Here is a 71,266-nt window from a genome sequence, read left to right on the forward strand (position 1 = left end):
AGTAAACGGATCCACCGATGACTCAACATTTTCACCAGTTTGGCCTTCGGCATCATCATCCTCCGATTTTTCTTTAGTTCCTGAAAACTCGGAATCGGAACCAGAAGAACCAGTGCATCAGACCTCGATAGGAGTCCACTTTTAGTAGCTAACTCAAGCTCGTGGGCCTTAGCATTTTCGGCATCAAAATCAATGACACCAGCTTTGGCCTCTTCCAAAGTTTTTCTACTCATGCTATACATGGCATATGTTTTGTCAACCACGAGGGAAGTCGCTCGACGCTTGAGTTCTTCTTTAAGTTGGGTTACCTCGGCAGAAAGGTTTTCTCGAGCAGACCTAGCAGATTTGAGACTGATATCAAGGTCGCGGACAGTTGAACTAAAAAGCCTATTATGCTCTAAGTTTTCCTGTACTTCTCTTCCAGCTGGGCGTGTTTCGCTCCCACAGCAGCAAGCTCTTCAATTTTGGAGTTCAAGGCTGCCTTTACGTTAATCACTCTTTCAGCGGAGGCAGACTCACGCTCGGTTGCAGTAAGAACGTCATTATGAACTTCAACCTATTTGGCCCTGGCTTCGTCAAATCTAACCCCAGAGGACCAATTTCTTGGCTAAGGATTACTACTTCTTGCTCACTCTGCCGGAAGCGAGCTTCCAATATAACAGCCTCAATAGCTTTGGCTTCCAGTTCCAAAAGGCAAGTGACATGTTGCTCTTGCTCTGCCAAAAGCTGATCCTGTGCAGAGATAATCTCTTCTTTTTCACGAATCAACCTCTGAAGGCCCTCAGAAGCAAGAAAGTTGGCCTACAAAGTAATAAGGGTTAAATTCAGGAGATGTTCACATGCAAAAATAGAAGAAGTAATAAAGGAAGAAAGGAATATACCTTTGCAGCATTATGCATAGCATTGTTCAACAAACACTCTCCCGAGAGTACTTGAATCTTTTCCCAATCTTTCTCTGAAGCCAAAGGCTTCAGAAAATTAGCAAGCTCCACCGGCCGGGATAGCAAGTTGCATCTGGTAGAGACCGAAAGAGTAACGTTCCTCTTCCTTTGTGGATCTTCAGAAGGGGCAGCATAATGGTCAGATGCGGCCGACGAAGGTGGTGTAGCAATTGCTGGTAGAAGAACGAATGAAGATGGAAGTGATGTAGCAGTTGTTCGTATTGGTGAAGATGGAGATGAAGTTGATGGAGTTGAAGAGTGAGAAGCAGCTCCGTCAAATGCAGTGTTGGTTGTTGGATGCTCGCCAACCAAAGATGGCAAGGGTACGGTACTCAGCTCTGCAGTACCCGACATAACAATTGGGGCCCGAAAATGGGAGTTGACATTATCTACTAAATCAAATTCTCCCCAAAGTGTCGAGGCATCATCCTCTGTTGGTGTAACTCTCTCAATAGGTTAAGCATCCTATTGAGATGATGAGGATCGTCATCTTTTATGTAGAAAATCTGCCTCATAACTAGCTTATTCATCATCATCGATTATCATTGTATCTATGATCGGCCTGGAAGGAGGGTCAGTCACCATCGCTATCGGAGATGACTCGGGGGCATCGTCCTCGCCCTTTTATTCTTTTCCCCGGTTGCAGATGAGCGTCTTCTCTTTGGTTGTTTATTTTCCAGCCGAGGACTCCGAAAAGAAGCATTTGATCTCGAAGCAGGCCCAAAGCCACCTGTTCGTGTAAGCGCATTCTGAAGCAGCCTCGCTGCATCAACAGGATCAACCTAATTTCATAGATAGGTTAGAAGAGATCAATCAAGTTCTTTACATGACAAATTGAAACAAGATGAGTTTGAATTACCATGATTCTTGGCCTTCCACCCGTATTTAGGGGCCAGTTCTTTCCACAAGCGAGTCTCGGGCATCGTAACACCCAAGATTCTTTGTACCCACCGGTCCAAACCTTCAATCACCGGTGAGATCCATCGAGTTACTGAAGCAAATGAAGAATGGAGGATCAATACGGCCATTAAACCTATTTTAGTAAAAGTAAATACTAAACAAAGAGCTTACAAGTGCGGTTCCAAGCGGCCGGAAAAGATGAAGTCGTTGCCGGAATGATATCGTGGTGGCAATTGCAACGAACCATTCCATCCACCCACGGTCCTTATCATCATCCATGCTAGACAATAAAGCATGGTGGCCACGCTTGCAAAGGTTTATCATTTCCCCATGGAAGATTTTGGGAGAATAAAGATTCATCATGTAAGCTAAGATTAGCTCCTCTCTAGTTTCCTGGCATAAATGCCAAAGGCAAGAAACCTTCCTCTATACAGAAGGACTTACTTGTGCCAAACACACCTGGTAACGGAGACAAAACTCCGCAATCACGGAGTCAAGCTCTCCGCTTAAAGAAAACGCACCCAAAGTAAAGGGAAACATGTAAACATATGTAAAATACTCTTTGGGAAGGGTGACTCGCTCCGATAGATCAAGAGCGATAATTTCTAAGTCATGGCAGTGACAATCTTCCAACATCAATGCTCGAAGGACATATGAAAGAAGGATACCTGCTAACGGCCCATGTACAAAAATTAGCAGTAGGGAATTTCTCTTTGAAATCTTTTGTGGTAATAAGACTTCTAGGGATGATGGAGCCCATTGTTGGAGGAGCAAAGTCCTCGGCTTTGTTTTTGATTTTTAAGGAACCGACACGTTTCGAGGAAGAAGCCATTGTAGGAAAGAAAGGGTCTTTCATTTGAAGAGAATTAGAAAAAAGATAAAGAAACAATATGCAAGTTAGATGAAGGAAGTCTGAAAAGTTATGAATTATAAGGGTGGAAGTTGATATGTATAAGTAAAAGTTTTGCGGCTAAATTCATGGCCAGGATTACCTCGATAATCGGCAAAAGATGTGTTGAATCATGGGAAGACGCGTGTTCGGGGCATTAAATGCGGAGAGGCATGTGTCTAATCAACCGTCAGAAGCCTTCAGAGGGAATTATAGTAATTTTCGCCAAAAGAGTGTTTCTACCAACTTTCCGGTAACACAAAGTTATGTCATTGGAAAGCAAGGGGACTATCTGTATTGGGTAAAATATGTTATGACACGTGACCGTCCAATAAAGGGACGCGTGGAACCCAAGACAGGGGGATGATTGAAGACTGAAGACAATTATTTCGTTTGTCACCGGGAAGAATAATGCTCATAAAGATGAGATAATGCTCTTCTCCCAGTAGTATTTAATAGAGAATATTCATAGCATTAAGAGCAGTTACTTGTTACAAGGAATTTGGCATTTATGTTCACTGTTATATCTTCATCAATGCCCCTCATAATTGACAGTAAAGAAGGGCACGATCCTAGGACCTTCTTCATAGCTATAAATAGTGAGCTCAGTTGTCATTGTAAAGGGCACAGATTTTTTAGCAAACTTACAATATATTTTATACAAAGCTCAAACCATTCTTATCGTCTTATTTCTTGATTCTTTTGTTGTTGTGCCGGAAACCTTGTTCCCGAAATTGTTGCTTTTATTGTTTCGTTTATATCTTAAGGCTAAGTATTGCGTAATTCTTCAATTATTTATTTATTTCAGGATCAAATTAATTCACTTATCTAGAAATTACGTATAAATTCAATTGTACCGTTTTACGGGTAAATACGTTTATTATTGATCAGCTTAATTACTCTTTTGTTTACCAACTTTATCGAGCTTCCTAGCTAGGGTATAAATTGGTAGATGAATGTCGCATCATCAAAGCAAAAACCTTCTAAGCTAAGCGGGAGTGGATAAATAGATTAGATGATCATCAGATATTCACATGCTTCTTCCAAGATTCAAGAGCAAGAAATCCACATGATCATTATCCTTTCGTTGATCTTAAAAAGATTCCAATACATGTACCAGTACCAGTAAAGACGGATTCATAACTTTAAATTAGCAAGTTAATATTGTATAGGGTAAAATCGGTTCATATTAAATACTCGAATAATAGAGCGATACGTGGAATCGGAGACGGACGAAAGACGAAGCAAGTGAGAATCAAGACCGAGAACAACAACTTCGGTTGACACCGGGCAAACCCCGAAGGGAACATTGCTACCGAGGACAAACGAATATTTGTCACCCGAAAGACATTCAATGAAGAATATTCCTCAGTATTAAATGCATAATCCGTTATAGAAAATTTTGGCATTCATAGCTTGCCGTTATATATTCATCAATGGCCTCCATAATTGTCATTTAAGAAGTGCTTAATCCTAGGACCTTGTTCTCTAGGTTTAGCTATAAATAGTGACTTCAACGGCCATTGTAAGACACGATTTTTCTAACAAACTTATGCTACACATTATTCTAAGTTCAATAATACTTTATTTTTTGTCTATCAATATTCTTATTGTTGTCTTCGAAAGCTTTGCTCCCCGAACCAAGTTGTTTGTTGTCTTATCTCTATTTCAATGCTAAGTCTTGTATTTTATTTAATTTATTTATCATTTTGGGATCAAATCGATTCGCTTGTCTATAATCCCAACATAACTTGTTTCAAACCAATGACCCCTTAAAATTAAAGTATTTTTAAATATAAAAAAATTGTCATTCTTATTAAACTGGCTAAAAAGGAAAAATGTGTTTGCATAAAATTTAAAAGGAAGTAGTAAATATGTCTCTATTGGGTTTGTAAAAACACACGCCCCTCCGTCATTGCGAACGGAAAAATAGTGGTTTAGTGATTGGAATTGATCCCTAAATCCGACACAATAGATGGTGTTTGAGAAAGATAAGAAACCCCATATTCATAACTAAGATAAAGCCAAAGCTAGCTAAAGCTTGGTTGCTACCATAATAAACCAAGTCAAGTTTCACCATATCAGCAAAAAAGCCATTCTATGAAATTTCCCAATCATATTCCCTAATTTAACAAATTTTATCTCATTATTTATTTTTAGGTCCAAATTTTATCTCATGGTTATTGCTTGAATATGTAGGATACTCAAACCATTAGAGATGATGGCAAACTTGATAATTGTCAGTAATAGAGAGGTTCATTTCAAAGTGCTACCTTTATAAATAAAGTCACAGGAGGTACTCTCCAAAGTCTTAAGCTAACTACTCCTTAGTCTTCACTGCAGCTTTATAAGTAACTAATTTAATTAAAAGTCCTCACTGCTGTCTTTCTCCCTATAGCTACACAATTTATCAACTTTAATTCATTTCTGCACCAGAAAGCAAAAGCAACAAGAACAAGAGAAACAGACAGAAAGAAGGAAAGAAACGTAATAGCATGAATCTTCAGGTGGATGATCAAATGATACTCATTTCTCAGTACTATCCTGGTATCTACACTCAAGAGTTACCAGAACAAGGTTAGTACAATGACTTTGCTTTTATAGTATACACTATGAGTGTAAAAGAAGTCTTTTACTGTATCGATCATATTATAGTCTTATAGTTATATTTCTTTCAAGTCACTATAGTCCCATTTATTATGAGAATTAAGTTACTTATAAGTATTTATATGATTTGATAGTGTAAATTTGTTTTTGTGAATTACGTCCAATGCTTTAATTTGGTGTGTTAATTTAGGGGAGGCGAAACAAAGGAGGAGACGAAAGAAGAACAAAGGAGAAGCAAGTGAGGTTATGAGGAAAAGAAAGCTTAGTGAAGAACAAGTGAACCTGCTTGAACAGAGCTTTGGGAAAGAGCACAAACTGGAGTCCGAGAGGAAAGACAAGCTTGCCTCTGAGCTGGGGCTTGATCCTAGGCAAGTTGCTGTCTGGTTTCAGAACAGAAGGGCTAGATGGAAGACCAAGAAGTTGGAGGAGGAATACTCTAAGTTGAAGTCTGAGCATGACACTAACATTGTTCATAATTGCCGTCTTGAAAATGAGGTCCGATCCCATCCCCCTCTTTTACTGTAATTTCTTTTTATCAAACTAACTACTTCAAAAATAAATCATATAGTAGGTTAAATATAAAACTTCCTTCTTTCGCAACAAGTCCCACAGCTCCCACTTTGGGAAAAATGAAGATCATCTTTGTGAATGAAATTTTTATGCATAATAGGTCATATTTATGAACAGTGTTCTTTATCTTGGTTTTGCGGTTTCAAATTAAATATAGTTTTAAGATATGCAGAATAATTACAGATGGGTCCTTTCCTCCTCCTCCTTTATTTGTGTGGTCCTGAATATTTTCCAATGATTTCATATTACATGGCATTTTACTGAATACAAAGTTTAATATGCTATTAGAGTTTGATTCATATATTATATTAGTGACCGTGGAAGAAAAATATTCAAGTAATTGATAAAAGTTAGTTTGATAATAAAAAATCAAAAAGAAGTTTAAAAGTTGAATATCTTAATATTTATTAGAAATCTTAACAGTTGTTAAAATTGTTAGAAATGAAATAATGTCGAATAAAGGAATTCATGAAAATGCAAGAATCAATATGCACATGAGAAACCCGACATATGTGTCCAAAAAAAGATAGTAGTAGTAGTAGTAACAAAATAAAAAAAGAGACATGCCATGTATTGACAAGCATGGACTATAAGCTCAAAAAAGGCCAATTAGGTGTGTTGCATGTGGATAGAAAAAATTGAAGATTGAGAAATCAGTTAAGAGGTGTAACCTATAAACCAGTGAAATATCGACAAAGAAGAAAGAAACTTGGAGACTGCCACCTCCAAAGGCAGCAAAAAGATATTAAATCCTCCAATTAATACTCCTCCGTACACCATTGTTTAAGGTGGCTAAGTACAGGCCCTCACATGCCAATATGCCTTTTCTTCACACTTGGACGTGCCAGATTATTTTGTAACTAATCCAAAAGTTAAAAGGAAATATAAAGTGAGTTAATTTCAATATAATATACCATTAGAACCTAAACTATAATTACAAGTAACTGTATCTAATAAATTGAAATAGTAACTTCACAAATAAAGCAGACAATATGCTACAACATGTAAAATTACATTAATCTTGTTAAAATCTTTACAGTACCAGTATATATAAATAAGTTGATATAGTATTTTGAGTTTCATATTAGTGCAAATCATAGCTTTTAGCTTAACTTCTATATTATGACAGTATAAACTTCGTCATAATCAACTGAAATTTAACTAAGGAAAAATGTATAAAAAGGGGGCAGCTAGCTGAGTCATACAGAATTTTTGGTGCAGGTTTTGAAGCTGAAGGAACAGTTGTCTGAAGCAGAGAAAGAGATACAAAGGTTGCTGATGGAGAGATGTGATGGGGTTAATTCGAGCAATAGCCCAACTACTTCATCACTCTCAATGGAAGCAGCCAATATGGAACCTCCTTTTCTTGGGGAATTTGGAATGGAAGGATTTGACAATACATTTTATGTGCCAGAAAACACTTACTCTCAGGGATTGGAATGGGTTAATTTATACATGCCATATGATGTGTGATTATTTTTCAACTGTAGAATTAAGCCCCAAAATTCTGTATATTATGTGTAGATATGACCTAACTAATGTGTGTACATCAATCTTTACTTTTCTCCTTGCTTTACTAGTGCACTAGTGTTACTTAGTATTTAACTACCTAGCTAGCTAGCAAGTAGCAAGATGGAATATATATAAGACTTTGGTTTTTGACTAAGTGTTTGCCTATGTTGCTTATCTTTTTCGTTTATATACTAGTTAATGATCTCCTTAATCATATGCCATATTTGCGCAAAAGTTGAAGTTCAAAATAAGTTCTTTAAAATAATGAGAGTGATGGGTGCTTCTGTTGCTTGTTAGTACGTAATTATCTTCTACCGTAGCAGAAAGCTTGAGAATTGACAGGAAAAAGGCACGCTAGCAAACCAAAAAGGCGTCTTGCTTTTCTTCGGATCGACACTATTATAATTTGAGTTTAACTTTTAAATGCTAATTGAGTACGTATATATATTGCACTATTAAGTCACTTAATTTTTACATTCCTATATATTATTTCAATCTTTATTACATTTCATACTCAAGTTTTAATATAATTACATATTATATACCCAATTACCAATTATGTACATTTTTAAGCATTTAATGATAATAATTAGTGTCCTAAAATCACTTAAACGTATCTTCCACTCCCCCCCACGTTTCTCTCTCCACAACCCCCCCTATCTTGCACTCACCCACGTTTCTCTCTCCACAAACTTCAGTATCCCTCCATTCACGCCTATTTCCACTCTTCTTCAAAAATTAGTCTACATTTTTTCACTCTTCTTCAAAAATCCCTCTCCATTTTTATAGATTCAAACTCTAAATATTCTACCACATACCTCCATCAACGCCTGTTACTTGCTTAATTTTCAATAAAGAAGAAAACAGTTTCGAAGATCAGCCCTAAAAAAGCTAAAGTAGGTAATATTCCTACATTTGATTTGGGTGTTTTCTCAGAGAATTCACCAAAAAAAGTTTTAAAATCAGCACATGCAAAATAAGAGACCAAGCTCAGGCTTTCCCCTCGTGAAGTTAGGGCAGAAGCTCGTACAAAACAAAAGCACGATATGAATGCTGGTGAATCCTCGATACCTGTTAAATCTGCAAAACAGAAAGGCAAATAAATTGCTTCCGATGATGATTTCGTCGAAGAAGAAGCTATCATGAAAGTTGCAAAAAAAAATAGTGTCTCCTACTGTTAAACCTTCAAAAAGAAGAAAGTTTAAAAATCTTCTAAAACTATTCCCCAACAGTCTTTGGAAAAGGTAAAAACTTAGTAGTTTTAGTTTATTTATTTTTAAAGCTAAAAAACTTGTTCTCATTCTTATGAATATGCATAATTTTTATTTTTGTCGTTGTAGAAATTTTGTCTACATTGTGTAGATTTATTGTAGATTTATATTTTTCTGATTGTAGATAAATTGTAGTATAAACGTAATTATTTTGTTTTCTGGTTTTGACTCTGTTTTTTGATTGTAGATAACTTGTAATATAACTGGAGTTATTTTGTTTTCTGGTTTTGACTCTGTTTTTCTGATTGTAGATAAATTCTAATATAAATGTAGTTATTTATTTTCTGGCTTTGAAACAAGTTTTAATAACTTTCTTTTTCTTTTGCTGCAAAATGGACCATTTTTTGCACCTCCTGATGTTGATTATGGGATCATTAGGTTTCAGACATTACCCGACCCCACTATTCCTGGCCAAATCAAGGATTTATTGTCTGAAAATAGTTTAAAGATGTTTAAGAAGACATATTTTGGGTATTTTCTTTCCTTGCCCAAAATATGTATGCAAAATCAAACAATTCATCTTCTCATGAAGTATGAATTGAACGCATCTGGTTCTAACTTTTTTTTCAGCAGAGATAAAGGGTGAGAGGCTGAATTTTAGTTTGAGAGAGTTTGCCCTGATTAGTGGCCTTAGATGTTTTACGGAAGTAACAGACTTTGGTTACACACCAAAGTATGACAGTAAAATAATGAGAAGCTATTTTCCAAACAAGGAAAAAGTTGAGAAGTCATATTTAAAACAAATCGTAACCAGCCGTAGTTAGGTGAACGATGAGGATGAAGTCAAGCTGTGTATTCTCTATCTCATAGAATTCTTCCTCTGTCCTTCAAACAAAGATAATGTAGGTTTGATAGACCATTTTAGGTTCTATTTGGTGGACTCAGGGCAGTACGCGAACTACATATGGGGTAGTGAATCTTACACACAATTGCTTCAGTCCGTTAGGCACAAGCTCAACCTTTCTGTTCATTTTTATGTCATTCGAGGCATTGCACTAGCTATGCAAATATGGTTGTATGAGTGTTGCTCTACCGTCAATACTGATATAGCTACAAGGGTTTCTAATTCAATCTCTCGCATACTTAGCTGGTCAGCTAGTAAGGACAAGATATGGTTATCTGCAATTGAAGATAGAATGATCAAACCATCATGGATCAAGGTAAATGGTTTTTACTTCTGCGCAGATAATCTAATACAAATTATCTACACATTTTATATATATTATGTCTAAGTCACTCACATTTCTTTTTTTCACTAAGTTCACCAACATAATTGAAGCACCAGAGGAGCTTTCAAGAATGAATTTGCCAGATAAAATTGAATACATTCTTGAAGAAGTTGAAACAAAGTCCGAGCATCCGATAGATGCTCCATCTCCATCCGTACATAAGTATGCAATTGGAATAAATGACAAGAAAGATATTGTGAAACAAATAAAAAACTAAGATAAGATGTTGACAAGGTAACATATATACATAATCCTAGATGATTTTTTTAATTTATGTTATGCAAATTATTTCGTTAACTCTTTTTATTTTAATATGTAGGTTGGTTCAGATCTTGGAACTTTCAAGAAAGATGTTTTTGAAGAACTAGGTAGCATTCGACTGCTACTCAATGATTCAATCAAGGTTGTTTTACAGGCGATAAACAGTCAAAAAGATAACATTGATGATAAGGTTTCATTTGAAATATATTCTTTTTAGACAATATTTTTTACCATGTCTAAGTTTATATTATCATTCATAAAGTATATAGCCTAACAAATTAAATGCGTGCAGTTTACTGACAGTTCTACAAAAAATGATGAGCACTCCAAAGAAAAGAACAATCAATACTTTCCGGACAGTAGTGCTAAATCAGTGCATGCCAGTAACAGTAAAGCAGGCATCTACATTATATCTACATTATATCTATATATATCTATATATCTACATTATGTCTACAATATATCTACATATATTTATATTATGTCTATAATATATCTACATATTACCTAAATTATCATCAACTAATCTGCATTATATTTCCAATGGTTTTCTTAGATACAGGGCAGGTGAATGACATAGAAATTGAGGAGAATGTTCCTGTAAGTGTTGATTTATCTTCCCAATTTGAAGGAGCATTTGATGAAGAGAATGCAGGTAAGATTTAGTACATGTTATCATCACATTTCACAATACATTTTGCATATCAGCTGCAGGACAACATTTCAATAAATTTACTATAATTAAACTACAATTTATATGCAATGATATTAATGTTTACTACAAATTATCTATAATTTTATTAAGTTATACATATTTATTGTAATAGAGAAGGAAACTATGCATGTAGAATCTCCAAAACAGGAAGCTACAATAAGCATTCCAGGAGAACAAAAAAATGAGGAGAATGAGAAAAAAATACAATCTCACATTCAAGAAGAGAACGTTATACAACAAGGAGATGATTGCTGTGAAGATTTCAGTGGTATTATACATTACATTATAATTGTAGGGAAAAAAATAGGTTTAATATAAGTTTCAATTTTCAATAAAGAGCTGATGCAACATGTCTTCTTATTCATTTATTTTAAATTTTGAAGGTGAACCAGCCGACTACATTAATGTAGGTGATTCGGACAATGACTCCAGATCTGAAAAAAGAGAAGTAACACTTGATGATTTTGAGCTGCAGAGAACTTCTCCCAGATTATTAAGTTTGGCGAGCTTAATGAAGATGAAAAAACCCCTGTGCATCAAGGAAGAACAAGGCAGCCTGGAAAGCATGCCAGATCCCCATTTCTCCCTTTTTACAGTTCTGGGTGGAGAACTTCTGTTGGACCTCCAATTTTTCTCATCAAGCATCCATTTACTGGGGTTATTGGCGAAGATGTTGATCCTGACTTATTGGAAGAATTCAATAAGTGGTTATACTTTGGTATCGATACAGTTTCAAAGAGGTTAGTTTATAAAATTTGTTCATATTTTTGAGTGCATTCATCTTTTGAATTTCCACTTGAATCTACATATTTATTGTAATTGCTAAGTGTTTAAATAGGAGGAAGGCGCCTTATTCTGTAAAAGATAACCAGCTTAAGCCGTGGTATGATCTTGGAGTGGAGAAAGTTGATAAAAAAGAGAGGTTTTATACTTTGACACACCCCGGGCAAGTCCTCAACGACACGATAAACACATACCCTGGCAGAATTTAATGACTAGCTGTAGTATTCTGTCATCTAAAGATTTTGTAATTTTTTTGTTTAAAAATTATAGTTAAATTGTATGAAGCATTGAGAAATAATGAAATCTTTTTTTATGCAGCACATTGATGTTATTTTATACTATTTGAGAAAGAAAGGAAAGTATGGTCGTCAAAACAAAATATAGTTTACAATCATTGATTGTATGTTCAACACTAGAATTGAACAAATTTATCAGAGGTACATCAATGCTCCTGCCGATAAGAAGCTTGTTGTTGTCAAACCCCAGGACGTCGTATCAGAATACATATTGGGGTACAGATTACTCACAAATATTGCATGGGATCAAGTTGATTTTGTGATTATGCCCATAAACATTGTGGAGAAATTTTATTAGTTTTTGGTTGTGTTTGACATTACCGATAGGGTTCTATATGTTTATGATTCTATGGTCTCTTCACGAAATCACAACCTTGTTGAATCTGTTGTCAACAAGTTTGCTGTTATGATCCCCCTCTACTTGTCATGCACCGACTTCTATGGCAAGCGTTCAGACATCAACTATAAGAACACAAAGGCATACATTGAAAAAGGTGTTACTCACCCTCTTGACATTCAGTGGTTGGTCGGTGAGATACCCCAACAAAATGAGGGATCACTGTATGAAAAAGCTATATTTCCTTCTATCTATTTAACAGATTTTATTTTACAATGAATGTTAAATCTTTTCTCCTATTTTTTTTTGTAGTGACTGTGGTGTATACGTGGCTGCATTTGCAGAATATGTCAGCATTGGAGAGCTAGCAGTTTCAAAGGAAGACCTTTCTGATATTGATCAACATCGTAGACGCTATGGAGCGCTACTTTGGGATTATGATAGGAAGAAGCAAGATACTGGTGCAATTAGTGAGAGTGAGGTGACTGGCAGATTAGCAAGAAGAAAAGGTGCACCAGCTGTGAACGAGAGAACACAAGTCCAGAAGAAGAAGAATTAGTTGCCCTTTTCTGTAGAAAAATTATAGTTAAATTATTTAGTTGTAGCTGTTTTGTAGTAAAGTTGTAGACAAATTATTATCTAAGAACAAGTCAGTTGAAGTTTATTTGTAGCTGATTTGTGCTACAATTATTTTATCCTATATTTTGTTATTTTATCCAGGATACTACTACTTAGAATAGGAAATATCTGTTATTTTCTTTTGGTTGAAAGCTCTTAGTACTTGATATCGTTATTGTTAGCATATAATTTCTTTACAACTTAACTACAATTATGTATTATACATACAAAAAATACATAATCCAATCAAGTTATTAAAGGTATGTATTATACATACAAAAAATACATAATCCAATCAAGTTATTAAAGGCTGAAATGAATACACTCAGTAATTAAATAAAATAAATATAAACCAATTGCATTAAAAGCTGAAAATATTTCATTATAGGAGACATTCTTTATTCAATTTATCAACACAATTACACCTCAACTATAATTCTCCAGAACACTTCAACACAATTTATCAAAAAATCTTGTGACTTTATCAAATTTCATTTCCTTTTGGGAGTATTCTTACAAGATCTTTTGTTATGTCCTTCTAGTCCGCAGTTGCCACATGAAACCTTGTACTTCTTTGCATTTACTCCATCATATGATTTGTATCTTTATTTTTTGAGGTCTTCCTGGCTGTCTTTTTGCAGTAGGTGGCATTACAACTTCTTCAGCTATATGTTGTGGCACATTCCATTTACTTTCGTCAGGCAGTGAGTCTACTGGTATTTCATAAGTATGCAAAAGGCTCTCCCTCATGTAATAAGGAGAACAATAGTTTTCATAAGACTTATTCCTGTGCCTCAAAGCCGCCAAAGCATGTGCACAAGGAAGTTCATCAAGCTGGAATTATCCACAACTATATCTCTTGTTTTGAAGACAAACAATAAATCGCTTCACACCATCTATCACTGTATGGATGTGATCTGTTGAAGCCCTCACCTACAATTTCATTACAAACACACAACAAGTTGTCAGAAACATATACAAAATAACTACAATTATACAACATTTTATCTACAATTAACAATATATATTTAGTTTAATGGAATCATTGATCTGATGTTACTGGATATAGCTTACTCTCATCTTCTGCGATAATGTCCTATTGTCCTCTAATTCTTTGTTGTATTTTCTTCCAAGGTATGTGAATGTACCCTTTGCTTTTAATAACTTTTTATTAGTCCAACGTTCAAGAAGAGTCATCATGTACTTTAATAGTTCTACTATGGGCAGGTCTCTTGCATATTTTGTTACCGCATTCAATGACTCTGCAATGTTTGATGTCAACGTCCACGTTCTGTTCACCATAGCATGTACTCGAGACCATCTGTAATAGCCAATATCATATAGGTATGCTTTAACACGCGTGTCGATCTCTTCAATCTTTAACATTCTTTCATTAAATTCATCAAGCGTGTATGATCGTGTCGTGGCAAAGTACAATTCGCTTAACTTTAGATGACCCTTCTTGAACTTTGACCTTATATTTGTCCAAATATTCCACATGCTAGCATAATGTGGCATGCCGGTATAAACAATAGATGTTGCCTTCAAGATACTCTTATTCTGATCTGAAACAACACACATATTTGATTTTTCACCATACGCATGTTTGAATTGCTCAAAAAACTACTTCCATAATGCGTAATTTTCTGAATCAACAACAGCGTATGTCAGTGGTAATATGCTACCTATCACAGGTGGCAAAAAGAAATTCAATTTCCATAATAAAACTGGAGATGAAAAAAAATACATACTAAAAAATAAATTTACAACAATATTTCTATAATTAATCTACAATACCTACTGCATCTATTGTGCTAGTTGTTAACATTATTTCCCTATATGCCGACTTAAAAAAAGTCCCATCAACTACTACAACTGGCCTACAATACTTCCAACCCTTGATGGACGTACTAAGCGCAACAAATGCGTACAAGAAATAAGCATCGTCAGTCTTCTGCAATTTAACTACCGACTATGAATAAGTTTTCTCCAGAATATACAAATAACTTGGCAAGCGATTGTAGGAATCAGCAGGATGACCTCTCAAAAATTTCAAAGCCTTTTCCTTTGCTCTCCAAGCTTGCATGCATGTTAAGTTCATACCGTGTTCCGACAACATATCAGTTTGTATGTCTTTCGGTGTGTAAATTGTCTTAGGATCCGCATATTTTGGTATAACCATGCTACCAATAACCGTGGCAGTAGGTTTGCGTTGTATGTATGTATTGTCCATCAAAGAGCATATGTGCAAGCTGTTGAATTTTCGAACCTTGAACAATGCTGAATCATTTATGCTGGTGGACTTGAAATGCCATGTACAATTGTCCCCAACACATACCAGGCAGTAGCTACAGAATAAAAACAATTTAAAGAATGTTATGAAAAATGTAGCTATAAAATAATAGGCTGTTTAAGCATAAAAATCTTATATTTAATAATTTATATACAAAAAACCTATAAATTATATACAATTTGTATACAATGATATTACAAACTATACAAAAAAATACAAAGAAACTACAAATTAAACAAAAATATGATGTTGACAATTGAATTGTTCCTACCTTCTTGCGCTAGACCTTTTCACCTTAAATTGAAACTTGTTCATGACATAATAGTGCTTCATTGCAGTGGCAATTGTTTGCTTGTCTTTGTAGACTTGGCCTACTTCAATAACATTTGGCGTATGTTCGGTTATGATGATACTTTCATATTCCATTGTCGCTGGAGATGTTGGCATATCAATCAACTTCAGTATTCCAGATGAACCTGCACTCAATTAAAACTAACTACAGTTCATACATACATTGTAGATAGTTTGTAGTAAAATTGTAGAACACGTGAAATTCAATATTCATAACAGTTGAACTACACTTGTTATGTAGTATTTTTGTAGCTATATTGTAAAAAAATTGTAGAACACATGAAATATTAAAAAAAATATCACCACTGAAATAAAAGAGCAAACCTGCAATTATGTTTGAATTTTAGAGATACTGCATTCCAAATCGAAATCACGCACTGTTATACATAGCGGCTACATTCCTAAACTTTTGTTTTCCTTTTTCGTTTCCATGTATACTCGAACTCCCATATCGCTTCGAATTTCCATTGGAGGACAAGGTTCGTTGACAATGTATTTGATTTCGATGATTTTTTTCTGATGTATCTAATCATTAGATGCTCCGCGATTGCAAAATTCAATTGACTATAATTTGAATCATCGCTGACTACAATTCCGTCAACATTAAAATCTCTGTATCTCCCAAAACTATCCCAATTACTATTTAGCTAAAGCATAATAGCTATTTTTGACATTATATCGCGAAATTCAATACAATTGTAGATAATTGTTTGCAATTTTTTTTTCAAAACCTTCGCTTATGGTTGTGAAACCAGAGGAGACAGAGAAAACCAGAGGATCGGCGATGATAAATGGGGAAAATCGGCATAATAGCAGGCTTAATTCAATTGCGATGATTGCATCACAAAATTCTCGGAAGAATCCTACGCGATCCCAAAATCCCACGTCTATAAAAGGAAGGGTACTGCAGAAAGGATTCTAGTTTAAATAAATGTATATAATTTGTAGACAAAACGTGTTTAGGCCGGGTAATTAAATAAACATGGACATTTTTGGTAATAAAGTTTCATATAGTGTATAGGAATGAAAAATCCCAACAATTAATTATCCATAATAAATTGAATTTATAACATGAAACTTGAGCAAGCCTGCTATGATAGATAAAATTACATTGATAGCAAAAAAAAATATATATGTTACACTGCCACTGCCACTGTATATAATTAGTTAAATCTCTTATAATTAAGCACACATGCATAATTCATCCAATAAACGAGAGGTAAATGGTAATTAAAGATGTAGATGGATGGACCTTTGCGACTTTAGGCCGTACTGTTTACTGACAGGTAAATTCATCCAAGAAGGCCGTACTAATACGAGTTTAAGTGCAAAAAAATAGAAGAATTAACTTAAACACTCTCACATAACTACTTAAATAAAAAATTGTTAACGGATATATAATATATATTATTCTGTATGATCTATTTGTATAAAGAGCCGAGTAGACCATTCAATGGCTAATTAAGTCCATATTGTAAATATCTAAACTTTACATAGAGTGGTAATTTGGTAAAGAAGATATTTGACACGTTTGAATGAGTCAAAAACTCTGAATGCGTAAAAGAATTTAATACTGTGAATGGATATTCAATCTTGTGTAGAGAATATTAATGAAGGTTCAAGGTACTGATAGCTAATTTGAGACACGCCTAACAAACCCACCAATTATACAGTACAATTTGGTTGCCATTAATGGTAAAGTTTGCAACTGGAAATTAAAACTTACCATTCGAGTTGATTGCTTGAACAGTCCTTTGGTGGATGACAATGACATTCATATAATGATACAAATTCAATTAACTTTAGAATTGATCATGCTCTCGGCAAGAAAGAGAGTTCCATGCAACATATATATTGCTCTCTTTACTAACCAACTCACTCGCGATGTCTATCAACATATGTGCAGTTGTTTGTAGTTACTTTAAGATGATATGATAGTACTTAAAAAAAAAATTAGTAATTAAAAGTATTTTATTTACCAAGTATAGATATTTACAATTCTTACAATTTGCAACTAAAGGTTTAGTTTAGACATGACATAGTTCGTTCTAGCCGGGAAATATGGTGGCCCTGACATGTATTTCGTGAATGATCAATCGTAGTAAAGCATTGGTTGATCTTCTTCTTCTTTTTTTTTTGGAATATCACATTATTTTTTTCTTGCCAAATGTGATAAACTGCAGCTTCTAAAGTCATTCTGCATACTGTTGCACTTCCACTCTTCCCTTTGCCAAACTGTTCTATCCATGTCAACTCCTCCTGTCAAGCTTTCTTTGTTCTCTGTATACCTTACCACTTTAGTAGATGCTGCCTTATAGTTCCTGATATTTCACAATCAAAGAATAAATATTGTACTTAAAATTTCTTTTATATTATTAATGTATATAAGTTAAGCTCTTTCTAAATAACTAATTTATGGTGACTTAAAACAAGTTTCACGTGATTGTCATATAAGCGACCTGATTACAGAAGTGTACTAACAAATGAGGCTATAGGTGCAAAAGGCTGTTACTATAAGGCCCATTTTTAAATCATGGAATTTTTATTGGACAGTGGATCCGATCATAGATAAGCTGTTAAGGAAAAGTTGACAGCCCATCTGGCACATTGATAATATTAAGAGATAATAGTAGAAAAAAATACACAATATAATTGCTCCCAAAAATAATAGCCAACATATATATATATATATATATATATATATATATATATATATTGTATATTTAACTAACGAATGTAATTATATTCGGCCGCGGGTCAAATATATAACTTGCCCTTGACAGTAAGCCCTCATTCTTCTAGTTCAGCATAGCGTTTGGCTCACACATTCTGCGAGAAACTATGGAAGCCCTCCCATTCTTCCCCTTCTTATTTCAAAGTCTTTTGTTTTATTTTTTATTATTTTAAGATTACCACCTATTACCAACAATGCCAACTCTTGTTTTCTCACCTTTGATAATCTTTTTCCTTGATGAAAGTAGGACTTTCATTCCTGTTTTTCCAACAAAATGATACCATTTTATTCCTGAAGCTTGAAATAGGGCTCAATGATTAAGTTAAACGCACTATATATGAAAATTAAAATTTGACTATGTAATAATTTAAAAAGGACAAAATCTTAGCTAGCTCAAAAAAATGAAGACCATGATAGTAATTTATTGTATGTTTAGTCAAGCTACAAAAATCAGTTTATTTTGAGAATGACTTTTTCTTAAACGTGTTTTTTAAAAGTACTTTTAGTGAGAAGCAGTTTGTGTTTGACTAATTAATTTAAAAAATACTTTTAATCAGCAATTAGTGTTTGACCAAACTTTTAGAAAGTGCTTCTATATGTGTTTTTCTCAAACGTTTTTTTGTTTTAAAAATCTGTTTCTCCAAAATTGCTTATACTTCTACTCAAAAGTATTTTTTTTCTTTTTAAAAATTTAATCAAATACTTTAATTTTTTTAAAAAAATTGAAAAAAAAAGTGCTTTTGATTTTGAAGAGGCTTGATCAAACAAGCTATTAGTCCGAGGGACTTGAACGCCGGTTGATTCTCTTTGGGGAAAACAAATTGGGCGGCGGGTGGGGGTAATTAAATTATGTTATCTACTTTGTTTGTTTAAATTGATGCCTTGTCATTCCTATCCACTTCTTTTCTGCCAGCTGGATCCCTCACGTGTCAACTTCCAAAACCCAATTCCTGAAACGGGCCGGGCCGACCCACCCATCTGGCCCTTTTCCTTTTCCAACGATATTAATTAAGTTTCTGAATAAGGATATCATTATTATATTCTTTAATATTGTCATTGTGAATCAGCGTCTACTTGGTAAAGCTATATTCCTTTAATTTGGATATATAGTTACGTGAAGGGAATGCAAATGTCGATATACACTACATACGTCCTCTTGGTCAATCTCCTCATCTCTATTCATCATTAGTACTTTAGTTTGATTTCTTCTAGTTTGTGATATATTGTCGCTTTTATTTCCAATGAAGTGGTCTACTAAAAAATAAATTAATAATAATTTTTATTTATTTAACAAATCCACTATACATGTTTTTAAAGTATAAATAAATATTCATCATTCATCACTTAATAGTATAGTTGGCGAATGATTTTGTTTTTTTTTTTCGTGTTTAAAATCGAAATAGAAAATAAAAGAAAAAAATTGACAAAAGAAGCCGCTTAAACATAATCTACGAGTATTTTTTTTGAATTTTTTCATAATTTCATCAGCAGCGTCTGCAACAATACTTTTGATGCCGCAGTGAAAAGAGTCTAGTGTTCGGACCCAGAGTGCGTGTTATTATGGGATAAAAAATCTGATAAGTTAATAAACTTTAAATTGGTGTTAGGATTTAGGACAAGTTAAACCTCAAAGTCTCCTAACCGTTAGATCTTCTGATGAAGAGCACTCTTTAGTTAGTACTTGCACTTTAACATTTAATAACAATTAACACCAACCAAAGAAAGAAGAAGAAACGAAAGAAAGAAAGAAAGAAACAGCACCGACTGTCTATCCGAGTTGGACTCTCCTTTGTTCCACCTCACACTCACACCCCCTCTTTCAGACACCCAGGTCAGTCCTTCCCTCTTCCCTCTTCTTATTTCTATGTATTTTTTGTATTTCAGTTTTCCTAACAACATATAAACACAGACAACAACTGAATTATTCTGGTTATTTTATGACTAGTAGTTTACACTGTATATGTTGTTGTTTTCCAAAATTCTCAGAATTGGGGTCTTCCTAATTTTAGCCGTTTCCTTTGAATTTCAAGATTGGTTTGTTTGTATATTGTAGAATAAATTTTACAGGGCCCAAAAGTTTCTTTTCAGATATTGTTGGAAATTTAGTAACTCAATTAACAAAGAAAGAACCAATTCTCCTACAAAATTACTGCAGTCTGCATATGGTTGAAACCTTTTCTTTGCCTGAAACTCAGATTATATGTAATTGAACTATTCCGTGAACTTTTCTGATTTTCTCCTTTGTTCTTTTAATGTAAGCCGCCTAGAAACTTAACGGTAATTTTATATTCAGGGACTTCATTAGCCATATAGTTATTGCACACGAGAGAGAGTAAGTAAACATTTATTCATTATAGTGCTTTTAAGGAAGGACACATAGTCACCTGTGGGATTTATCTTATGTACACAAACAGTTTAAAAGAATTTTTACATTATCAATGTATTTTAAGATGTTGTAGCATAACCTATCTTATTTTTAGGTCATTTATTGAGGGTTACCCCTTGTTATCTTTTAGGTGACCTAATAGTATTAAATTTATTTTACAGTAGCACTGTATAGAAGTTAAACTCGTTTGTTTGTGCTCTCGGTTTTTCAAGGATAGCTATTTGTTGCTGCTAGATAGATGAAATATGAATAGCAACAGAAACTCAATTGATTAAGACCCCTCTCTTTAGTATTGGGAAATTATGAATCTCAAACTGTTTTGCCCTAACAATTCTTTCCATATCTTGTCTATGGAGTAGTCAAGAAAAGACTAAACTAGATTGGTTTCATAGGTGGAGATTAATTGTCTTTAGTTTGCAAGACAAGTTTTTTTTTTTTTTTTTTTGATGACCGAGAAATCCGTTTGGGGCCGATCCTTTGGACCAACCGCAGCCTTCGAAACTCGGTGAATAATGGGCCCGCCCCTCTACCCTTCTCCACTTAAATACCAGGCTTTGCTTTGCATGGTGTGGGGGCTTGAACCTGTGACCTAAGACACAAATCCACCATCCTTTGCCACTTGAGCTAGGCCCTGGGGGCATTTGCAAGACAAGTTAAGAAGGATCTTTTGACATTAAACACATCATATGATGGATCATGTACAAGCCATGATTTTCCTTTCCATGATTCGGGCTTCCCATTGAGCAGTAATGTGAGTCATAGTTTTGTTATCAGGCATTAGGATCAGTTCAATGTACCAAACTGGAAAATTTTGGTGATACATGGAGCTGCAATTACTTTTATGATTTTATCACTGCATTTAACAATCTATACATTAGGCTGGCAATTCACAACCCATCTATCTTTTTTTCTTTTGTCTATTTAATATTATTATCAACATCATCATTATTCTTATTGGAAAACTTATTTCAACTTTGAATTACGTAATATTAGCAGAAAATTCTCTCATTTTTCCTTTATGATATTTAACACATGTATGGAAACTGATATTGTCCTGCCATTTTACTTTGTCATGTTCAGTAATGAACGTTGCTTCTTTACTCTTGTATTTTTCAAACCTGTTTTGAAAATGTTTTTCTTGAGCCGAGGGTCTGTCGGAAACAACCTCTCTACCTCAACAAGGTAGGGGTAAGGTTTGTGACACTCTATCCTTCCCAAACCCCACTTGTGGGATCACCATGGCTATGTTGTTGTATGTTCAGTAATGAACGTTCTTAAATTAGACTAGAATCTATAATGTTCTATGGACAGGGGACATAAAGTGGGTAGCTTTTTTGGAAAAGTTGATACTTTTTTTTTTGAGGAAGAAGTTAAGTATTCTATTTTTTAAGTCAACGGTGTGTTGCTAATACTTTAAAAGGAAAGGTGGACAAGTCATCTTAAATTATCCCTGAGTAGAAAATGTGTTGCTATTGCTTTGCTTTAAATATCACAATTTTTTCTTGCAAGAATAAGGGCATCTTAAAAAATTCTTAGAGTTGAGAACAAGAAAATCATTGATGAAACTCGGTTTGTAAGAAATAAAATACTATGGTTAGACTGGCTCTTTATTATACAACCAAATGGGAGAAAGTTCAAATTCCAATCTGAGATTTGTTTCTGACTGGAGGAGTTGTATGCTTGCAGCTTTGCACAAATGTCCTTGCCGCTTTTGTTTCTTGATGTAGAGGATACTTGGAAATGCTGCATATAAATTTAAGAAAAACCCTTCAATTGATAAAAGAAAGTATTCACATCAAGAAATAATATAGAAAAGGTATTTTCCAGTCGATGTTATGTGCAGGATCAGCTTTTTGTTATTCATGCAGGCATTCTTTGACAAAGGAACAGCAAGGAACAAAAGGAGTCAGTATAATAAGTCGCTAATTCTTCCAAAGCACCAAATACATAAGAAAGATCTCTTGGTTCAGGAAATGCTTTAGCTTTTCGATCTTGATAATCTAAACAAATCTCTTGGTGTAATTTATCTTCAAATTCTGTTGGCTTGACAATCTTATATTTTTTTCTTGTGGGGAGAATCCTACCTTGTAAGACAGTTAGGTATTCCTTTAGTAATCTTGATGTTAGGTACTTTTCTGAATATGGTATGTGTTCTATTCTCAGTGAGATTCCTCATAGGTTGCAATGTAAATAATAGATTGCTTTCAAAGCCAAAATAATTGTTGCAAGATTACAATTGTCTCCTCGATACATATACATCATGTTTCGTCCTTTTGCGGTCTCCTTCATGATACTATTTTACAGTTTTGTAGTTCATCTTCTTTGGTATAAGCAACAGAGATGAAAACTTGGCAGCATCTTTTGTAGGTGGCAAGAAAATGACCTCGCCACAACTTTTTATATTGAAATATAATTTTTGAAACATAAAATTCCATTCATGCCATAAGGATGGTTGTTCGGTCTTGAAACCTTTCTAGTTATTCCATATGACAATAACTGGAGTAATATGTAGAGATAAAAATGAAAGATTCCTAACTTATTTTCCCATTATTTTCTCCTACTTTCAGGTACATCTAGCTTTTAATTGAGTACATATCTTCTGGATCATCAAATAAACGTGGGTAATTGACTATTGAATCGACACCTAATGGGGGCTGGGGAAGAAAGCACCCCTGCAAAGCCTTCAAAAGCTACTTCAGCTCAGGTCATTTTCCTTTTCTCTTTTTCCATAGATTTACACGCAATACGTGCTTATATAAATTTTAGTGTCACTCTCCTTAACTCTCTGTTTTGTGGCTCGCTATTCACAAGTTTTCCATTTGTTTGATTTTCAGGAGACACAAGCTACACCTTCATATCCTGATTGGTCAAGTTCTATGCAGGTTGATAATGAATTTCTTTCGTGATTAATCATTGTCAAGTGCACCACATCAACATTAAGATGATGAATTTTTAATTCTTAAGCTTTATTTTTTCCGGTTTAGGCTTATTATGGTGCTGGAGCTGCACCTCCCTTCTTTTCCCCAACTGTTGCTAGTCCTACTCCCCATCCATACATGTGGGGAGGCCAGGTGATTGACTTTTCATTCACTAATTTATATACTCCCTCCGTTTCAATTTATGTGAACTTATTTCCTTTTTAGTCCGTGCCAAAAAGAATGACCTCTTTCCCTATTTGAAAACAATTTACCTTTATGCAATTATTTATAGCCACACAAAATATATGTGCCTCATTTTACACCACTAGTTCAAAAGTCTTCTCTCTTTTCTTAAACTCCGTGCCCAGTCAAATGGGTTCACATAAATTGAAACGGAGGGAGTGGTTCTTTTTTTACGGCACGTTGTAACTTTTTTACTATATAAAGTATAAAACTCAGAACTTTTTTAATGTACTTACACTTTATTGCATGATATTTCAGCATCCACTTATGCCTCCTTATGGTGCTCCAGTCCCATATCCAGCTTTATATCCTCCTGCTGGAGTTTATGCTCATCCTAATATTCCCATGGTAACCAGTCCTTCTGTTATTCGGTTACTATCAATTTGAAAGCTGATGACAGAGAGTCACTCGTGTATAACTTTTCTGTGAATAATCTTATTAATATCGTTCATGTCCTTTTGGTAGACTCCAAACCCACTGCAGGCAAATCCAGAATCAGATAGTAAGGCAACTGATCCTAAGGACCAGAGTACAAGCAAAAAATTAAAGGGATATACAGGTGGCAAGGCAGGAGAAAGTGGGAAAGCGACTTCAGGTTCTGGAAATGACGGTGCCACAAGGAGGTCTTTTCATGTGGATTTAGTGTTAAATTTTGTCTATTGACTCTCATTTTAATCTCACTTCCCTTTAAATTGTTCTTCTTTTGGATGTGTCCTTGTACATCTGACTTAATATATTCTCTTGAATAGTGCTGAAAGCGGAAGTGAAGGTTCATCAGATGCAAATGATGAAAATGATAACCATGTATGCTCTCCGATTTACTTAAGAATTTCATAGTTTACTTAAAATATATCGGTGTCATGTATGTTCCCTATCAATTGCTAGTTAAGACTGTTTTTTCTTGTTTTATTATCTCAGGAATTTTCTGCAAACAAGAGTAGAAACTTTGATCTAATGCTTGCAAATGGTAACTTGTCTGACTTGTCTGCTTCTTAATTATGCCTTATTCGTTTTATTAAATAGGTTTATGTGATTTTCAATTATTAGGAGCCAGTTCTCAGAACAATCCTGCAACAGGGAATCCGGTTGCTATGCCTGCAACTAATCTGAATATCGGGATGGATTTGTGGAATGCATCGTCTGCCGGTCCTGGAATGATTAAAATGCGATCAAATCAATCTGGTATCACACCAGCTCCTGGGATAGGACGTGAATGGATTCAGGTAGATTTTGTTTTATGTCCTTCACAGTTGATCATGTTGCTTTTTATGCTCTTTACATGGTGCCAATATCTCATCAAATCTATTCCTCTAGCCGCCTGTGTGATTAAAAGCACAAAATGTAATTCCTTTTCTTCGTTGCAGACGGTCATTAGGGGTATTTAAAAATGGGGTTCAATAAGACTCATTGTTTCTGGTGTAACTTGACATTCAGAATTCATGTTTACTCAACAAAATATTGAATTGTGAGGAAATGAGAGCTGTGTTGATGAGTTGATAAAAAGGTAATACAAGTCAAACCTATTTATAGGCATCTTACATTTAACCAATGAGTGACACTACTACATACAATACTTATATCCATATATTTAATAAGGTCAAGTAACTATCTAACAAAAACGAGAGTTCCGGGAAACAATGATATTGAAAGGGCATAGAGAGATCTAAACCTCGAGAGCGATCTGGTCATCTGGAGAGCGTTCGAGCTTAAGTATGGGTTTTTACAGGTTTTCTGGTGTTTCGGTGGATCCTAAAATAACTGATGACTAGTTACTGACCAGAAGTGCAGAAGTTCTTTCAGCAATTATAATCTAGAAACATACACTAGTGTTCTGCCGGAGAACTTTTAAAGAAACAACCGGTTCATTCTTTTGTAATAAACTTGCCTGTTTGTAGGACCATATTTGCCCAAATATCTGCTCTTAAATTAAATTTTAAAAATTTAAACCTGAGTAAGGTTTGAAATTTGATCGCAAGAAACTGAACTTGGTTTCAAATTCCTTATCAATAACTTTTTTTGTTATGGTTCCATATTTTGGCAGCTCTATATCTTTGTGTCTTTATCTTGCTAGATTGAAATTTAGAGTTGTTTGCTGTATCTCAGTAACTTTGTGGGAATCTGAAGGCATGTTTACACATTTCAAAAAGTGATAGTTGCTTTTGTTGTTATTTTTATTTGTATCTCAATATGTGTGCTGTCAATAATGGGATTGTACCCTTGTGTTTATCATTGCTGTATTTCTTTTTTGATAAGCGCTTTATAACACTTCTTCATAGGATGAACGTGAACTTAAAAGGCAAAAGAGAAAGCAATCTAATCGAGAATCAGCTAGGAGGTCAAGATTACGCAAACAGGTATGAGTTATTTGTTACAGATATTGTTTCTCGTCCATCTCTTTAACAGACAGAATTTATGATCTTTGTGTATTAGTAACCATAATTATGCTCTTCTGGGTTCTTTGGGTCCAGCACTGGGCTTTAGGTCTTCTTTTTGGGTAATAAATTGATGTAATATAGGAACGATGCCAACCCTTCATCAGGGAAGGAAGGACTCACTAAGTTGGTGTCACTAACTAGTACTAGTCTAATATAAAAAGTCTTCGGAGCACGTTAAAAATTCGTGCAGAGTCGCTCCACTGACCGGAACACTTATAGGAGCTCCTGCGTCAATCATTTCCATTCCTCCTCTCGCTAGTCCTTCTGTAGCACTCATAGCTACAACCCTGCTGGAAACGGCTGCTAATACCCCGTATACTGCGGAGCCAAAGGAAGAATCTGCCCGATGAGGGGCTCAGTCTGATTAACTAGTTGGTAAGGCACAATAGCTTACCAAAGTCGGAACTATAACGGGATTCTCAAGGTGAGGAGAGGAGACAGTTTCATTGTCGTTAGATTGTGTGGCAATCTGAGCCAACGTCAATGGAAGTTCTGAAAATAATCTCATTTTTCCTAGATGGATATTAAACTGTGTTAGAATTCTTGGAACGGAACAAATAGAGAAAAGCAGGCCATCTTTTTCTGTTGAATAGAACAAATCAAAGTAGAGGCACCCAATATCCAATGTTTTCACAAGTCAAAAGGGCAATTCTTAAACAAAATTGATGGATCTGTAAAATTGTAGCATTATTATTTTTTGACTTGCCTTAACCTAGCGCATGAAGTGCTCCCCAGCTAATGCCAATGTAGCTGGAGAGTTGGTGTATACCATATGTAGCATTCCCTTTGCTTTTCTGCAAAGTGGTTATTCCGCTTTGAACTTGTGACTTAGAGGTCACCGGAGGAGCAGCTGTACCACTTCCGACAGATGCCCAAAATAATAACACCAACGAGATTACACATATAAGATTATTTTCAATTAATTTGAAATTACATAAGAGTCTCAATATATGTCTTTATGTAAAGTATGAGGCAACTGCTTTTTCTTCGCTTATCCAAGTTGGTTGGATGGTGGTCTAAAATTTTCTATTGAATTTGAGATTTTATTTTGTTACTTTTAGTACTCCCTTCTCCAACAAACAAATGGTGTTGGTTGTTCAACTCGTTTATTATAGATCCGAAATCGAATAGCGTTTTTTTACCTTTTAAACTAAAACTTACATATTTTAAAACTGTATAAAAAGTATGATTCTGGTAGTTAAAAATATTTAAATGTTTGAAAGTGCCCTAATCACAGGAAAATTTGTTCGAATCCCCAAATTTTAATGACTTAACAAATTAGGACTAAGAGAGTATTATTAAAATTCCCATCTGTACTTATCGCACACAAAAAACACGCGCGCGCGCGCACACACACACACACTCTAACTAAATACTCTACACCCAACTTCCAAACCAAAAAAATATTGTGACAAACTAAGCTGCTCGGACACGGGTTCGGGTGTCCGACACGGGTGCGGATCTAGAGGTCGGATCCTTCGAGATGTAAATTCTAAGATTCCGGGATACAGATCCTAGTATGGATACGGGTGCGGAGATCCGGCTAAAAATAATTCAAAAATATAAAAATATCTCTAAATTATGAGAAATTGTAAAATGAGAATTTCTTTTTTATTCTCAAGTTGTAGATAAGTAAATGATTGATTTCCTGGATAAGGTATGCTATTTTCTTCAAATTTACCCTAGTTTTGGTTCTCTGATTTCGGGAATCAAATTATATCTCGTATCGAATTTTTCCGTCCGTCGTGGTCAAAGTACCCAAAATTATTTGACCATATCCGGTACGGATTCCATACCCACACCCATGCTAGTGTCGTGTCGACATGGGTGCGGCACCTAAACTGGCGTGTCGGAGCAACTTAGGTGACAAATACCAAGAGCATCCAGAATCATTAGCTTTATTGGTGGGCTTAATTGTATAGTATATGTGATTGAAATGGAGTAACTAGCAGTAACTAGCCATCCTTCTTGCAGTTAATATTATCGCCTATTGCAATCAATTCTCCCAAGTGCAATATTAAGGATGGAAAGTATACTTCAAAATTATTACTGAGAAAACAAGGTAACGACTTGTTTTCGTTTTAGTGGAAATTTAGGGGAAAAAACAGCTGATCGCTGTTCTTCTTTGTGGACTGTATTTTGTCCAACAGATTGTGATATAAACTCAGAAGCAAGGTTATTCATGGAACTGACCCAGGGGAAAGACTCACCTTACTGTGAGCATACAGACACTGAGCTTAAACTGTGTAGATGACCACTTTGACTATTTGATTGGTCCAACGCTGGGACTAGCTAGAATGTAAAGTTAAGTTTTATTAGTCATATTGTCTTATGCCTCTCATCCTCCACAGGCTGAGTGTGAAGAGCTACAACAGAGGGTAGAGACATTGAGCAATGAGAATCATGCACTCAAAGAGGAGATGCGAAAGCTCTCGGAGGAATGTGAGAAGCTTACCTCGGAGAATAATTCGATAAAGGTAAGCACTACGTCAATATCTTTTTCCTCACCCCTCTGTATTCTTGTATGCTTCTCTCATTTGCCCTCACTTTTAAGTAAATTCTCGAGTATCCTCTTCATTCTGTCCTCCCTCCCTCTATCCATACTTTCTCTTTTTTATTCTGGGCTATTACAGGGAAATGCTGTTAGTTGTCCTTTTAATTCGACTAAGCAATACGAGAAAGATGGAAATACTTATTTTTACTGGGATCCAATGTTATAAACAGGAAGAGTTGACGAGGTTGTGTGGGCCAGAGGCGGTGTCCAAGCTAGAGAGTAATGCCAATGCCACGCATCTTCAGTCCAATGTTGAGGAAGCTAACAGTTAAGGACAAGCCATGACAGAGTAGGTGATTTTGGTTAAAATGCTCACAAATCTCTTACGGCGCTCAAGAAATTTATAGCTTGTATGTACATTAGAATTAGAAATTTCTGTTTTTCTACTAATTTATGCCCCTTTAACTGTTTTGAGTATAATTTGTAATATCAATTCATGAATTTGTAACCCGGGTTGAATTTGAATATATGACAACATTGTAGAAGTAACTGAATAACCGAAACATAATTTTTCAGGTACTCCTAGTCTATTCCATCTTGGTTAGTTGTTGTATCTTATCTTCCTGTTGTCTGTCCTCAGTTGTTTTCAAGTTTCCATGCTCGTGGAATGACTATTATTAGTTGCAGGTTACTTGCAGCTACAGCGGATGACATTCTCGGACTGAAAGTTCAGAGGTAGTTTTGTTGCACTTGCAATTAGGATATACTAGTTCATATCAGCCTAAATCTTGGCGGACAGAGTTACCTGTGCTTATACGAGATAGCAGATATCCAATGAAATAATGGAGATGCATGCAACTTGGCCTTACCACCATCTTTAATTTTCTCTTTAAAATGGCATTGCCTAGTCATTCCAACAGTGTTCTGAACACAAACTTTTCGCAGAGAAGGAAAAAAACGAGCTGAAAATGAATAAAGTACTCAAAAGTACGAAAAGAATCCGGAGGGAAAAGTGATTAAACTTTTGGGTAAATTATGCTAAACACCCCTATATTACTGAGGTATCCATCCAGTAATAGGTTCAAGGGTATTGGTGATCCGAAGATAATTTTAAGACTAAAACAATCAATTCTATCACAAGATGAGACTAGTAGCTTCCATAGGTAACACAAGTCATTTTCCTACAAGGAAAATTACTATACTCCGTCCGTTTCAAATTAAATGAGGTAGTTTGACTGGTTACAGAGTTTAATAAACAAGAGTAGACTATTGCCAAATCACCTTGAGTACCAATTTTACCCTTAAGGGCCAACATGTTAGCTTTTTAATAAAAATCATTATAAAGTAGATATTAAATCAAATGTGACCCACATGTCTCATCTTCTCTGCTACATTAACTAAGTCAAAAAACTTTTCCTTCATTTCTTATAGTCTACGAGCTACTCTAGACTACTGGCTAGCTATTCTCAGAAATTTCTTCAATTCTTGTGGCGCCAAAAAAAAATATCTTTCATTCACGTGGCGCCAAAAATTTTCTTTTTTAATTAGGTGATAAGCTTGCCTATTTATGTAGAGATATTTGAGATTATTCACTTATACTTTTGAGTGTTTCTCTTCATAATCCTGTTTTTTCTCCTGGTGTTTCTAATTTTCTCTTACATTCTGATTATATCCTTTAATCCTATTTTATCTAGCATATGAGATTAATTATACCCAAATGAGTGACTCGCAATTAAACTCAACTAGTAGAAAAAGACGTCTAAAAATTGAGGAGCGTCATGCTATTGCCGAATGACTTTTGAAGGAAAGCAAAAATGGAGTTGTTAAACATGGGTCTTTAAAGCTAGCTGTGATTTTATTTAATACTTCAAGGAGTACTGTAGAAAGAATTTGGCAACAGACAAAATTAAGTGTCGCTAACGGTACTCCATTAAATGTGTCTCCGCATATTGTAGGCAGAGTTGGGAAAAACGAATTCATGTCGACATTAATATGGTAAAAGAAATTCCTCTTTGTCGCCGAACAAATATTCGATCTTTGGCATGTGCTATGGATATGTCTACGTCAACTATTTTTCGACGCATCAAAGAAGGAGCTATAAGGCCACATACCAATGCCATAAAGTCTCATTTGACGGAGGAAAATAAGAAAGCAAGACTTCAATTTTGTCTATCAATGATTAAGTCTAGTATGCTAAATTCAAATCCTATGTTTTCAGATATGTTTAATTATGTTCATATAGATGAAAAATGGTTCTTTTTGTCGAAAAAGTCTGAAAAGTTCTATCTTCTCCCTGAAGAACAAGAGCCAAACCCATATAGATCTTGTAAAAGTAAAAATTTCATAATAAAAGTTATGTTTATGGGTGTTGTTGTGCGCCCTAGGCTTGCTGAAGATGGAACTGAGTTATTTTCAGGAAAAATAGGAATATTTCCTTTTGTGTTCAAGGAACCCTCCAAAAGGAATAGCAAAAACAAAGTAGCTGAAACTTAAAAAACAAAGCCTATTTTATCAGTCACTAAAGATGTCACTAGGACTTGTTTAATTGATAAAGTTCTTCCGGCGATTCGATCAAAATGGCCACTTTCGCAGTCAAATGCTCCTATTTTTATCCAACAAGATAATGCGAGACCTCACCTTAGTGTTAATGACTTATAATTTACCGAAACTTGGCAAGATGGATTTGATATTAGGCTTTGCTTTCAACCTCCTAACAGTCCAAATTTAAATGTTTTGGACCTCGGATTCTTCAGAGCTATTCAATCTCTTCAACATCAAATGGCTCCTAAAACTATTGACGAGTTAGTAAATGCAGTCGAGAAATCGTTTAATGACATGAAAGTTGAACGGCTGAATCACGTGTTTCTGACTCTACAATCTTGCATGGTTGAAGTGATGAAAGATAAAGGTGGAAACAATTACAAAGTGCCACATATGAAAAAAGACATGCTAGAACGATATGAATCTGTTCCTACTCAAGTTTGTTGCGACATTGGTATTGTTAATGAAACTCTAGCTCTACTTTAAGCTAGAATTATAGATCAAGGTTATCTGCAACTTATTTTTGTAAAGTTCGTCACGACAATATTTGTGATCGATTATCTAGTGACTTTGGTCAAATAATGCCGCTTTATAACTTCAATCAATGTATCTTTATTGATAATTTGGGATTAAAAATAAAGCACGTAAGTAAGTTTCATATGGCTCGCAATATTCCAATTTCGAAGAAAATAATTATAACTGCAGCAGAAAATATAAAAGAACAAAAATGGAAGAAGCCACGTGGGAACAAGCATGGAAAAGATCTGACACTAATAGTTCACTTTTTTAACACTTGACTTTTAAACCTAACCTAATAAAGTTATATCACAAACTATTTACTCTTAAATTCAGTGGGTCCGTATCAGATTTTTGAAGGAGGGATGGTAAGGGTAATATTGGTATCTCAAAAGTAAAGGATTACCATTGTGTCATTTATTTTGGAACAGACTAAAAAGAAAAGTATCTCATCTAATATGAAACAGAAGGAGTATTAGTTTTTCAATTACTTTTACTCCAATTCTAAATAATCTTGTAAAGTTCAAATTAAACGTTATACTTTTGATTAGCAGACTTGTGTGTTTTTGGACAAAATTTTCACAAATCTAATGATTGTAATGAAAATACCAAAAGTAGTTTTCTCTTTAAATCAATTATTCAAATGGATTAACAATTGAAAATTCGTTACGAAAATTTACTAGTGGAGAGATAAAAAAAAAACGTATAACTTAACAAAATTAAAAGTAGAATATGCTTTGCTCAATACTACAAGGAATAAAATTAGATTTTGCGAAGAAGAGAATAAAAGACAGTTTTGTTAAATTAACCTCCAAATACGGAGTCTGAAAAAACAGATACATAGGATGTAAAAGATTCGCTGCGCAAGCTAAAAATAGAAATATAGACTACCTATTGCATGATTTCTCTCAACTGCCTATTATTGGAATTGCATTTTATCCACTTTATAAGTAGTTTCGAGTTCTGTATTATGCTTTTTTTTCTGCTAGAAAGTTGTATGGTCCCTCTATAAACATCCACATTGTGTTTACTGCTAGGACATGTGTTTTCTACTGGCACTTTAAGTCTTTAACAACTAAATCATGATTAACTAATAAACATTTTTACCTGTAAATCAATATAACTTTGTTTAAAATTTAAACACTGGGTATGAGTTTTTTTCTGTAGTAAGATCCTTTCTTTTTTAATATGTCGGAGCATGAAAGGGTATACTTAAAATTATAACATTTTGAGAATGTGATTTTTCAGGTTTTTGCAGAAACTAACTTTGGGTGGCTTTTGGCCAGACGTGATGAACTCAGTTTGCTTTTCCTATAATACCGTTTTCCCGCACTAACGGTATCAATTTACAGAAGAAGAATCACGTATGATGAAATATACTTAAACATGGAGCCTATTCGTTACTTTATTGACAAAAAATGAATCAATATGTTTTCTTTCATCTATTACATTCTGGAATTAAGGAGGCCACTCACCCAAATCCCAAATAGATCTGCCAATTCCATAGGGCAAATATGGTGAAAAAAGAGGAACAAAAACAAGCGTAGGGCATATTAGAGAGAACTACTGAATTTAATGCACATCTCATTTTAAAATAATTTCTAGGAAGAAAGGAGTTTAAACTTGAGGTTACATATGCCTGGGTATGAATCTGCCCAAATTCATATTACTCTTCAAGATTAAAAGAAATGAAGCAACATGATTTCTTCATCTATTGATAAGCTAATTTGAAAGCATTCCTCACAACAGGGAAAACTTCAAACTTAAACTATCACTGCTTGATCATTCGAACTATTACATTAAATGTCATCTATCGTTAAAGAATAAGAAAATAACATCAATACATTTTTTCTGGCAAAAGAATTCATACCAAGCCAACTATTATCCATGGGACAGCAAACAATTTCAACAAGCTTAAAAAACAAATGCCAAAAGAGGCATACATACATACATACATCTCTCTCAGTTATGGTCAAGAACAAAGCTCATCCCAGCTGATGACCTTTCACCACATTTGCCTGAGACAAAGAAATTACCAATCAGATGAGTAGGAACTCACTTACAATAACTGTAAAAAGATTAAAAATATTGTTCCAGAACTAATTATGGTACACAAAACCATAAATATGGAGTTTCAACAAAGTTGTACATTAGTTTTCCCAATGAATTAAACATCATAGACAGGAAAAGAAAAAGAGGATCTTAGTGTTGATCATAAGAAAGAGATACATCAAAATGTGAAATATAGATATTTCTCAACTCATTTGAGCTATCAGCAAAAGCAATAGCTTGCAACAGACTAACTGTAATGAACACAAGTGACTTTAATTCAGGTCAACATAAAATAGAGAAGTATCAGAACCAGATCATATAAAATGGTATCAGTATGACTTTCAAATACTTCTTTGTGGACTGACAATTCAAAGCAAATTAAGATTCAGCTCAATGACGGGTTACAGCAGCCCAGACCGAACAAAGCTAAAACTTACGTTGTTCTTCAAACCAGTTATCACTGGTTGTAACTTTGCAAGCTACGGAAGAAGCTAATCAATCAGAATTGAGACAGGGAGGAGAGGCGAAAGAGAGATTTTCGAGCCTGCAAGAAGCAAGCAACAACGGCTTTTCAGTCGTTGCGCGGGGTATAGTAGGGGTGCCCCTTTGTCAAACTTTTCTATAATATAAGTTTTTTGGAACCCTAGTTTTGGAGTTTCCCTCAACCAACCTATACCGTACTAATAAAAAGGGGCTTCCCTTTTTTTCATTCACTAGACTGCCAAGGATGCAACTGCTTCAGTTATTTTTCTTCTTCAACCCCGTTTCCAGGCTCACCTGTTAGCTTTAAATCCCCAATTTCCCCTTCATTTCTTTCTTTAATGACTTAGTTCAAACAATCAAAAGGTATTTACTTTGCCACCAGAATTCCAAAAACAACCCTCATCCCCAGGAAATATGTTTAAGGAAGTTAGGCCCCTTATGACAGGTTATACAAAAAATAACATGTATCTATTAACGCAAGGTACTACAGAATAACTTGTGATATCTTAAATCTTAACAATTAAATCAAGTGAAAAGAGAAATATCAGCACTTGGTGTAGCTTATACAGGACAACGGTGGCAAACTGAGAAATGGCATAAATTTGAAGAAAATAAGAAACAGGTTGCCAGAATGGAGTGTTCTTGGCCTGAAACTGGTGCATTTAGATGTCCAGATTTTGTTACTCTGGCTTAAACATTTTTCCAGTTTGACTAATTCATATAGATTCCAGTTATATTAACCTTTCTAGGGGTGGGCATAAAATCCGAAAAATCGAATTCCGAACCGGACCGAATTAATTCGGTATTTCGGTTTCGTTTTTTTCGGTATTTCGGTATAATTCGGTATTACATTTTCGGTATTTCGGTATAACGGTTCGGTCCTCGGTATTAGGATCTTGAAATTTCGGTATACCGAAATACCGAATTTTAAAGAATTTTATGTTGGACCTATACTGCCCAGCCCAACCCAATATGTTGTATCTCTAATTCTCTACACTGCCCTAGTGCCCAGCCCAACCCAATAAGGCCCAACTCTTACCCTCTTTAGTCTTTCCCTAGTTTCACTTCACTACAGGAAATTAGAAACAGAAACCTAACCAAAGAGTTGTGACTGTGAGAGAGAACTCAGAAAAGTGAGAACTCGGCGCGATAGAGACGAGTCAGACGACGTCACGGCGACTTCACGACCTCTGCGCCGACGACTCTCAAGTGTGACTGCTGGTTTCCTTATTTTTTACCTTCATTCTTCAATTTTCAACTCTTCAAAAGGTTCATAACTTTTCATTCTTCAATCTTCAGTTTTTTATAATAATTTATGGTTGATTAATTGGTAGTTCTTGGAATAAGGAAAACTCTTTGTTTTGCCACTTGTTTTTTTTTAATGGCTAATCTTTTCATAAACAAGTTCTGAAAAATTCCACTTTGAACCTAATGATCCCAGTGACATGTAAATAGTGAGATTAGTTCTTTAGTAGAATTATTAAACTACAAGATTTGAATGAGTGGTAACTAGGGGTGGGCAAGCAAAAAGAATTTATGTGATTATCTTTCACTAGGTGGCGTGCAAAGAGGCATTTTCTTGTTAGGTGGCGTACTTTATTTTGATTATCTTCATTTGATGTAATAATGAAATCAGCAAACAAATTCTATATTTGTAAAAGAAAAAAGGAAACTGAACGTCTACATTAATTGTCTTATAGAAGGTTACTAACTTTGACATGAAGACTCACTTCCAAATTCCACTCTTTGCATAATATTCTTTTTTCTTGCTCTCAATTACTAGTATTTCTAGTAAAAGATTTTCACATAAATATATCTCTAGTGAGATTACAAAATTATGTTAGGGAAACAGTAGCCCAGAAACTCGTAGACATCCTTGTCAAATACTTGTCAACCTCCATTTTAGACTTTGATTATCTAAACTCAACTCTAGTCTCAATTTGTGTTTATATTTGTTTTAATTTTGTAAAAATGGCAGATGAAAGTAGAGTAAGTGATGCCGGTTCAACTGAAATTTACCTATTACAGAAGATAGCAACACCAACACAATTGATAATCAAGATTCTAAGAAAAGAAAAGCCATGCAACCTCGATCCAAAGTTTGGCAACATTTTGATAAATTTGAGGTAAATGGGGTCGGTAAAGCAAGGTGTAGATATTGTAAGCAAGCTTATGCTGCTAATACATCTAGGAATGGAACAACAGGATTGAAAAATCATTTGGCTAGATGCAAAGAATACCCACCTAACATTGATAAAGATAATAGTCAAACAAAGATAAATTTTCAATCTTGCCAAAATGATGGAGGATCGCTTTGGAAATTTGATCAAGAAGTGGTTAGGAGGGCCTTAATTGAGATGATAGTTATTGATGAACTACCATTTAGCTTTGTAGAAAAGGAAGGCTTTATGAAATTTATGAGAATAACTCAACCATTATTTCGTCTTCCTTCTCGTAGAACAATAACAAGGGATTGTTATGAAGTTTACGGTGAATTGAAGCAAAATCTAAGAAGGTCTTTTAGAGAAGCACAACCAAAAATTTGCCTCACAACAGAAACATGAACTTCATTGCAAAGAATAAATTATATGTGTTTGACAGCCCACTTCATTGATAGGGATTGGAAGTTGCATAAAAGAATACTAAATTTTTGCCCTATCACTAGTCATAAGGGAAAGAGATGGCTAAAGCTATTTCTAATTGTTTGCTTGAATGGAAATTAGACAAGGTGTTCACTATTACCGTAGACAATGCTTCTTCAAATGATGTCACAGTCAAAGAATTGTCTAAAAAATTAGATATGTGGAAAACTAATATGATGAGTGGTAAACATCTTCATGTGAGATGCATGGCTCATATACTAAATCTAATTGTGCAAGATGGTTTGAAAGAAATTGATGCTTCTATCACACGTCTTAGAAATATTGTGAGGTATGTGAGATCTTCGCCTGTAAGGACCTTAAAGTTTAAACAATGTTGTGCACATATAAAGGTAGAATGTACCAAAACATTATGTTTGAATGTTCCTACTAGGTGGAATTCCACTTATTTTATGTTGGATATGGCACAAAACTTTGAAAAGGCCTTTGACAAGTTTCATCTTTTTGATGATGGATTTTCTGCTTATCTATGTTCTCATCTTTGTGAAGATGGTAGTAGTGCAGGTCCTCTTGAATCTGATGATTGGGTGAATGTGAGGAATGTGATAGCGTTTCTTGCAAGATTTCACGAGCTTACCAAAAAAGTTTCAGGTTCACGTTATGTCACTTGTAATTCTCATTTTGAGGATGTATCTGAACTTTATTGTCATTTGAAAATGTGTTTAATTAGTGAGGATGAGCATTTGAGAAAAATGGCTGAGTGGATGCAAGAAAAGTTCAAGAAGTATTGGGGTGAGCCTGAAAAGATGAATAAAATAATTTTTATTGCTTTCGTCTTGGATCCACGTAACAAATTTGAATATGTTAGCCTTGCACTTGAAGAACTTTTTGGGGAGGAAAAAGGGAAGAAAATAAATGTCGAGGTGTATGCTTATATGAATTCTTTGTTTGAAGAGTATCTAAAAAAGTATTCAACTGGATCTTGTCCTCAATCTCCATCTAGTTCTACTTCATCTAATAACACATCTAATACATCTAGTGGGAGTGTTTTAACTGCATCATTAATAAGGACGAAACTTCACTTGAAGAAACAAAAGGAAGACAATGGAAGTGGGGGTGCTAAATCGGAGTTGGATAAATACATTAGTGAAGAACAAGAGCCTTTTAGTGAAGAATTTGATATTTTAAGTTGGTGGAAAACACATGCTCCTAGATTTCCTATTCTTTCGGAGTTGGCTCGTGATGTGTTGACCATTCCAATTTCTAGTGTGGCGTCGGAATGTGCGTTTAGCACCGGTGGCCGTATTCTTGATTCATTTAGGAGTTCATTGACTCCTAAATGTGTGCAAGCTCTTGTTTGTGTTCAAGATTGGCTTAGAGAAGAGAAGAATCCTATTAGTGTTGAAGAAGAATGGGAGTATCTTGAGGAACTCGAGTTTGGTAAGCTTTAATATTTTGTGTGTATTTTAGTTCAAAATAATATATCATACTTGTTTATTTGTATGACATATTTGGTCGAATTATGTTTAGATATGGAAAATAATGGAAGCACTACTAGCATTGTTTGATGTATAGTTGCAACTTGCAACTTGAGTGGTAAGTTTAATACTCTATTTGTTTGGTGATATACTTTTGTAGTTTTGTTTTATTATCATCAAAAAAATAATATTCTAACTTATGATTTATCTTTTTTTTTAGGTTCAAGTGCAATCATGACCCGTGCTCCTAATGTTCATCCAAAGAGGGATGGCACATATTGTTTAAGGAAATATTAGGCATTGTCTTGAGCATCTTCCTGAAATCCGTATTTAAGAATTAAGACTAAGTTGATTTGAGACTATTAGTGTAAACTTGAATAGAGGGATGCCCTCTATGTTTTTGTTGCACTGTGTTTAATTCTGCTGGTTCCTGCTACTCGTTAGTAGTTGTTACTATCTTAGCTTATTGTGATATTTATTTACTTCTTTTCCCTTTCAAGTACTTGTTGGGAATGTGATAATCAGGTGTGTACTTGCTGTGAATGTGATAATCATGTGCTCTTACACGCCTTTTATTATTTAGTGTTTCTGGCTTGCTTATTTTATTATTTAGTGTTGCTGCCTTGCTGCCTTTTATTAGGCAGAATGGCAGTTGGCAGTTGGCAGATTATTTAGTGTTGTGGTGCTGCCTTACTTACACACCTTTTGTTAGGCAGAATGGCGGATTTGATTATTTGGTGTTGCTGCCTTTTGCTTAATGCTTAGGCTCTTAGCACTTAGCACTACGACACATGAATATGTATTAAACCGAAACTGTACTGAACCAAAATAAAAAATACCGAACCGTACCGAAATACTTTGGTACGGTATTTGGTATACACAATTGATAAACCGAATATCGAAATACCGAACCAAAATTCTTAAATATCGAACCGAAATACCGAATGCCCACCCCTAAACCTTTCAAGGTTGTCACTTTCTCTTTTCTGCTACCAAAGATGGTAAGCTATCAGGAGTCAGAACTTTCGTGAGAACGAACTATTATTCATCTGATCAATGCCAAAATAGTTGTTACACTAAAACTTGGCGTTACGCCGTTTGATTCACAGTTAGGTGATCAAAACAGGAACAATACATTTAATGTTAAGAGTCCCACATTGGTGTGGATGCTTAGTCTCCTTATATGGTCTTGGTCAATCCTCAACCCACCTTATGTTAAGGGGTGTCAATTGACATCCTTTCGCCGGAAAATTACACTGTTTAGCTAGTTCAAAAAATTATTTTTATGTATATATATTATTCCCTCCGTTTCAATTTATGTGAACCCATTTGACTGGGCACGGAGTTTAAGAAAAGAGAGAAAACTTTTAAACTTGTGGTGTAAAATGAGGCACATATATTTTGTGTGGCTATAAATCATTGCATAAAGGTAAATTGTTTCCAAATAGAGAAAGGGGTCATTCTTTTTGGCACGGATTATAAAGGAAATAGGTTCATATAAATTGAAACGGAGGGAGTATATGTTGACTCCCCTTATTTTCTTCGTGTATTTACCTTTTTGTATTTTGACACCCCTTAGTAAATTTCTAGCTCTGCCACTACTCACAAGTCAGCTTTTAGGGTCGAAGGTCCATTTCTTATCACAACTAATTCTCCGAAGGTACCAAATAACAAGTCAATGACTTGATAGGTATACCATATTAAGAAAATATTACATGTTAGATTGACTGATGACATGATTTCTTTGTCCTGGTCTCCAGTTAATCTTGATGTGAAACAAATTTGTCAAATACCCCTTCTTATCCTAGGACACCATCAAAATCCACCATGTATTGTTAATAGTTGAAACTCATATTCATACAATTATAGCCCAATCCTTCCACTAAATTCATTGAAATGCAACTGCATCGAATATGCTAGGGCGCATCTAAATATCACTATGCAAGTTCAGTGCACTATGGCATAACTGAATATCATTACGCAAGTTCATTATTATCTAGTTTTGCTAACTGCAAACCCTGGGAGTCAGTTTGCTCTAATGATGTTAGTGTATTTACATACCAATCCCATTGCCACTCATTTCCACATCCGTTTTCCATCAACACACTTTTGGATCAAAACACGACGGTCCTAAATATTGGTGGGTGGAGTTAGCTGGTACCATGAGAGGTAGTAGGTACCCGATGTAATAGTTGAGGTGCGTGCAAGCTACCTGGACACCAACTTTGTTCTAAAAAATAAACATTTAGGTCCTAGATTTCATTCTTGAGACCTTTGATATTTAATCATTTCTTATAGTAGCTAAGGTGCGTGCAAGCTACCTGGACAACAACAACTTACCCAGTAATATCTCCCACACCGTGGGGTCTGGGAGGGTAGTGTTTTCCTAACTTGTGAGGATAGAGAGTTGTTTCCAATAGACCCGGCTTAGGATTTTTTTAGATTGAAACATAGGATAAAACTGTACTTTTTGAGATTGTAACATAGGATGAAACACATACCTGTTGAAAAGCTCGGAAGCATAACGAAACCCATTGTAACACATAAACCACAACAACACAAGCACCAAAATATCTAACAGCGTTAAGAACTCCAGATCTATCCAAAATCTGATCTTTATATCTATCATTTAACAATTAGTAGATTACAGATCAGCAAAATAAATTGAAATTTATAAAGATTAAAGTCACATCAGATCTATTAAGCGAGTAACTAAAAAAAAATTAAAAAGGATACTGAAGAGGCAACGTTCCCACCAGTCGAGCATGTAAAGACCAAAAGTGACATTGTAGAGATAGATTTTGCGTTGAATCCAATTCATTTTCTCCCTTACAATCCTTTAGCAGAAAAATTGAATAGTGAAAGTGGAAATGTGATAATTGTAAAGATGAATTTCTGCTTGATTGTGCTGCCTTTTAAACAACGGTTAGCCTCCGAATTAGAATTTTCCTCTTTCTGCAGTCTCCTCGTCAACTTTTCTTTGTCATTTTCTTGTGATCAATTTGCATATCAACTTCGGCAAAAATGAAATTACATATGATCCGTTGGGAAAAGAATATTACACATGACCTCTCAATCTTCTATTTATGACGGACCATTGTGACTTACTAAGATAAAATGACAAAACTGGTCCCTTAGGTTTGTGATAGGTTTAAAGTAGGCCCTTAAATATCTTCTTAGCAGTTTTGGTCCTCAAGTTTGCTCCGTCAAATATTTAATAAAATCTATCTATTAAATTTAACAGGAATGCTTAAAAATAAAAGTTCATCGGAAACATCAAGAAAGTCTCGTCAAATCACTAAAATTTTAGCACCAAATATTACATCAAACACTGAAAATAAAGCAAAAAAATAGAAATTACACTTTAAAAAGTTGCACCAAATACCAAAAATAAATAAAATAAAAATAGCAGAAATGGCAAAGTCTACACCTTCAAATTGAGTTCCCATCCATAATTCTCTTTAACTCTAATAGAAAAAATTTATTAATATCTGAAGGAGACCAAAAATATTAACTTTTGAAAAAACTTAAAGAACCAAAACAACTTAGAAGATATTTAACTTTGAACCTATCCCCAAACTTAAGAAATATTTTTTGTCATTTCTGGATTTACTAGAGTCTAGAGGTGCCAAAAATATACCCCTATTACTGGTGATGTAAAAACAGATATTTACACAAAAATCATCTAAGTAATATTAGCTGGTAACATGATAAAAATGATAAGACCTACTATCATATGTTAAATTTACTTAGTATAAAAAACATTTTTACATGTATATGGCATACATCCTTATTTTTATCATTTTTGGGTGTCGGGGTAAGCTTAATTAGTTTATAAACCTATTTCCTTTGGTAATAGCGAAATTTTATTTAAGTACTTAAATTTATTTTTCTTGGCAATAATGGATGTCATTTAAGTACTTGAATTTGTATTTTGACAGAGGGAGCGGGAGGTAAAGATCTAGAATTTTTGAAATTAGTTTTTTGGTAATAATAAATTAAGGGTCATTTAAGTCCACAACTAAGTTTGGGAATTTCACTAACGAATACACGTCAACTTGTGTCATCGACTTTTTAACCATCTTTTATCTACGGTGAGATGCGACACAATATGCCCGAGTGCGAAAAGAGAAACAGATTGAATAAAACAGCGTTGATGATAGTCCTTTTGTAAGAAAAAGAGCTAAAAATGCGTTGATATTAGCCTTTCCTTTTGTAAGAAACAAAAGTAGATACCCTATGTGAATATTTGTATGTTTCCAAAACAGTAATTGATCAAGTTCGTTATATCCATGAATGTACTAGAACTTGAATATGAATATCATGTTTTAAACCTTCTTGTTCTTCTCTTCCTGACTATGTCAACTTCTATAAATCTATAACTAAAACAGAGACAGAATCCAGCCGAGCGGCATCGACTTGCAACTTTCGTTTGTCAAAGAAATCCCAGTAAATATCATGTATAGATAAACATCAGTCAAATATTGAAAGATCCTTAATTATTACATAACCAATCTCTACTGTAATAGTTGGGCGACCTGCGGGTAATAGGAACACCTTCTAATCCATTGGAACATTCTTTCCAAGACTGATTCTAGCCGCTGTAAGCATAAAAAACTAGAAGATTACACTACTATTTCCATGAAGCGGAATTTTAAAAAATTAAAAAAAGGAAAATAAACAAGTGAAGCAAGAGCATTCAGATTTTTCACTGGAGAAAAATGAAACAGTATGAAGACCTGAGACTGTACTTGCATCAATTTTAACACTGTATGGACAAGCACAAACGTCCTCACGTTTAAAAACTATAGAACTTAAATTATCTACCACCAGCAACACATAAGTCCAACCTAAATGGATATATAATTCAGAATTAAATGAACAACTTCAAAAAGAAAACCAAAAACCAAAAAGAAAACGGAAATGGGCTATACTTCTAGCACTAGTCCAAGAGATTAATTCCTTTAAGCCATCCAAGAGCCCCCCCAATAGGTAAGACTCGACGAGCACTTATCATAGTGGGTGGGTACAACTAACCATCATAGTCCCCCTCGTAGAACTTGTTTTCTGGATAGAAGACAGCAACAACTTGGTTGCCACCAAATTTTCTTCCATTCAAACTTTGCCTAGCTTTGCTGGCACTGTCGACATCCGCATACTCCAAAAATACCTAAAAGGTAACCACATTCAGAAGTGAAAAACAACATTACCATTGACTAAAGAACCAATCCACTTGGACCCTTCTTTCAATTGGCTGAAATTAGTCGTCATATGAGGAAGTAATAACTAGTCACAGTGAAAAGCCACGACAGAAATTACAAGGCATTTTTAGATGGTCATTGCAAAGATAATTAGATCTAGGTTGTATCACTTCTCTTGTAACAAATACAGGATCACTACTAACAACTTATAAACTTTAAATGATCCAGGCTAAGAAATCTGCAGGTATATTTTTACCTTTCCAACCCCTGGTGTGGGCTCGCCATTAGGACTTGGACGTGGAATAACAACATTCACCAGAGATCCTGCAGAATATATGTCAAAGTGGAAGTTGTTAACAAGTATTGCTGCCAAACATTAAGCCATATGCTTAGCACAACAAGGAGAAAAGATCATCTTATCTAAATACCCACCAAATTTCCCACATTCAGTTCTCATGTCTTCCAAAATATCTTGATAGTCCTCATCGTCATTGAGCTCATCTGCACTAACGACTTCTGTTAAGCTCAGGACCTTTGTGGCTAATGTAGCAGGTTGTAACATGAGTCTCTGCGAAAGAACATACATTAAGGGGTGAGCAGCCAAGTCCTTGTGTAAGAAATCAAATCCTAAGGGATGGAGAGTTGAACTAGAAAGCACAGAAATGGCTCACCTGCAAAGCTATCTGCTGTTGTGCATGCAACAATACACTCTCTTGCTCGGGTTTAGGTTGTGTTGTACCCTGGTTAGCACGCCTAACAGTAAGGGTTTTATCACCCATCTTAATCCCATTAAGAGCTGCACAAGCAATATCAGTAACAGAGACATCCTGATAGACACAGAAGGCATAGCCTTTTGAGTTCCCAGTTTCTCTATCTTTGACCAAATCAAATCCTCTAAGTGGACCAAAAGACTCTAACAGCTCTCTAATCTGTGCTTCTGTGAAATAGTAGGGCAAACCACCAACAAAAATACGATCAGGACCTTCCAGCCCTCCAGCAGAACCTGGGCTCAATCCAACAGCTGCCAGGTTGAGGTTTGGGTTTGGTTGGCTAGGACCAAGAGTAGCAGCCAGAGAAGGATTGTAATCACTCGGTCTTCTGACCTTACAGGGTGCGCCCTGGACAAAAAATGCGTGCACAGAGAAGCTCACAGCAGTCAGTTGAAGGTATCAACATATACTTGATGTTGGATAAAGAATTATCCAGTAACATCTGATAAGCTCCAATAACGATAAATAAATGACTAACAAACAAACAAAAGAGAAAGAAACAGGTTTGAGGATATCAGCTCTTATAACGGGAAGGGGATGAAAGATGTTGCTTCCAAAATTTTCTTGGACTAAACAAGACTCAAGGGATAGAGAATAGTTGCATATCCGTAAAACTATAAGTTTCGACACCCTTGCTTTCTCCCAAATGGATAAACCACCTACACAAGAGGTCAAAGGTCTATCTTCTTTAAATCATAACTAGTTGATCAGCTATTACACATTCAGGTACCTCAAATATAATGCCATCCAATGCCATGGCATTACTAGCTTCCTCTACTGATCTCATTTCAACAAAAGCAAACTTCTTTTCATAGTTTATATAGACATTGACAACAGCATCCCCTGAAAATTTTCAACAATACTCTGAGCATCTGAAAGGTAAATTTAGTTGTACCAAAGGAGAACAAATATTAAACTAACCTGGACCAGCTGTGTTTCCTCCAATTGCAGACATAACATGACTAAAGAAGGTCGCAACAGACTGTATGAGAATCAGTGTGTCAAGACAAACAAGAGGTATGTAAGGGAGCAATGTCAGAGAAAGGTCATAGAAAATCAGCTTTAACCATGCGGTACAAAATGGAAAACTACATGCAGATTTTCTCTCTTAAGAGATAGTGACTTCAAGGGATATCTTCAAAACAAATATCAGCTATTTGACATTAGAAATAATAACAATAGCACATGGAATGAGGCTGGTTCTGTGAGATCTTACTATAAATTATTTCAAATTATTAATTCTTTAAACATAGACTTGAATAGTACTTTGAGCACCATTCAGAAAATCACCACTACCATATTTACATAGAGAGTAATAGTAAAATAAATGAAATGACCAAGAAAGATTTTCACGGCGGTGACAGTAAGAAAGGTACTACTACTGATGTCATACTATGTCAACAGTAAATCAGATGAAACTAAGTTATACTGATCGAAAAGACGGCGTAACAAATTTTACCTCCACAAAATGTAATAAGTACTAAACCACATTAAAAATATTGAAGTGATTCTGAAAAATATCAAAATATGAAAAGGAACTAAGTAACTTCCCTAATTTGAGCAGCCAAATTTTAAACAGCCCAAGTCAAGTCACAAGAAATTCCAAACTTGGACCAAAGTGACTCCAACCCCACATAATATCTCTCATATTTGAAGGCGAAAAAAGGTGAATAACTCGGACACAACTAAAACTAAAAGGGCATCCTGGTGCACAAAGCATCCCGTGTTCATGCAGGGTCCGGGGAAGGGCCGCACCCTAATGAGGTGTGATGTAGGTAGTCTACCCTGATGCAAGCATCAATGGCTGATTCCATAACTCGAGCTTACAGGTTAACTACTATGCAATAAATACAGGAGAGTGTTCATCTAGTTTGTTTCAACAAATAAACAACAACAACAATACCCAGTATTATCCCACACCGTGGGCTTTGGAGAGGGTAGTGTGTACGCAAACCTTACCCCTACCTTGTGAGGATAGAGAGGATGTTTCCAATAGACCCTCGGCTCAGGAAAGCATAAGCACCACATTAATGAAAATATAGACAAGAAGAGACAGTACCAAAAAGCCATATAAAAACAGAATAAAGACAACAAGATAGTAAGGTGATCAACAATGAAAGAAAACAACGGTTAGTTATAAAAACTTACTACCAACAGAAAACGAGACTGCGTGCCAATACTACTATTATGAACACCCTAGACTACCTACTCTACTACCCTAATCCTCGACCTCCATACCTTCCTATCAATGGTCATGTCCTCGGTCAGCTGAAGTTGCGCCATATCTTGCCTAATCACCTCTCCCCCACCTTTCTTTGGCCTACCTCTACCTCTCTGTAGGCCCTCCAATGTCAACCTCTCACACCTCCTCACTTGGACATTTGTGCTCCTCCTTGCATGACCAAACCACCTAAGTCGCGCTTCCCGCATCTTGTCCTCAATAGGGGTCACACCCACCTTATCGCGAATAACCTCATTTCTGATCCTATCTAACCTGGTGTGTCTGTACATCCATCTCAATATCCTCATCTCTGCTACCTTCATCTTCTAGACATGAGCGATCTTGATTGGCCAACACTCAGTCCCATACAACATCGTTGGTCTGACCACCACTTTGTAAAACTTACCTTTAAGTATCGGTGGCACTTCTTATCACACAAAACATCAGAAGCGAGTCTCCATTTCATCCATCCCGCCCAAATACGATGCGTGACATCTTCATCAATCTCCTCATCCCCTAAATAATAGACCCGAGGTACTTAAAACTTCCTCTCCTAGGGATGACTTGCGAGTCCAGCCTCACCTCCCCTTTCCCTCCTTGAGTCTCGCCACTGAACTTACACTCCAAGTATTTTGTCTTGGTCCTGCTCAACTTGAAACCTTTAGACTCCAGGGTCTGCCTCTATACCTCTAATTGCGCATTCACACCATGTAATTATGGCCAATATTTTGGCTAATGAAGTCCATCTCACATAAGCATAAGTATCTTTGCAAAGTGTAGGCTTTGTTGGCATTATTCTTTGGGACCCAAAAATGTTGCATTGTGTGGTGGACATCATTTGCACAAGTTGTATCTCTTCTTTTACACCTAAAAGGCCAAGACTTTTTTGCCTATAAAAGGGAAGGTCATTAGTTCATTTTATACACACCAACAAGACTTGAGTCTTCATTTCTTGTTTCTTCTTTTCCTCCTTTATTAAGAGTGTTTTGTATGAGAGTTAAGTGTTGGAAAGCACTTGTGTGAACCCTTTCTTTGGAGTGATCTTGTGAGGTTATTCTCTTAGAGTATTTGGGATTATTAGAGTATTTACTCTAATTCTGTACTCTCTTTTGTACTCTTATTGTTATAGTAAAATTGCTCATCTCCGCTTGTGGACGTAGGTCACTTTGACTGAACCACGTTAAATTTGTGTCTTATTTATATGCTTTAATTGTCGTCGTTATCAATTTCCATTGTCTTTGTTATTGTCGTTATACTGTTGTTAGGCTAAATTCCGCACTACCCGGGTTCCTGATCGTAACACACCATCTCGCGTCTTGTCAATCAATACAATATCATCTGCAAATAGCATGCACCACGGCACCTCCCCCTTGGATGTGGCGCGTCAGTACGTCCATCGCCAGAGCAAACAAAAAAGGGCTGAGTGCCGACCTCTGATGCAACCCCATCATAACCGGAAAATAGTTTGAGTCCTTACCCACCGTTATCACTTGGGTCTTTGCTCCATCATACACGTCCTTAATCAACCTAACGTAGGCAACAGGTACACCTCTAGCCTCCAAACATCTCCACAAAGCCTCCTTCGAAACTTTATCGTACGCCTTTTCTAAGTCGATAAACACCATATGCAAGACCTTCTTTCTCTCCCTATACTGCTCCATCAATCTCCTAACAAGGTGGATGGCTTCTGTAGTCGAACGCCCCGACATAAACCCGAACTGGTTCTCGAAAATAGACACTCCTCCTCACCCTTCGCTCTACCACTCTCCCAGACTTTCATAGTATGGCAAAGCAGCTTGATACCCCGATAGTTATTGCAATTTTGGATATCACCCTTGTTCTTGTATACAGAACCATCGTGCTCCACCTCCACTCTTCTGGCATCTTCTTCGTTCTAAAAAAGACATTAAATAACCTAGTGAACCACTCCATGCCTGCATTGCCCGCACTCTTCCAAAACTCCACCGGAATTTCATCCGACCCGGTCGCTTTGCCACTGCTCATCTTACGCATAACCCCCTCAACTCATCAACTCTAATATGCTTACAATACCCAAAGTCACGATGACTCCCGGAAAGTTCCAAATCACCCAGTACAATGCTCATGTCCCCCTCCTCGTTCAAGAAACTATGGAAGTAGGTCTGCCATCTCCGGCAAATAAGCCCCTCATCCAACAAAACTCTACATTCTTCGTCCTTGATGTACTTCACTTGGTCCAAGTCACGCGCCTTCATTTCTCGCGCCTTGGCTTAAACTGAACAACCTCTTATCCCCACCTCGGCCCTCGAGTTCCTCATACAAACGACTAAAAGCTGGAGCCTTGGCCGCCGTAACTGCTAGCTTTGCCTTTTTCTTAGCCAACTTATAATGCTCCTTATTCGCCCTCTTCTCCTACTCGTCTACATTTTCCACTAGCTTTAGATACGCTGCTTTCTTGGTTTCCACTTTTCCTTGCACCTCACTATTCCACCACCAGTCTCCCTTGTGACCACCAGAGTAACCCTTTGAGACCCCTAATACCTCTCTCGTGGCTTCCCTAATGCACTTCGCAGTTGTGGTCCACATAGCGCTTGCGTCCCCACTACTCCTCCAAGCCCCCATAGTCAGCAGCTTGACCCCCAACTCCTGCGCTTTAGCTTCCATCAAGGCTCCCCACTTGATCCTATGTTGGTTATACACATCACCCTCTTCCTCTTCTTCCTCGTGATCTCAAGATCCATTACCAGGAGCCTATGAAGGGTCGAGAGGTTCTCACTCGGGATGATCTTGCAATCCGTGCAAAAACCTCTATCGGACTTCCTGCAGAGTAAATAATCAATCTGAGTCTCGGCCACCGAACTCTGGAAGGTGACCAAGTTCTCCCTCTTCTTCGGGAAACTGGAGTTTGCTATCACCAAATCAAATGATCTAGCAAAGTCCAGCAGAGATGTTCCTCCTCCGTTTTTATCTCCAAAACCAAAGCCACCATGCACATCATCATACCTCCCAGACGTCGCTCCAATGTGGCCGTTGAAATCTACTCCTATGAAAAGCTTCTCGGTATGCGGGATACCACACACCATCTCATCCAAATCCTCCTAGAAACGCCTCTTGACTTCCTCATCCAAGCCTGCATGGGGTGCGTACACATTGACTATGTTCAAAGTAATACCTCCAACAACTAGCTTCATAGTCATCAGCCTGTCATTCACCCTCCTAGCCTCCACCACTAGTTCACGGAGGTCCTTATCAACCAAGATACCTACCCCGTTCCTGCCCCCCACCCTCCCAGAATACCATAGTTTGAACCTGTCTACATCCCGCGCCTTATCTCCTACCCACCTAGTCTCCTGTACACAAGCTATATTTGGAGACCAACTATAGCTTAATAGTCTCATGTGATGTTTCAACAAATAAACATTACATGGAAATGTCAAAAAGACCAACTACTTCATGAGATTGGTGAGGGTGGTCTAATACCTGTTCATTTGCATGAGCCGGAAGTCCACCAACATAAACTCGCCGAGCATGCCTGGTAGCCTGATAACATAACAAGTAGGAAATACTTTAGGTTAAAAAAGAGGAACTCATAAGCATTGTGAGCTTGAAAAGGAAATTACTAACACATTACGAACCTGCTGTGTCATTGCCTGGATCGGCATAACAGGAAGAGCTCCAAACTACCACAGCCAACAGGGAACAAATAAATGAGAATCTTGATAAAAACATTGAATCCACACAACTGAAAAGGGAGTGCTGACAGTACCTGGCCCGATGCTAAAGGAAACATGTTAGGAAACATTCCAGGAATTGGTGGGTTGGTCCCAGGAACTTGACCTGCAGAGGTAACCAAGCTACAGTTGAAAATGACATCATGACATATACTTTAAACGATACAAGAGTGAGTATTTACATTTCCCTTTAAAATGATTTTGAAAGAATAAATGAATTCTGTACTAAGAAATCTAAGTAAAACAATATAAGGAGTAGAAATTTTACAGTGTATTCAGAAAATATTTGTAACTACCAAACAGGCAATTCCTGGATGAAGATGAACAAGACCTGTATCAGTTCTTCCTTGTACATAAAAGCTACAGAAGTCGGCTCACACCCATTGTCAGCACATGGGGCAAGTAGCCCAACATTGCCTTCTTAGAACATAAGACAAGACATACAAAACAAACAAACAAACACCAAACACAACAAGAAACCAAAAACCCTCAGTTTCGGAATTACTTCACCAAGTAAACAATAAATAAAAACAAAACAGCCAATCTACTCCATGACTCAATACCAATATAGGTGGAAGTTAAAGAACCGAAAAGCTTACCAACACGTAACCATGTATTTTGATATGAACTTCCACACTATGTCAAAGAAAAATGTGGCAGTTATCAACATAATATCAGCTGTAACCTTAATGATGAAACAAGTACCTGCAGCAGCCGTAATGCCAGGTAACATTGCAGAGGTAGGAGGTGCCATATCAAAACCACTGATCCTTTTGCTGAAAAAATACAACATTAATAATAGCAATGAAGTGACAAAAACCTGACTGCCAACAAAACATTTAATGATCCACATAACATTGGCCACCCAATTAGATCTTGGGACATGTACAAAAAAAATATTAAAAAAAAAACAGTATAGCACAAGGCAAAACTTGCCAGTTCATTAACAGGGTCAATAGAGGAACAAGGAAAAAGTACGATTATGATTTTCTTGTGTTTCAGTAGATAAACACCACAAGATCCCACCATTATAATGTGGACATGACAGGACAAGAACAAGAGGGAGCACTTGACTCCAAGCACGGAAAGGAGAAAGAACTACTGCAACTTCGCAAGTATCATCCCAATATCTCAAGTTATAACCCTCAACCCCAGATTAATACAATAAATTTGACCAGTTGTGTTCTATTAAAGTTTCAGAAATAGCAGCGTGTATTACAAGACACTTAGCAGTTCCAAATACATTCTAAAGGTAGTTTTGTGTACAATATATCGAAAGCATGTCGTTTGACCTAAAATAAAGGTCAAGAGATCAATCGATGCAGGCTGTGAGAGTAAGAATCTAACTTTTTATCGAACAGGAGATTTCTCTGTTGAACAAGTCCGGTTGATATATGCTATCACCATCAAATACTGTAATATGAATATGCTAGTCCTTCAAAGAATTACAAGTCCTCGGTGTGATTTATGACACTACTATCCAACTTTCCAAGAAACAAAAATATTCTTGAGAGGGAAGCAAATCATGGATGCAGCTTTAATAGCTAATGTTGTCTAGATACTAGGCTAAGAGAGAGATACCAGGTATAATGTGCAACCTTGATATTCAGAAAGCATACGATCATTTGAAATGGGAATTCTTGCTGAAGGTCCTTAAAGATTTAGGTTTTGACAGGAAGTGGCTGAATTGGATTTGGCATTGTATCAGCACGGTCAGGTTCTCTGTACTTATAAATGGATCACCAGGGTTTCTTCGCCTCCCAACGAGGCCTTAGATAAGGAGATCCAATTTCTCCTTTCTTATTCTTGTTGGTAATGGAAGGACTTAGTAATATGACCAATGAAATGCATACAGGATCAGGGCCTCTCTATTTCACTTCTGCTCTATGCTGATAATTCTCTTATTTTTTGTGAGCCAGAGGTGAATCAATTGGGATATTTGAGACTGATTCTATGTGTGTTTGAAGGGGTTTCAGGACTTCATGTCAACTGGAACAAGAGCAGAAAATTCCAGTGAACACAGTTCAAGATTTGCAGAGTGTTGTTGCAGTTTTAGGGTGCCGAACAGAGTTTCTTCCTACAAGTTACCTGGGATTGCCTCTGCCAGCAAAATCAAATCTGAATTTATCTGGCAAGGAGTGGTGGATAGATGTGAAAAAAGATTGGCTAACTTGAAGAGACAATACCTTTCTTTGGGGGTATATTAATTAAAGAAAGCCCAAGCTTATACGCATTGGCCCACAGCCATCAAATTCGTTCAAGAAAAGCCAAACGTGTAGTAATTTTTACTGCCAACAACCAGAATAACGATCCTAATACCAAAGATACTGATACCGCAGATCAAGATCAAACAAAGGAAGTGGCTTTAATACGCTATTCGCAACAACCAGATTTTCGGCGAGGTATAATCAAAGGCTCTATGCGGGCTCAAAGGCGCAAAACAGTTATTTGGAAACTCTTTCAAGCAAATGTGCATTCCCCCCTCTAATTTATCAGCTTATTGCTGGGCTGGTTATTCAGAGCCAGCAATTGGCTGTCGGATTTCGTCCCGCTTTGATGCTCCTACATCCATAGCATGAGTAGTTAAAGCAAGTGAATGATTTGAAATTCGAACAGCATATTGGATTCAATTCCAACATATACTATGTCCTTATTTCTCATGTCATCCAAAGTGGAGAAGAAAATAGACAAGCTAAGAAGGGAATTTTTATGGCAAGGCAATAAAGAAAACAAAGGGACTAATCTTGTCAAATGGAGCACTGTCACTGCAACAAAGGAACAAGGAGTTTTGGGCATAAAGAACTTAAGGATACAAAACAGAAGCCTTTTAATGAAGTAGCTTTGGAGATTTAGTGCAGAAGCCGACACCTTGTGGAGGAGAGCAATAGCAGAGAAATTTGGTTTCCTGAATGTATGTTGCACCAAGAGAGGTCCCTCTTCACAAGGAATTAGTATCTGGATGAACATAGGGTCCTTATGGCCTGTTTTCTCACAGCATATTGATTTCAAGATAGGTAATGGAAGGAAGATTTCCTTTTGGCAAGAAAATGGTTGGGGCATCTACCTTTCAGAGAACTTTTCCCTGTAATATACTGGTTGATACTTGACAAAGAATTCACAGTAGCACAATGTTGGGAAGACAATAGCTGGAATATAAAATTCAGAAGATACATAAACGATTGGGAACTAAATGAGGTTGCCAAATTCTTCAGTATACTACCTACTTCTGTAAGCTTAATCAGTAATGAAGACTGTTTGATATGGAGAGGCCACAACAAAGGGGTTTATACTGTCAAGAGATGTTACAACATATTCGTGAAAGAAGTAAATCAGTTTCTAATTGGTCCCTGGAAGCAAATCAGGAAATCAAAAGCTCCTATGAAAGTTAGTTGTTTTGAATGGTTGGTGGCTAAGAAGGCTTGTTTAACTCAGGACAATTTACAAAGAAGGGGATTCCAAATAGTTAACAGATACTATATGTGTAAAGAGGAGGCAGAAACTATCAATCATCTATGACCTCATGGTTCTCACCCACTTCATTGACCACTAGGCCACACCCTTGGGTGCATTGTAGATCTTTTGTATTGACACACATGGTTTTCTTTTTTTGTTATTTTCTGGGATGTAACCACAGTACTCTCTTAGTGCTGATTTTTTATATCTATAACACCTTATCGTTTCTCAAAAAAATAGCAAAATCCCCCTTATGGCATTTTAGTGCACTTCTATTTAAAGATTGGATAATTGTCATTTCGTTCCAGCCTGACAGATCAAAGAGTCCAATATAAGTTTGACAAAATTTCCAGTAAATTAGTATTTATATAAGGTAGAGCCAACTATAAACAGAAGATCAAATAGCAAAAACCACTCTTAAATGAATATTAGGATTTAAAAAGAGAGAATATAACATGGAAATGCTCCAGTGAGAAGACATATGAGCAAACTAACCTCTTGGATCGAGAACGCGATCGAGACCTTGATCTGTGCTCAGATCTACCCCTTGAGCGAGACCTATGTCTATGCCGACTCTCTCTATCTTTGTCGTGTTCTCTTTGCCTTTAAGCACAATCATATGAATATATTACAAACTCAAAATGAAGCATGTTTCCACTACCACTCAACAACGATTTGAAAATTTAAAGATCATAAAACATGATCCTCAAGTCTAAATCTAACTCAGAACAGTAACATAAAGCCAAATTAAAATCGCATAAACAATATAAATACTTAACATTGGAAAGTGCTATAGCTCTTACTGGTCATAATCTCGAGTTCGGTGACGATCATCATCATCTCTATCTCTGGTCCTCTCCTTCTCCCTTCTGTCGCTCCGATCCCTATGGCGGTCTCTGTGATGACGATCACGGTCCTTCTCCCTCTCTCTATCCCTGTCCTTGTCCCTATCCCTGTCCCTGTCTCTGCCTCTATCCCTATCCCTGTCCCTGTCCCGGTCCTTATCACGCCCTCTCTCCCTATCCTTTTCCCTGCTTCTTGATGAATCCCTATTTTTTTCGTTCTCACGAGAACTATGCTGGAAGAGGCACACAAATAAATAAATAAATAAGCAAGTGAAGGGACCTAGAAAACTAGACATACACATACAAAACTAAGGATGGCAAAGGAATTATATTGTTGGTCAAATCATAATAGCTAAGATTGAAACTAAACAGATGAAAGAAGGCAAAAGACTAGAGCACCCAAAACTAATACTAAGACAAGCAGCCTGATTAAGACCCGGTCAATTCATTGGAAAATGTTCAAAACCCCGAAGACATTCCATTTGGGTGCTTTAGTTTTCACATATCGGAACTGCATATGCAGATAGAGTCCACCAATCTGCTTGTACAATAATGGTTTTTACACAGAAATCACTTCTTCTTAATACATGAATCATACTCGGGGTCATCCAGAGAACTCCATCCCTGCAGGGATGGAGTGACAAGTTGTTCTGAGAATTCAAGAGATCCGTGACACGAGCTGTTCATCACTATGACAGGTGTCAAGAGGAAGTGCAAGTATGCAGCTGCTGCACTCTCTCTCTCTCTCTTCTTTTTTTTTTTTAAGAGAGGGGCTTATCCAGAATATTCATGAATCACATCCCATCAAGCAGATAGCAGCTTCAATATACCAGCCTAGAATACTTAAATCCTTACTATTAGAACGATCCACACAGTAAAAAGAGCAATACTCATAAATGACCTCTAAGATAAATCATTATAAAACACATAAACAAAATCAATGCACCATTCTAATGTAACACCTTTCTCTGCCAATAAAAGCCGCAAAATCAGACTTTTCAGATACAGCCTCTTCTTTTTTCCTTTTATTTTTTTTTTGGGGGTGGGGGGGGGTGGGGGGGGGGGGTGTAAATGCTTGCCTCAACTAATCTACAATCAACCTGCTATCTTCCACAGGCACAAGTATAGGAAAACTTGCCCTCGCCCAGCTTGCCTCGACTAATATACCAGGCAACCGGCAGTTTCCAGGTTATTTCCTCAACCACTTTATCTCTTTTTGATGACAGTGGTGTGGGCTAGCATGCGTGCACCTCCACTATTTCACCGGGTACGCAGGTGCGGACCCACATAGGGTCAAGAGGGTTCAAATGAACCCGCTTCGTCAAAAAATAACACTATATATATAAGTTTATTTTATATTTCTAAGAAAGTTTTATGCATAAAAATTATTTTGACCCAGCTTGAAACATTGACGACGAATAGCCTGTTGGCAAAGTGGGTTCAAATTTTCCCCAAGGTCTTGAGTTCGAAACCAATCAGAACTCTTTTTTTTTATACAGTTTTCCTATTTAAATACGACGTCGTTTTAGTTATTATATCTAAAATACAGCGACCCCAATTCCCAAACTAACAGCCCCAATTCCGAAATCCTTCTCTGTTCTCTGCCTATTTCATAAAAAATATTCGTTGCCTCTCTCTCTCCCTCCCTTTCTCTCTCTCTACTGAATCTTTTAGTTCAATTTCAAGGTCATAATGCTTCCTTCCATAGCCGTCTCCTGCCATTAGCCAATATCGTTTCGTGTTGATTGTCGCCTCTCACTCTCTCACCGTCAACTATCACCATTAGGTTTCTCTCTGATTTCTAATCTTTTTCTTGTACATATAAATTAGGTCTATCTTATCATTAAGTGATTTAGGGATGACTATAACACATTGGATTCGGATTAATCTTGTTTTCTAAGTGAATAAGTGTATCTGTGTTTGGCTAACTGCATTATATAGGTGTTCCTTTCAATTAACTCAATTATTCCATGATATAAGTAATCTGCTTTAAAATACTTGCCTGTCACTAGAAAATACATTGCTGATTTTTTATTTGTTCTCTCTGTTGCTTCAAGAAAATTTATGATGAAAACAATAACTCCTGTAAAGACATTTTGAACTTCCAAAGTTGTGGTCCAAAGCTCTTTAATGATTATTAAAATCTCATCTAACTGTTTTATAATATAATGATATGTAAAATAAAAGAAAATTAAATTATTGGTGAAGAATGAATAAATGTTAGTTTAAATTTAAGTTTAATTAAATTATTCTTCTAATTCGAATTCTAATTTGGTAATCCAGTTTATGTTACAATGAAGAGATTTTATACTTTGGTATCTTCCAAGTTGCCACAATCAAGTTCATACTTTCTAATTGCGACTCCCGTGGAAGAAAATTTGAACCAATTAGTAGAACAACCTCAATCCTCTAAAAACAAAAACAAGGAATAGATCTCGATTCTTTAAAGACTGATCAAAAGGAGAGATTACCCATTAGAGACTTTCATCCTAATGAGCGTGATGAGATTAGAAGAGAATACCTCTGAAGAGGTCCTTGCCAACCCCGATATCATAAGTTTCCTCAAAGAGATTTTTCGGGCTTAAAGCGTCGTTTCAATCCTAAATGGTTTAAAGGATATCATAATTGGTTGGAGTATAGTGTGATAGAAGATGCAACTTATTGTTTGTATTGTTACTTATTTCAAGATGAAGGCATTCATCAAGGTAGAGGTGATGTATTTTCAAGTTTAGGATTTAAGAGTTGGCACAAAAAGAACATATTAGATATGCATGGGTCGAGCAGTATTCATAATCAGGCAAAAAGGAAATGTGAAGATCTATTAAAACAAAAACAGTAAATTCAAACTTCATTTGATAGGCAATCCAGTCAAACCAAGCTCGAATACAAAATTCGCTTGAAGGCTTCAATTGAGGTGGTGAGACTCCTATTGAATCAAGGATTGGCATTCCGTGGACATCGTGAAGATGAATCATCATTAAACAAGGGTAACTTTCTTGAGATTCTTTTATGATATGCAAAGAGGTGCGATAAAATCCGTGATCTTGTGTTGAAAAAGGCTCCAAAGAATGAACAGTTGACTTCTCATAAAATTCAGAAAGACATTATCATTGCATGTAAAATTGAAACAGTTAAAGCAATTATGGACGATATAAATGGAGACTTTTTTGCATTGCTAGTTGATGAATCATGTGATGTATCACGCAAAGAGCAATTAGCTATTGTCATGCGATATGTTAATAGATGTGGATCTGTGGTGGAGCATTTTATTGGGATCATTCATGTTCGTAATACTACTGCTTTGTGTTTAAAGAAAGCAATTGTTGATTACCTTGCTCAAAATTCTTCGAATTTATCTTATGTGCGTGGACAGTGCTATGATGGAGCAAGCAACATGCAAGGGGATTTACGTGGCCTCAAAACTTTGATTCAACAAAAAAGTAAATATGCTTATTCCATTCATTGTTTTGCACACCAACTTCAATTGACTCTTGTTGAGGTATTCAAAAAGTGTCTTGAAGTGGGAGAACTTGTATTGTTGGTTTCTAATGTATTGAATATAGTAGGAGGTTCTTTTAAACGTATGGATTATCTTCGAGAATCTCAAGCAGAAAAAGTTCAAGAGGCATTAGACATGTGTGAACTTGAAACTGGTAGGGGTTTGAATCAAGAACTTGGTCTTGCTAGAGCTGCCGATACTCGTTGGGGTTCACACTACAAATCTTTTAAGAACTTTATTTCTATGTTTGCCTCAATTATTGATGTTCTTGATACTATCGTTGTTGATGCCCGGACTTTAGAAGAAAGGGCTAAGGCAAAGGGATATCTTAGCACTTGTCAAACATTTGAGGTTGCTTTCATGTTGCACCTAATGAGAGATGTTTTGGGGATCACAAATGAGCTTAATACATCCTTACAAAAAAAGGAGCAAGATATTGCAAATGCTATTCTACTTGTTGAAGTGGCAAAGAGACGGTTGCAAAAGCTAAGAGAAGAAGAATGGGATTCACTTATTGATAAGGTATTTGCATTTTGTGTCAAGTATAATATTTTGATACCAAACTTTGATGACCTCTATGTTAACTCTGGAAGATCTCGACGTAAAGTTGTTGATTATACTATTTTACATCACTATCGTGTTGATATATTTTTTAAGATTATTGATTGGCAAGTTCAAGAACTCAATGCTCGTTTTAATGAGGTGACAACGAACTTGCTTGTTGGAGTAGCTTGCTTAAATTCAATTGACTCATTTTCCAGTTTTGACATAAACAAGATATTGAGGATGGCTGAATTGTATCCTGATGATTTTGATGATAATATAACGGTTACACTCAAGAATCAGCTTGAAACTTATATTGTTGATGTTCGTGATGTTGATGAAAGGTTCTCAAATCTACAAGGGCTTGTTGATCTTTCTGAAATACTAGTTAAGACAAAGAAGCATTTGAATTATCCGTTTGTGTTTCGCCTTGTGAAATTTGCTTTGCTTCTACCTGTTGCCACTCCTACCGTTGAAAAAACTTTTTCGGCGATGAAGTTGATCAAGAGTGAATTGTGAAACCGAATGAATGACGAATTCATGGGCGGTTGTTTGGTACCTTATGTAGAAAGAAAAATATTTAACATTTTTTCTGATGAGACTACTATGAATACGTTTCAGGAAATGAAAACTCGTAGAGGACAGTTGTAATAATATATTTTATTAATATATTCTTTTGTTGACCTCTTTATATATTTGCTTCTTAAGCTTGATAAAAACCTGGGTCCGCCGGGTACCTGCTACCTCCGACCAAATGCAAGTTACGGGTCAACTTGCCAAGTCTTATGCATATGAGAACAAATCACCTAGTGCTTTTTGTCTAGTCAGATTTGAACATGAGACCTTATGGTTCTTCCCCTGCTTTAATGACCAATAAGCCACACCCTTGGGTGCTCAACTACTTCCCTACTTTAATGACCAATAAACCACATCCTTGAGTGCTCAACTACTTTATCTCTTAAATAGCTCGAATTGAAGAAGAAGAAGAAGAAAACGCGAAAACACACGTGCTAGGTATGAATTTATGATATGAAAAAGAGGATCATCAAAGAGAGAGAGAAGTTAGTAGTACCTGAGACTTGGAGTCGCTGTAATCGTCCGGGGTAGGACCATGGCTGCTTCTGGATTTGGGAGGCAGAGAAGAGCCGCCGGCGTAATTGTCTATGTCTTCTCCATTGCCTTCATAGTCCGGCATCTCTTGACTGGAATTCTTAGTCCAGCTTTGTGTAATCTTCTTCTAGAATTGAACTTTTGCTTCTCTTCTTCGCCTTCCGATCTTCTACCTTAGAAGGAGCTGAGTTCAGTTCTCCTGACTCGTGAGGGAACAGAAAATTAGGGCTCATAAACTGTTGCACCGATCTTTTCAATTTTGAGTGCAGAGAGGGTGAGTGAGACTTTTGGTAAAAAGGATACAACCGTAAACTTATCGCTTCACCCCCCAATCCCTTTAATAGCTTGTTTGGATTGTTAAGGGTAGTTTCGTAATGTTTGATATTATATTATATTATTTGATGAATGTATTGTTTGTTGTGTCTCGTGATATTACCCATTAACAAAATAAAGAATAAACTTATAATATTACAAAAAAAAATAGGATACGGAGTAAAATTATTATATAAAAAAAATAAATGATAAAATATAATTATTTAATAATAAGGAAGAGCAAGATGACAGAAAAAAGTAAGGTATTGATGCCACCACACGAAATATGTTATTTTATAAAGTGACATTTTTTATCGTTACGTAACGATAGATTTAACAATACGATACAATAAAATCTAAATAACAATCAAAATAAATATTGTATTTAAAGTAACAATACGATACAATACAATAGATAACAACCATCCAAATAAGCTTTAAGTCTCCTATCTGTACCCCTGTGAATAATTTTTATAACAAAGTATTCTACTTCAATTTTTGTTTACTATAGTTACTCCATTTCAATTTGTGTACTTTGATTAGACGCTGAATTTTAAAAAGTTTTTTTAAAAATTGTCATTATAAATGTCATAACATTATATGACATATTATGCATGTCATATGTTTGAACCTTTCTAAAGATAAAAGCTTGATACTTAAGTGGAGAAAAATAAAGAGGCGAACTCATAATCCACCGAAATTTAAACGATAAACTATTGGCCTTGCATTTTTAGGTCTTTAGAGCTTGTGTTTTTAAATGTGCTATAATATTTGTATGATTATATACAAGCTTGTAATTAATGATATCCCAATAAGTTCAAATTAAATTATTTTTAAATTTTAAAAAATACCTTTTTTTAAAGTGGACTAATAAGAGAAGAATATCACTCTTTTTAATCGAAAATATCATACAGAGCTCTAAGGGTCGTTTCGAAATCACGAAATCATTAAAATTATAAGGTGCATTGTGATTCAACTTATGAATTATTATTATTATTATTATTATTATTATTATTATTATTATTATTATTATTATTATTAGTATTATTATGAGAAAAAGAATTCTTGGGGCGAGTTAAGTAATTTATGAAGTTTGGATTATAAGCATAAACTTTAATTCATATCAGGATCTTGAACATGATAATTTTACATATAATCATTATAGAAAACATGCCTGAAGCGGAAGCCATTATCACGAAGCGGAAGCGTTAATTAAAATTATTTTCTCGCTCATTGTCCTAACTTTCGTTACTATCGCCTTTAATGATGGAATAAAAAGAATAGAAAAAAAGGCGGTAACCCCTAATGGGTGGGGAGAGGACCAATTTATAGAGTAATTGACCTAATTCGGTACGTCCATCAAGTAACCGATCTGACGGATGAAATTTGCTCAGTAATTAAATATTAATTACGGGCCTTAAACCTATTGGGCCACCCATGTACGTAGAAAAACCTTACATTCTCCCACTTAGCCCAATAATCACATAATATTAATATTTAATATAAGAACATTAGTTGCGCATAAACAAATCTCTTCTATAATGTCCATCATACATACCATAATACGATAAACTATTAAATGTGAGTTATGGAGGTTATATATAGTTTGTCTACATATTCTCTTCCATATACTACAACGTTAGCAACTCATCGTTCCGGGTCCATAAGCTATAAAATATTATGGTCCACAATAATGTCTCATTGAGACCTATCCTATAATATCTCAAAACAATAATATGTACACCATTATGAGAAACAGAAAATCATCAATGTATATCAAAAACGCATAAATGAGCTCGGAATGTCAAAACATCATAAATACATCAATTATAAATACATCCAAGACCCGGTCTATATACATGTTCCTTAAATATCTTTAGCTGTAAACCTTTCGTTAATGGATCTGCAATCATGAGATTAGTTTTAATATGCTCAAGTGACACTCTTTGTTTCCAAACCTCCTCATTGGTAGTAGAGTACTTTAATTCCATATGTTTGGCACCTTTGGAGTACTTATCGTTCTTAGAAAAAAATATTGTTATAGGATTATCACAATAAATTTTCAGCGGCTTGGTAATGGTATTGACACCCCCAAGTCCTGAAATAAAGTTTCGCAGCCATAATGCATGAATTGTGGCTTCAAAACATGCCACAAATTCTGCTTTCATCGTGGATGTAGCAATGACAGACTGTTTGGCACTCTTCCACGATATTGCTCTTTTAGCTAATTGGAACAAATAACCAAACGTGGACTTTCTAGTATCAATACATTCAGTAAAATCTGAATTTAAGTATCCAACAACTTCCATGATCTCCTATGCATGAGCATGTAATCCTTCGTTCCTTTCAGGTACCTCAAAACTTTCTTTGTAACTTTCGATCAATTCATGGGTTACTCTGATTTCTTCCCAGCATTCCGACCGCAAAACTAATATCCGGTCTTGTGCAAGTCTGAGCATACATGAGACTACCAACAATAGAAGAGTAAGGAATTGATTTCATTTCTTTTCGTTCTACATCATTCTTAGGGCATTGCATGAGACTAAATTTGTCCCCTTTTTGAATCGGAACAATTCATGTTGAACAGTTGTTCATGTTAAACCTCTCTAGCACTCTTTCGATATAGCCTTTTTGAGACAATCCCAATAATCTTTGAGATCTATCACGGAATATTTCTATTCCTATCATGTAAGATGTCTCACACATATCTTTTATTTCAAAATTCTTAGAGAGAAAATATTTAGTCTCATGCAATATGCCTAAATCATTAGCAGCAAGTAGAATATCATCAACATATTGGACTAAAAATATAAACTTGCTCCACTGATCTTTTGGTATATACACCGATCAACGGTAATTTTCACAAATCCAAAAGATGTTATGGTATCATTAAACTTTATATACCATAGTCGTGCGACTTGTTTAAGTCCATATATTGACTTCTTCAGTTTACACACTATTTGACCTTTTTTTTAGTTTCAAAACCCCCTGGTTGGTCCATATAAACTTCCTCCTCGAGGTCTCCATTAAGAAAGGCAGTTTTCACATCCATTTGGTGTAACTCTAAATCATAATGAGCCATCAAAGCCATAATAATTCTTAACAAGTCTTTCTTTGAGACCGGTGAAAAGGTCTCTTTATAATCAATGACTCCTTTCTGAGTATAACTCTTGGCAACAAGTCTAGCTTTATATCTTTCAATATTGTCGTTCGTATCGCATTTGGTCTTAAAGACCCATCTACACCCGATTCTTTTAGAACTTTTTGGCAATTCAACAAGATCCCAAACTTTATTGTATTCCATGGATTTTAACTCTTCCTTCATGGTATCAATCCATTTGTCATACTCATTACTTTCTATGGCTTGTGAAAATGAAATTGGATCCTTGTTAAGGCCAATGTCAAAATCTAACTCTTACAAATAAACCACGTAAGCATCCGAAATAACTGATTTTCTTACTCTTTGAGATTTTCTTAATGGCATTTCTTGTGGTTCATTTATGTAAGATATTTGTGAGTTAGTTTCTTCATGAAGTGTTTCATCCAAATGATGCTCGGTGTTGTCAAAGTATTCTTCATATTTGGTACTTGTGTGGAAGTAGGCACATTCGCGGGTAATGGAACATTGACCCTCACATGTTTTATTTCCACACTTTATTTTTCAACACTCTTACTAACTTCACCATTCTCAATGAATTTTGCATTACCGGTTTCAACAATTCTCAAACTATGGTTTGGACAGTAAAACACATACCCTTTAGATTTATTTGGGTAACCAATAAAGTAACACTTACTGTTCGTGAATCTAATTTATTTTCTTATGGATTATAAACTCTAGCTTCGCTGGGCAAGCCCAAACATGCAAGTGCCTTAAATGAGGTTTCATTCCTGTCCATAGTTCAAAAGGAGTCTTTGGAACTGCCTTACTAGGAACCCTATTTAATAAATATACAGCGATTTTAAGAGCATACATCCACAATGATTTAGGTAATATGGAATTACTCATCATACTCCTAACCATATCCATAAGTGTTCGATTACGCCTTTTTGCAATACCATTTTGTTGAGATGTTCTGTCACGAACTAATATTTTCTCCGTATGACGTCGTGACGGTACCTAGTCTCTACGACTAGGTAAGCCTAACATTTTACGGAATAATAAAATGAAAACATAAATTTAACAACTAACTGGGTATCATACCGCTTGGCATGTAAAATAACCAACTATTCAAAAATACACATCAAATTCCCAAAACCCGAAACATCGTGAATCACAAACTATAGAAGGAAGTCTAGTATCTCTATACATCAGAGTCTAACAAAAAAAAAAAGAAATACAGAAGATAATGGACATGTGAAGAGTAGAAAGGGGACTCTGAGGTCTGCTTACGCGACAGATATATCTTGAAGTCTCCAAAGTTGTCACGGCTCACTGATAGTGTGGCTGATAAGGAGCACCTGGATCTGCACACAATGGAAAAAAATATGTGCAGAAGAGTAGCATGAGTACACCACAATCGGTACCCAGTAAGTATCAAGCCTAACCTCGGTCGAGTAGTGACGAGGTCAGGTCAGGATCCTACTGGTATATATATAATAAAACAAGGTAGAATAAAATACCGCAGTAAAGTAAATACTGAAATTTAACAGGAATGAAATCATAGAAGACAACAGCTCAGTACACAGAGATAACAATAGGGGATCTCCCAAGATACCGTCTCGTAGTCCCAAACGTAAATGTGCAGGGGAATCTCCCGAAATACCGTTCCGTATTCCCAAAGTAAATATGCAGTACATGGGGATCTCCCGAAATAACGTTCCGTAGTCCCAAAGTAAATATGCAGTATAGGGGGATCTACCGGAATACCGTTCCGTAGTCCCAAAAGTAAATATGCAGCTCAAATAATAGAATTAACAGCTACAACATAAAATCCTACAATTTAGACAAAGTACAAGTCAAGGAAAAACAGGAAATTCACTAAACATGTTGCACAGAGTTCAGATAAGCAATTAAGGCAAGTAGACATGCTATTCTAAGCTAACATGATACTACACATGCTAATGTAACTTAAATAAGAAGGAAACAGGTTATTACTTAGCAAAAATCGAGTTTTTACAACAATTAGCCCGTGTACGTACTCGTCACCTCACGTACACGATGCTCACATATCAAAACAGTACCAAATCCTAAGGGGTTATACAAGGTTAGGCAAGCCACTTAGTTCGAACCAAGCTCAATCAATCGGTTACAATGCCTTTCCCCCGAATATCTGGCTCTGAATGATCCAAATCTAGCGAAAAGTAATTACATATCATAAATATAACCATAATAGACTCATCTAATTAATAAAATCAATACTTTAACAAAATTTCTGAAATTCGCCATAAAAAGTCTACTCGGGCCCACGTCTCAGAATCAGGTAAAAGTCACAAAATATGAACACCCATTCACTAACGAGTTCACTCGTACCAAAATTATCCAAATCCGATGTCTAAATCTCAATCAAAACTCAGAAATTTGGTTAGGGAACTCTTCCCCCATTTTCCCAACTTTTCAATCCAAATCCGAAATTAAATGGAGGAAACAACTATAGATTAATGAAATACAACCAAAATCGAGTTAGGAATCGTTACCCAAAATCTCTCTCTGAAAATCCCTTGAAAAATCGCCAATTCCCGAGCTCCCAAGTCCAAAAATGAAGAAATGAATCAAACCCTCGATTTTGCCCATTTTCTGCCAGTTAAACCGCACATGCGGTCCATTAACCACTTCTGTAGTACTGCTTCTGCGGCTAAAGCTCTGCACCTGCGAAATTTCATTAAATTCCCCGGCTCCGCACCTGCGCACATATATTCGCATCTGCGGCCTATCTTCCGCAGATACGGCTCCGCTTCTGCGGCTTACTCGTCGCACCTGCGACCTTTTTCTCGCTTCTGCGGGACCGCACATGCGGACTTCCCACCGCAGGTGCGAAAACACCAGAACCACCAACTTCAGAATATGCACAAGTCCAATTTTCCATCCGTTAAGCACTTGAAACTCACCCGAGGCCTCCGGGACCTCGACCAAACATACCAACCAATCCTAAAACACCATACGAACTTAATCGAGCCCTCAAACGACCCCAAACAACGCCAAAATCATAAATCATCCTCCGATTCAAACTTAAAGAACTTAGAATTTTCCAAATTCGACAACCGATGTCGAAACCTATCAAACCACGTCCGATTGACCCCAAATTTTGCACAAAAGTCATATTTAACTTTACGGACCTACTCCAACTTCCCGAATCGGAATCCGACCCCGATATCAAAAATTTCACTACCAGTCAAAATCTCCAAAAAAATGGACTTTTACCATTTCAAGCCTAAATGAGCTATAGACCTCCAAAATGAAATCCAGATATGCTTTAAGTCCAAAATCACCCAACAGAGCTAACGGAACCGAAAAAACTCCATTCCGAAATCGTCTTCACACAATTCTGACTACGGTCAAAATCCTAAGACTTAAGCTTAAGTTTTAGGGACTAAGTGTCCCAAAACACTCTAAAACCAAAATAAAACCTCCCGGCAAGTCACTTAAAAAGAAAAAGATACGGGAAAAACAGTAAATAGGGGATCGAGGCTATTACTTTCAAAATGACTGGCCGGGTCGTTACTTCCTCCCCCTCTTAAAACAATTGTTCGTCCTCGAATGAGTATAGAGACATACTTGAAGTGGTGAAAAGATGAGGATAACGGCTGCGCATATCCTACTCGGTCTCCCTAGTCGCCTCCTCGATCGACTGTCCCCTCCACTGAACCTTCACGGAAGCAATATTCTTTGACCTTAGATTTCTGACCTGCCAATCTAAAATAGCCACTGGCTCCTCAATATAAGATAAATCCTTGTCCAATTGTACTGAGCTGAAATCCAACACATGAGACGGATCTCCGTGATCTTCCGGAGCATCGAAACATGAAATACCGGATGAACTCCTGCTAGGCTGGGAGGTAAGGCAAGCTCATAAGCAACCTCCCCAACTCGCCGCAACACCTCAAAGGGACCAATAAACCTTGGGATCAGCTTGCCCTTCTTTTCGAACCTCATAATGCCCTTCATAGGCGAAACCCGGAGCAAGACCCGCTCTCCAACCATGAATGCAACATCGCAAACCTTTTGGTCCGCGTAACTCTTCTGTCTGTCTGGACTGGGCTGTGCGAAATCTATCCTGAATCACCTTAACCTTCTCCAAGGCATCCTGAACCAAGTCTGTACCCAATAATCTAGCCTCGCCCGGCTCGAACCAACCCACTGGAGACCGACACCGCCTACCATACAAAGCCTCATACGGTGCCATATGAATGCTGGACTGATAACTGTTGTTGTAAGCAAACTCCGCAAGTGGCAAAAACTAGTCCCAAGCACCCCCAAAATTTATCACACAAGCGCAGGGCATATCCTCCAATATATGAATAGTGCGCTCGGACTGTCCATCCGTTTGAGGGTGGAATGATGTGCTCAACTCAACCCGAGTACCCAACTCCTGCTGTACAGCCCTCCAGAACCATGATGTAAACTGCGTACCTTGGTCAGAGATGATAGATACCGGTACGCCATGAAGCCTAACGATTTCGCGGATGTAAATTCGAGCCAACTGCTCAGAAGAATAAGTAGTCATCACAGGAATGAAATGAGCTGACTTGGTCAGCCTATCCACAATCATCCAAACTGCAACAAACTTTCGCTGAGTCCGTGGGAGTCCAACAACAAAATCCATAGTGATCCGCTCCCATTTCCACTCCGGAATCTCTAACTTCTGAAGCAATCTACCTGGCCGTTGATGCTCATACTTTACCTGCTGGCAATTCAGACACCGAGCTACATATTCTACTATGTCCTTCTTCATTCACCTCCACCAGTAATGCTGTCTCAAGTCCTGATACATCTTTGCGGCACCCGGATGAATAGATTACCGCGAACTGTGAGCCTCCTGGAGAATCAACTCACGCAAACCGTCCACATTAGGTACACATAGCCTGCCTTGCATCCTCAATGCACCATCATCCCCAATAGTGACCTCCTTAGCATCACCGTGCTGGACCGTGTCCTTAAGGACAAGCAAATGGGGTCATCATACTGACGTTCCCTGATATGATCATAAAGAGAATACCGAGAGACCACACAAGCCAATACTCGACTCGGCTAAGAAATATCCAATATCACAAATTGGCTGGCTAAGGCGTGAACATCTAATGCCAATGGCCTCTCTGCTGCTGGTAGATATGCTAAACTCCCCAAACTCTCTGCCAGGCGACTCAAAGTACCGGCCACCACATTGGCCTTCCCCGGATGGTACAAAATAGTGATATCATAGTCCTTAAGTAGCTCCAACCACCTCCGCTGACGCAAGTTAAGATCTTTTTGCTTGAATAGATGCTGCAAACTCCGATGGTTAATGTAAATCTCACAAGGAACACCGTACAAATAATGCCGCCAAATCTTCAAGGCATGAACAATAGCTGCTAACTCAAGATCGTGGACCGTATAGTTCTTTTCATGCACCTTCAGCTGTCTGGATACGTAGGCAATCACTCTACCGTCCTGCATCAACACCGCGCCGAGACCAATCCGCGATGCATCACAATATACAGTATAAGACCCTGAACCTGTAGGAAATACCAATAGTGGGGCTGTAGTCAAAGCTGTCTCGAGCTTCTGAAAGCTCTCCTCACATTACTCTGTCTACCTGAACGGAGCACCTTTCTGGGTCATCCTGGCCATAGGTGCTGTAATAGATTAGAAACCCTCTACAAATCGACATTATTCCCCGCCAAACCAAGAAAACTCTAGATCTCTGTAGCTGAGGACGGTCTGGGCCAACTCTACACTGCTTTAATCTTCTTCGGATCCACCTAGATCCCATCACTCGATACTATATGACCCAAGAATGCCACTAAGTCTAGCCAAAACTCACACTTTGAAAATTTTGCATATAACTTCTTTTCTCTCAAGGTCTGAAGTGCAGTCCTAAGGTGCTGCTCATGATCCTCACGAGTCCGGGAGTACACCAGAATGTAGTCAATAAACACAATGACGAATGAGTCAAGATAGGGCAGGAACATACTGTGCATCAAGTGCATAAATGTTGTTAGGGGCATTGGTCAGCCCAAAAGACATCACAAGGAACTCGTAATGACCATACCCAGTCTTGAAAGTAGTCTTCGGGACATCTGTCTCCTGAATCTTCAACTGATGATAGCCTGAACTTAAGTCAATCTTGGAAAACACTCTGAAACCATGTAACTGATCAAATAAGTCATCAATACGAGGCAATGGATACATGTTCTTCATTGTGACTTTGTTCAACTGGCGGTAATCAATACACATCCGCATAGAACCATCCTTATTATTCACAAATAAGGCAGGAGCACCCTAAGGTGACACACTAGGCCGAATGAAGCCCCTTATCAAGCATTTCCTGTAACTACTCCTTCAACTCCTTTAACTCAGGAGGAGCCATACTATATAGAGGAATAGAGATGGTCTGAGTGCCCAGCAACAAATCAATGCCAAAATCAATATCTCTGTCAGGCGGCATGCCCGGAAGATCAGCTGGAAACACATATGGAAAATCCCTCACTACTGAGACTGACTCAACTATAGGGGTATCAATACTGACATCTCGCACATAAGCTAGATACATGTCACACCCCTTTTCAACCATTCGTTGAGCTTTAGAAATGAAATAACTATGCTTGGAGTATACTCTAAGGTACCTCTCCACTCTAATCGCGGTAATCCTGGCATAGCCAGCGTCACAGTCTTAGCGTGAAAATCAAGAATAACACAATGGGGTGACAATCAGTCCATGCCCAAAATAATATTAAAGTTCACCATGTTGAGCAATAATAAATTAGCTCTGGTCTCAAAACCACTAAGAGCAATCAAACACGACTGATACACGCTATCCACAATAAGAGAATCTCCCACATGAGTAGACATATAAATAGGGGAACTCAAAGAATCCTGAGACACACCCAAATACGAGGCAAAATAAGAGGACACATAAGAATATGTAGAGCCTGGGTCAAATAATACCGACGCATCTCTATGACAGACCGGGACAACCTGTAATGACAGAATCAGAAGCGACTGCCTCTATACGAGCAGGAAGGGCATAATATCTGTCATGGCCTCCCCCTCTAGGGCAACCTCTACCTCCCCGACCTCCACCTCGAGCTGGCTGAGTAGGTGGGGTGGTAGATGGTGTTGTAATCATAGCCTGAGAACCCGGTAGAGCACGTTGTGGCTGAGAAGTCTATGGAGGTGCACCCCTCCTAAATATGGGAAAATCCCTCACCATATGGCAAGTGTTGCCATACTCAAAACAAGCTCTGGGAGGGCATGGCTGCTGTGACTGGCTCGGTCCAGGTCTGCTGGACTGGCCGCTAGGAACACCCCGTGCATGAGGCACACTAGATACTGGCGGTGCATAATAAGGCTCATGGGGCCTAGAAGGGGCTGGAATACCATTGGCGACTGGAAGAGCTGAATGAACGGGGCGACTCACATAACCCCTACCATGGCGAGCTGCAAGGGCACGAGCACCAGAATAAGAACCAGTCTTTCGAGACCTCTTGGCCTCCCTCTCCTCTCTATCCCGGGCAAGTATGCCCTCCAATCTCCTGGCGATACTCACAACCTGCTGATAAGAAATATCCATCTCCAACTCCCTGGCCATACTAATCCGGATGCTGGGGTGGAGTCCCTCAATAAACTGTCGAACCCTCTCTCGAACTGTGGCAACCAAGGCCGGTGCATGTCAGGCCAAATCACTGAAGCGAACTGCATACTCTAACACAGTCATAGCACCCTAGCGCAACTACTTAAACTTCATGCGTCATGAGTCCCTGAGGCTCTGAGGGACATACTCTCTCAAAAACATGTCCGGGAACTGAATCCATGTAAGTGAAGCTGGCTCAGCCGGACTACTCAACTCATAAGCACGCCACCACTGATAGGCTGCTCCTCTAAGCTGGAATGTAGTAAAAGAAACCTCACTCATCTCCACTACACCCATAGTACGGAGAATACGATGACACTCCTCCAGAAAACCTTGAGCATCATCTGTAGCCAATCCGCTGAATGTAGGTGGGTGGTACTTCT

General features: G+C 36.6%; 6 protein-coding genes across 9 annotated transcripts; 3 read left to right on the forward strand and 3 right to left on the reverse strand.

Annotated features, from left to right (window-relative positions):
* Positions 1-5,037: 5,037 nt before the first annotated feature.
* On the forward strand, positions 5,038-7,573 carry LOC104119816 (homeobox-leucine zipper protein ATHB-40-like). The gene is made up of 3 exons (XM_009631411.4): positions 5,038-5,307; positions 5,528-5,832; positions 7,129-7,573. The coding sequence occupies exons 1-3, from the start codon at positions 5,226-5,228 to the stop codon at positions 7,378-7,380; spliced, it is 639 nt and encodes a 212-aa protein (XP_009629706.1). The 5' UTR covers positions 5,038-5,225; the 3' UTR covers positions 7,381-7,573.
* A 1,318-nt stretch (positions 7,574-8,891) lies between these two features.
* Positions 8,892-13,004, forward strand: LOC104119808 (uncharacterized). The gene is made up of 6 exons (XM_070196148.1): positions 8,892-9,850; positions 9,951-10,153; positions 10,239-10,835; positions 11,008-11,163; positions 11,279-11,635; positions 11,734-13,004. The coding sequence occupies exons 3-6, from the start codon at positions 10,724-10,726 to the stop codon at positions 11,754-11,756; spliced, it is 648 nt and encodes a 215-aa protein (XP_070052249.1). The 5' UTR covers positions 8,892-9,850; positions 9,951-10,153; positions 10,239-10,723; the 3' UTR covers positions 11,757-13,004.
* A 513-nt stretch (positions 13,005-13,517) lies between these two features.
* Positions 13,518-14,510, reverse strand: LOC138905694 (uncharacterized). The gene is made up of 3 exons (XM_070194215.1): positions 14,004-14,510; positions 13,806-13,862; positions 13,518-13,763 (listed from the first exon to the last, which is right to left on the reverse strand). The coding sequence occupies exons 1-3, from the start codon at positions 14,508-14,510 to the stop codon at positions 13,518-13,520; spliced, it is 810 nt and encodes a 269-aa protein (XP_070050316.1).
* A 5,496-nt stretch (positions 14,511-20,006) lies between these two features.
* Positions 20,007-29,362, forward strand: LOC104119784 (G-box-binding factor 1-like). 4 transcript variants are annotated; one of them, XM_009631367.4, is made up of 12 exons: positions 20,007-20,138; positions 23,261-23,397; positions 23,528-23,575; positions 23,678-23,764; positions 24,113-24,202; positions 24,320-24,477; positions 24,604-24,658; positions 24,773-24,821; positions 24,902-25,077; positions 26,131-26,208; positions 28,641-28,766; positions 29,014-29,362. In XM_009631367.4, exons 2-12 carry the CDS (start codon positions 23,341-23,343, stop codon positions 29,113-29,115), a joined length of 1,026 nt encoding a protein of 341 aa, XP_009629662.1. In that variant the 5' UTR covers positions 20,007-20,138; positions 23,261-23,340; the 3' UTR covers positions 29,116-29,362. The 4 variants fall into 4 exon arrangements, with proteins under 4 accessions (XP_009629662.1, XP_070052252.1, XP_070052250.1 ...); XM_070196151.1 differs by having other exon boundaries at positions 24,932-25,077; XM_070196149.1 differs by having other exon boundaries at positions 20,026-20,138; positions 22,562-23,397.
* A 4,167-nt stretch (positions 29,363-33,529) lies between these two features.
* On the reverse strand, positions 33,530-41,488 carry LOC104119776 (uncharacterized). Its single transcript, XM_009631360.4, has 3 exons — positions 41,190-41,488; positions 40,955-41,027; positions 33,530-33,858 (listed from the first exon to the last, which is right to left on the reverse strand). The coding sequence occupies exons 1-3, from the start codon at positions 41,272-41,274 to the stop codon at positions 33,846-33,848; spliced, it is 171 nt and encodes a 56-aa protein (XP_009629655.1). The 5' UTR covers positions 41,275-41,488; the 3' UTR covers positions 33,530-33,845.
* Positions 41,489-42,724: 1,236 nt separating this feature from the next.
* LOC104119758 (splicing factor U2af large subunit B) lies at positions 42,725-60,114 on the reverse strand. Its single transcript, XM_009631341.4, has 14 exons — positions 59,768-60,114; positions 54,612-54,886; positions 54,304-54,411; positions 51,061-51,131; positions 50,391-50,461; positions 50,260-50,304; positions 50,105-50,164; positions 45,346-45,406; positions 45,155-45,267; positions 44,326-44,772; positions 44,087-44,222; positions 43,911-43,978; positions 43,491-43,623; positions 42,725-43,054 (listed from the first exon to the last, which is right to left on the reverse strand). The coding sequence occupies exons 1-14, from the start codon at positions 59,888-59,890 to the stop codon at positions 43,014-43,016; spliced, it is 1,752 nt and encodes a 583-aa protein (XP_009629636.1). The 5' UTR covers positions 59,891-60,114; the 3' UTR covers positions 42,725-43,013.
* Positions 60,115-71,266: the final 11,152 nt, after the last annotated feature.

Source organism: Nicotiana tomentosiformis, chromosome 2 (assembly GCF_000390325.3).
Source record: "Nicotiana tomentosiformis chromosome 2, ASM39032v3, whole genome shotgun sequence".
NCBI lineage: Eukaryota > Viridiplantae > Streptophyta > Magnoliopsida > Solanales > Solanaceae > Nicotiana > Nicotiana tomentosiformis.

What these genes read in the sequence shown, in the direction of transcription:
- LOC104119816 (XM_009631411.4), top strand. Translation starts at nt 5,226, where the DNA reads ATGAATCTTCAGGTGGATGATCAAATGATACTCATTTCTCAGTACTAT. An exon ending in TCAAGAGTTACCAGAACAAG is followed by an intron (nt 5,308 to 5,527) that starts GTTAGTACAATG and finishes GTGTTAATTTAG; the next exon opens with GGGAGGCGAAACAAAGGAGG. An exon ending in ATTGCCGTCTTGAAAATGAG is followed by an intron (nt 5,833 to 7,128) that starts GTCCGATCCCAT and finishes TTTTTGGTGCAG; the next exon opens with GTTTTGAAGCTGAAGGAACA.
- LOC104119784 (XM_009631367.4), top strand. Translation starts at nt 23,341, where the DNA reads ATGGGGGCTGGGGAAGAAAGCACCCCTGCAAAGCCTTCAAAAGCTACT. An exon ending in TAGGACGTGAATGGATTCAG is followed by an intron (nt 25,078 to 26,130) that starts GTAGATTTTGTT and finishes ACTTCTTCATAG; the next exon opens with GATGAACGTGAACTTAAAAG. An exon ending in GGTCAAGATTACGCAAACAG is followed by an intron (nt 26,209 to 28,640) that starts GTATGAGTTATT and finishes CATCCTCCACAG; the next exon opens with GCTGAGTGTGAAGAGCTACA.
- LOC138905694 (XM_070194215.1), bottom strand. Translation starts at nt 14,510, where the DNA reads ATGTGTGTTGTTTCAGATCAGAATAAGAGTATCTTGAAGGCAACATCT. An exon ending in CATTATCGCAGAAGATGAGA is followed by an intron (nt 13,863 to 14,003) that starts GTAAGCTATATC and finishes ATGAAATTGTAG; the next exon opens with GTGAGGGCTTCAACAGATCA. An exon ending in ATGGTGTGAAGCGATTTATT is followed by an intron (nt 13,764 to 13,805) that starts GTTTGTCTTCAA and finishes GGATAATTCCAG; the next exon opens with CTTGATGAACTTCCTTGTGC.
- LOC104119808 (XM_070196148.1), top strand. Translation starts at nt 10,724, where the DNA reads ATGGTTTTCTTAGATACAGGGCAGGTGAATGACATAGAAATTGAGGAG. An exon ending in ATTTGATGAAGAGAATGCAG is followed by an intron (nt 10,836 to 11,007) that starts GTAAGATTTAGT and finishes TTATTGTAATAG; the next exon opens with AGAAGGAAACTATGCATGTA. An exon ending in TTGCTGTGAAGATTTCAGTG is followed by an intron (nt 11,164 to 11,278) that starts GTATTATACATT and finishes TAAATTTTGAAG; the next exon opens with GTGAACCAGCCGACTACATT.
- LOC104119776 (XM_009631360.4), bottom strand. Translation starts at nt 41,274, where the DNA reads ATGAATTGGATTCAACGCAAAATCTATCTCTACAATGTCACTTTTGGT. An exon ending in GTGGGAACGTTGCCTCTTCA is followed by an intron (nt 41,028 to 41,189) that starts GTATCCTTTTTA and finishes TAACGCTGTTAG; the next exon opens with ATATTTTGGTGCTTGTGTTG.
- LOC104119758 (XM_009631341.4), bottom strand. Translation starts at nt 59,890, where the DNA reads ATGCCGGACTATGAAGGCAATGGAGAAGACATAGACAATTACGCCGGC. An exon ending in CGAACTCGAGATTATGACCA is followed by an intron (nt 54,412 to 54,611) that starts GTAAGAGCTATA and finishes TTGTGCTTAAAG; the next exon opens with GCAAAGAGAACACGACAAAG. An exon ending in AACTGAATGTGGGAAATTTG is followed by an intron (nt 43,979 to 44,086) that starts GTGGGTATTTAG and finishes TATATTCTGCAG; the next exon opens with GATCTCTGGTGAATGTTGTT.